The following is a 72,089-nucleotide window of genomic DNA, read 5'->3' on the forward strand; positions in this document are numbered from 1 at the left end:
AGAATGGGGAGCAGAATTGGCAGACTGATGAAGTATACGGCTGAGGGAAGCAGCAAGTGAGAAGAAGTGCTTTGCCATGTGGGCCACCTCTGTGCCGGGGATCAAACTTGTGCTGAAGCAGCTGCATCTAGCTTATAGTGCTGCACTCTAACCTGTTGCCACACCAGGGAGGGACCTTACTTGGCTTAGTGTTTAGCCCTAGCTATTATTAAAATAAAATATTTTCTTTATTCCCTTGTTGCTTTGTTTCTTTCTTTCTATTCTCATTTAAGGTTAGCTCCATGAAGGTAATGACTTTCTTTGTTTAATACTTTGCTTTGGGGGCTGAGAGCTCAATTAACACTCTTTTAAGAACAAGGAATGAGGGAAGGATGGAAGGAAGAAAAGATGGAAGGGAGGAATGAAGGAAGAAAGGGAGGGAAGGATGGAGAAAGGTTAGTTATTTAGGAATTTTGTAATATCAGTAATATATCAACCAATAATTCTAAATTTAGTAGATAGAGAAATAGTATTATGTGACATTTTCTGTACTGTCAATTTTCATTCTTATCTAACTTGTTATTTTGGTCTTTGTTCAGCTCTTGTATCTTCAGCACTAGGAAAAACACTCTCTGTATTCAGATTTTTTTTCCTTTTTGATACTTCTAAGTGCCATACACATCTTCTTCTGGACACAAAAACTATTTGTTGAATAAAAATATGATTAATGATTGGACATAGCAACACATTTTGAGAATAAGGTGTAAATAATCTCGAGTTGAGGGACAGAAATGTTTAATAGACACTAAAAGATGTTTGCTAGATTTGAATTATGTGAGAAATAGAAAAATTTCTCTTTTGTAAGGAAGAGACTTAGGTAAGAGTCTCCTACCCTTAGCACATTTGACATGTGGGCCCAGATAAGTTTTTGTTGTGGGCTGGGACAACAACCTTTTCTCTCATTTTGTAGCTATCAAATGCTTCTTTGATATTGTTAAATGAAATACTGGGAGGAAAAATCATTCCTACTTGAAAAGTACTTAATTGGGTTCTAAGTGTTAGGAAAGGAAGCATCATGTATAGTCTTTAGAGCCCTGCAAGTCTACATAAGAACAGGCACTGAGCCATGACCCTTCTTTTCCAAGAGATGAAGTTTGCACACCTATGCTGGCTTTTTCACTTATTATGGGAATAAATGTCTTTTCCTGTTTCAGATTCTATGAGTATTCCTTTGTTCTTTCAATTACATGTGCCAGTGACTCAGGAACTCCCCCTATGGAGTATTTTCAGACTCAGTGACTCACTGCTACAATACCATGGTAACCTTTGCCAACTATTGGGGAAAACCACTGGATATCAAGAACCAACACACACCACACACCACACATTGATCTTGTTCTGTCTTTTTATGTGAGTCAAATCCATGTCTACCCATATTATGCTGTGTTGTGTTTTCATAGGTAGCCAGCATAACAAGATGCAGTGGGCAGAAGAATTTAGACTTATTTTCTCAGTAGCCAATATCATTATCCTCCATGTAGTTTGTCTTCCTCTGGTGTTACTCATGGGTGTACAGTACGCTGTTCAGCAATAAGTAGAAATATTGTGTAGGAATCAAACACATGGCTTAGGAAGAGGCTTTAAGAATTAACTTCAGGGCCCCCACCATCCACCCAGATGGAGCAGGGGTTAAAGTCTCAGAACTATCAAACTATTGGCAGCCACCACAACATAAGTTCAGTCCCCAGTCAGGGAGCTGGCCCACATGGCACAACAGACTTCTCCTGTCTTGCTAGCCTACCTCTCCCCCAGCAGTGTGTCTCAGTAAATCTGCCTGTTCTGCTCCCTTCTCTGTCTCTGGTGAATGTCACTCCCTCCCCCCTACCTCTGACCTACATCCTAATTTTTGAAAGCATAAAAAAAAAATTAGAAAAATGAATTACTATCTTTACCATACTAGAAAGTCAAAACAACACCAAGGGAATATGACTTATTTTGGCCAACAGACATGCCAAATCCAAAGCCACCACTCAAGAAGCTTCATTCTTTCTCCCTTACAAAGGCAGGAGAAGGTTGTGTCAGGGGTAGTCCACTGGGCTCAGCAGTGAATGAGACACTTGTAGAGCAGTGCTGCCTGTATCCATGAGCCTGTTTCAGCTGATTTTCCAGTGGTGTGTGCTGCCTTTTCATACTCGTCACAAAGTGAATCACTAGAAGATCCATCAAAACAGACATGCTGTCCATAGCCACCCTTTCACCTCAGGTCTACCAGCAACTCTGCCAACTTGCCTTAGACTTAGTGGCAACAAAAGGCATTTCACACTTGATTTTTATGATATTGAATTTAAGATAATGGTAGCATCATCAATTTCAGTTCAGGACATGTTTTTTCTCTTTCTTTCTTTTAGAATATCATCTCTAGTATAATAACTTGATGTGGGACCTGAGATAGCAATGAATAGCGCTTGAATGTGGGACCTTGAATAGCGATGATGTAGAGTCTAAGTCACCATCCAGGATCATTCTGGGTCGCAGCTTACAATGCAATTCCTGCTGTTTGCATTTCTAGTAACAATTGCTACCTACATCTACTACTCTGTTTTCTCTGTTCCTTTAAAAGTCCTGCTGGTCTCCTTCCAATTAAATGACCTACTATTAGGAGATAGGAACTAATTTTTAAATTTTATTATTCCCCTACATCATTAGCATTATACCTCTTAATTAGTACAGAATAGGTGCCTAGTAGATATTCTTTATTAATTTTATGTAAATGACTGTAACATTTATGCAAGATAACATGGATGGCCATTGGGCTGAGTCAAAAAATAAGGTGACTTTATTCCAAGGTCACAATGGTGTCAAGGAAAGCACATAAACTTAAGACCAAAGGGTTTGGCTAAATATTCTTTAAATTGAGATGTTTGGGGAACCGTCAAAGACTTACTATGTCATTATGGACATCTGCTAAGAATGCTAAAGGTAAACAATCACCTGAAAGATATATTTGCTTGCATGTAGTGGGAAACAGCAGCTCATTAGCTCTCTGCTTAGCTCGTTAACTCACCAGCTCGTTAGCCCTCTGCTCGTTAACTACTTAGCTCTGATTAGCTCTGCTCACTTCCTCCTCCTATCACTCACAGTGTGAATGAACTGTAAATCTGCCAGAGCAACAGATGGCCATTCAAGGTCCAGGGAGGGAGTTCAGAAGGTGGGGGACAGAGCCTTCCTACATTTTTCTGACCTTGAAAATATTCCATTTTTATTGAAGTTTGTAGGTTGTGGTTTAGCTTCATCATGCAACAAACTGGCACGGTTTTATTTTAAGATTCAGAGGGTTCATTTAGCTAGATGCCCTGGGATGACACAAATGTACATTTCCAGGGCCATGTTTGGCTAGTTGTCAGTGGCCTACCTAACACAAAGGGACTTGAACAAGCAAGGAAAGTCCATGAGTATTATAATGAGTCCTTATTAATGGTTCATCACATGCTCAGTCCTGCACTGGCCACTTCGAGGGAATTCAGGGAATTCAGATGCTAGCTAAGCGATCACAAGGAAGAGACAACATTTGCAGGCACAAGCTATCAGGGAACAAGAATCTCGGTTGTTAATCAAGAATTGAGCTCTGTGATATCAGTTATATGTGTGAATACAGAAAAGCAAATATTTCAATTATCAATAACAAAAAGTTGCCATGTTATAAGTCATTCATGCAAAATCACAAATATGGCTTCCATTGTTCTAGAAACCAGAATTCCATGCTGTAAACATGACTGTAGCCAGATCAAATATTTATTTTGAAAACATTTTGTTACCTGTACACATAATACCCCACATCCACTTGCTACTAGCTCAAAATAAACCACTGGTGATTTATATATATGACCACCAGAGTATTGTGTATCTACAGAGCCAAAACTGGAAGGACATACAATTTTGGAACGGATGACAAATTAGACAGAGTTTGGAATTTCATTTTTCATCTATCCATACATTCATTTACCTATTTTTAAAATAATCCACAACTACATAGCTATGTGTGGTATACTGGGAGACCAGGCTTGGTAGTGAAGCCCATAAAATACGTAAACACTGAGGGGCAATTGGGTCTCCAGAAACATTTCCAGGGTAGGGCACAGAAAGTAGAAGTGTGGAGGGCTCTGATAACCAGTTATGGTTGCCTAACACTGCATGGCTTCTATCTGAGCTGAGAAGCTTCTATCAGCCAAGAAGCATTCACCTGCTAGACAACGCCCCACTAATGTTAAGCCAAGCAGATAGTCTATTTGTTGCTACCTCATTGTCTAGAAAAAATTAAAAAGAGAAAATAGCAAAAATGGGAGACCTTTTTTTAGATGCCTGCGGCTCTCTTCCTTCTGCTGCAAGAACTTTAGAAAAAGAAAACATAAACAAAATATATTTCCTGTCTGCTCATAACAAACAGAGACTAAAAATACTGTTACAACTGTACAATAGTTTAAGGTCAATGTATTCCCTCTTCATGGCTATGAAAACCTGACCTGCATAAGACATTAAAATTCATAACACATGAAAATTAGGGAGTCCTGGAAGCACTTTCTTCTATATAAGTACAAATTTTCTCTGCCTACATCTAGCATTTAAAGGAAACCATCCAGATAATTAAAATGCCTATAAATGAAATGTCAAAGTTAAATGTTTTTTTTAAGTCTTAATGCTTAGGCAAAGTGAAACCTTTATTCTAAAATAATATGCTTTAAATACTAGTGGTATATTGTGAGGGAGTAGAATAATTAAGGTTTGCCACATAAAATGGGTCTACAGGTCTGCGTGCTGCTCCACTCAGTAAGTAACCTTTATGAAGGGGAATGCGATAATCAGTGTGGATTTTCTGTCCTTAAATACTGCCATTATTTTAAGCGTGAATCTGGCCACTGTGGGTAAAGCTACCCGCACAATGCCCATGGAGTACATTCATCACAGAAAACAGAATTGTGGCGTTAGGTACATTTTGATCTGTTTTCGTGTATTTGGCTTCAGGTTTTTGTTTCTGCTTTCTCCCCTTTGTAACTGTGTGATTATTACTATTTGTTTTCTTTCTTATGCTCTCATGTTTGCACCCTCACCTGAGAGTAAACCGCATGGGGGGAAAATGCCACTAGGAGTTCTGCTTGGTATGAGGCATGCTTGAAATATTGAGTCAATTTGGTTTCAGTTCAGTCTCTCTGTCACAGTGTGGCTCAAGCGAGCCAGATCATGGAATGGGCTGTTCATTTTCTCTAAAGATCCTACTGTTGTTCTTGTCTCTTCTAGACAATACAGTAAAAGATAAAGTCAAGTTGCCTAGTTTTGGAGGGGAGGGAAAAGGTCAAATACAAATGCCAAAATGCCAGCCTTTCACAATCTGATTGGTTTAAGTAGCAGTGTGATGCTAAAGGAGACCCTCTTCTCAAGTTTCCAGATATAAACCTTTCACTCAGCTCAACGTGAAGGGATAGTGAAACTGCAAATTACTGAATTATAACTGTTATGTTTAAGCAGAAAGAACATGAGATAGACACGTCTTGGTTTGTGGCCTTTTCTTCTACCTCTGTTCAAACTTTAGTTTGGCATATAGAACTGGTCAAAGGTGTGGTAGGTGAGAGGCTTCACCAGAGACTTAGTGGGGAGAAGAACAGGCAGATAACCATGTACACTGCTGAGGGGAGCAGTGGGCCGGTCAGGAGAGGTCTGCCACACCATGAGGGTCAGCTCCGGGGCCAGGGATTGAACTTGTCTACAGTGGCTTCTGAGGGCTTCATAGTACAGTCCTTTAACCCATTGTGGCACCAGACAGAGCCCTGAAACAGATTCTGAAGGGAAAAAATGTGGCCTGTAATCTGTTTGGAGCCTCTGCCTCCGAGTGTCCTCTCGCTTCTTGGGCCCTCCCCTTCTTGTCCAGCAGCACAAACCTTAAGCCTACAACAACTGCATAGTCATGTGTCGGGCTACTGGCTGCATCCAAGACTCCTAGTGAAACCTCAGATATGAGAGGAAAAGAGACTGTCAGATAAAGCTTGGTGGAGGGATAATATCCTCATTAGGATTTTGAGGGGGTCCTAGGGCCATGGGTCTCACCCGTCCTCCTCCCTCCCCCCACCAATACTCAGAAATAACATCTTTGAAATCCTTTTTCTTTTTGTAAGCTTTATTTATTTATGTATGCAGAACTGGGGTATAGGCCAAAGGTGCAAGGGGCGGGGACAGGGGCAGTGAGAGGATTCACCAGAGAGAAAATAGAGAGCAGAGCAGACAGATGTACTGAAATACAGTGCTGAGGGGAACAGTGGGAGGGAGGGGTTCAGGAGAGGTCTGCCACAGCATGTGGGTCATCTCCCTGGTAGGGGATCGAACTCATGCAGCAGTGGCTGCAATGGCCCCTCAGTGCTGTGCTTTAACCCACTACGCCACCAAGGGAGGGCCCCGATACCCCTTTTGAACTGATAAAGCAATGTTGTAATCAGTTAATTTGGTGAATGATAAAAATAAATGAATGTTTATGAATTTTGCTCAGTGTTGTATGGCATGACTAGCATGCCAGAAAGTCAAGTCCAAATTCAAAACAGCCCTTATAATTTTAAAAATAAACAGGAAAAAAATCATATATAGGAAAGTAAAACAAATGTTTTGGCATTGTCTGCCCAGACTGCTGATACAAATGGAAAAATAGGATTTCTACCTTTTGCTATTTGGATTTTTCTTTGTTTTGATGAAAGAGAAAGCAGAAAATACATAACTTTAAAATTATTATTACACTCATTATTTCAGAAAATTAGTAATTTACATTTTCATAAAAATATTCTTATTACTATGTGGTGGCACGTGATTTAGGAAACATCAACTCTTTTGGGAAGTGTTAGAAGCAGTGTACTTGCCTTTGGATTGTTATTTCTGCCCACATTTCATGAATATAAGCTTAGGTGAGTTGTCATGGCTATTATAGACTGATCATCTAATTGAAACTGTCATCCCGCCTGACACTCTCATGCCCTGTCTCCTAGACCCTAAACCCATTACTTTTGTTTTCTTAATCATTGAATTTCTAATTTGAACCAGAAATCATACACTTTTACCTCATCTCCCTGCAACTCACATGTAATCAGCTACTAAGCCCTGTCAATTTTAACTGAAAAGCATCTCCATCTTCTCACTTGGTGCCATCTCAATGCCCACAGTCCAGTGAACCAGTTAAATCACTGCCATCACCTGTGCCTGGAGCATCCTCTCTGCTTTACCTTCTAAAGTCATTTGCTGTCTGTTTTCCTCACTTTAATCAGTGAAATCTTTCCAAAATATTTCCATGACCTGGTGTCAGTGGTTTCCCAAAGACTAAGGATAAAAACAAAGTTTCAAGAACGTGGCCCGACCTGGTGTGACCTGGCATTTCATACATCCCTGACCTCATAATTTGCCACACTTACTCTCACTACCTACCTGGTGATCTATTTCTGTTTCTCCAGTAAACTATGTTCATTTGACCACTAGACACTTAGACCTATGATCCGCTCCACCTGTAACTCTTTTCCCCTTTCCTGTATCTGCTATGCTTATTTTCTGGTTTTAAATTAAAGAACATTTTCCCAGAAAACCCTCCCTGATTCTCTACATCCCTAGTAAAGTAACTACCTCTTTTATATTTATAGAGTCCGGTGTGTCTTTTTTAATATTCACATTATTAATGTAATAAACTTTTGAATAGAATGCATGCAAAACCCTTGCTATGATATTCACTTCTATTTCTAATGCTAACTTGAGCATAGACATTCACCAATGATATGTTGATAAAGAAATATCCCAGGTAACCTCAAAATCCCCCAAGCATTCTTTTTGATTTTATTTTAGGTCCTAAGGAAACAGAGTTTTTTCAGGCCCAACAATCCCTACACATTTCCTTACCTAGAACATCAATAACATTAAAGTAAATATTTATATTTGCTCATTTAATGAAAAAAGAAAACTAGGAATACTTTTCTGTCAAGGGTGGTGCTGTCTGCTTTTTTGTCTTACCTACAACCTGCTAGCATGAATGTACTCCCTCCCTAGGTCAGCTTTATGCATTCCTCCAATTCCAACTTTGAGCTAAAATCCCAAATGAAGTTTGACTGATACGGAAGCTTAGAGAATCAGCCTATTGTCTCTTCATTTGCTGTTTTTGAAAGGAAGCATTGAAGAGCTTCAGAAGTATAGGACTTAAGACAGAAGAGCTGGTTTTTAGTTTTGCTTATGAACTTGGGCAAACGATTCTATCTCTTGGAATGTGAGAACTGAACCCTTATGATTTTAAAATGCACCATTGCACCCCTCCTCTGTTTTGCAGTCCAAATGAGGTCATCAAGCTGTTCATCTGCCAAAGCTCAACAGGTTTCTTTACTACAAGTTTCCAGGTTGGAGACAAATGATAGGTTCCCATCATGGTTGCATTTTTCTATGGCATGCTTCCCCAGTTTCTGAACACTAATCATTTGTTTCAGTTTTTAAAACTGTGTTTTTATACCTTGTTAATTCACACAGTTCTAGAAGACAATGTACTTGTGTTTATGTACTTCTCTAAGATCCTGCTAACAACTTTGTACGTGTTTATAAATATTTATGGAAATGCTGCTTATTGTTAAAGATGCTTCTAGCGTTAATAAGGACTAAGGAAAATATGACCACCAAAATGCTCTTTGAGCTCTCATTCTAGTAGACAACCAGCAGTAAAAAAAGAAAGACAAAAGTAAAAAGTAACTTTTTTTTTTAATTTAATATATTAAAGGGCCCTCAGCAACAATCAGATTTCTTGGTTTCCTGAAAGTTCCTAGACCCTGTCCTTTGGCATTGGGAAGCATTCTGCCAGGCAAGGCTTGCCTATGATAAGCCATAAAAAATAAATTATCTTTCTATCAAAATAAAACTCTTAGTATTAACATCCTTTAAAAAAAATATTCCATTTGGGGTCTCCTGGTGGCCCAGGGGTAAGTCTCAGCATTATCACTACTGTGGCCTGAGTTCTAGCCCCTGCCAAGTAGCTAACCCACATGGCAGACCTCTCCTGTCTCACCTGCTGCTCCCCTCAGCAGTCCATTTCAGTACACCTGCCTGTTCTGCTCCCCACTCTGTCTCTGGTGAATCCTCTCACCCCCTGGCACCTCTGGCCTATATTCCAGAGGTGTAAGTATTTTTATAAAAAAGAAAAACCTTCCATTTGATTGTAGAGGGATTATTTCAGTATTAAATGGATTTTTTCCCGAGTAAAAATCTTGAAAAGATTTTTCTTTCTAAAAGCTACTTCCTGTAAAATATTAATTTTGGTCAACCATAAGATAAGTCCACTCTCTGTCTGGAATGCTGGTATCACAAGTGGAGGCATTTAACTTTGCTTTATATTGTACCTAAAGCTTGTGTGACCTTTTATCAATTGGGACACCTTCTCAAATTCCCAGCACGCACTGACATTGGATAAGGGAAAAAAGAAGCTGGCAATATTTTTTTCATAGAATCATCTTTTTTTTCCAAAACGGCCTCTGATATAAAGGAAGCATTGGTTAGTTATAGATTATAAATAGGTGCATACTTTTTAAAGTCATAGAAGGGATTTGAAACAGCATTTCAGAAATTCAGAAAAGAAAAGGTAAAATATGATAGCAGAGAGGCAGAGAGTGAGAAAGGGCAAAATACTTGCAGAAGTCTTCTGCTATGTTAATCCATGCTTTTATGAGGTATGGAATAGACTTTCACTGAGCTTATGTCACTAGGAATAAATATTGTAGCTTAGTGGGGAAACCATCACTTTGGAAATGTCTAAAATGTATATAATCTGATCTATAAAAGCCTGACTTATTTAAATAACCAATGTCCACATTGGTTCCCTTCTTTCCTCCCACCCCCACCACCCTTTGGCTCAAACTGATACTAAATCCCAGCAACTCATCACCAACAGAATGTTTTTCTTTTTTTTCACTTTTAATAAAACATTAGGAGAAATAAAGCATTGTTTTTTCACCATAAAGCATACTGATACCAAGGAATCGTAGAATAAGGAAAAATGCTTGTATTGTGGAATCAGCTGCTGTTTTTGAATCCTGATTTTATTGGTTGTCATTTGGGGCATATCATTCCATTAATCTGATCTTAGTTTCTTGCTTGTAAAGTAAATAATTAATAAATCCCAACAAAGTGCAGATACCATACACACAGGGCATCTACATATCCTGTTAGTAAAAGCAGCTACTATATGAGACACTATTGCATTGATGGAAAGTCTCTTTGACTTAATGGAAGTATAGACACAATGCGAATGTACGTGACTCAACTGCAAAGAACTTTAAGTTGTGAAGTCAGTATGAGGAACTGCTTTGAGGTATGTGGGTAACAGCACAGGTAGAGAAACAAAGGACAGGGTTCAGTTCTAGAAAATTCTTCCTAATTCTACCCTTTGGGGTCTAACCTCCATCTAATGTATGCTTTCTGCCCAGGGGTGCTCCAAGCCTTTCCTAAATGAAGCGCTTTGATTGGTCACAATCAAATGAGCACATCAAACCTTGGTGCCATGACACTGTCCCATGCCATCATTTTCTGCTTTGATGTAAAAGTTCCTCTTGAACCAAATTAGGAATGCTCTATTTCTCTCCATTGACACTGTAATGAAATTTAACAATAATTATGTGCACATCTTCCTGGACTTCAGCCTTGTCTCCTTCAGTGCCCAAAGTCTCTTGATTATTGCAAATTCTGAAGAATATGTGGCACTAGATCTGGGTGCTAAGACAAGAGAAACTTTCAGATAGAAGACCCTATGAGGAATTAAACAGATCAAAAACTAGTTAATGGAGAGAAGGTAAACTCTCTACTTTTAATGAATATGAGTTTTAAAATAGGGGACATCTAAGTGGGCTTAGTTGCATTTTTTGTAAGTCAGTGCAATGCAAGATACAGGCAGCACACTTATGGATGTGACTTGTTGGGAATCATTAGATACGAGATATCCTGCAGTCCATATGAAATCATTTTTTCTTTTTAGATTTATTTATTTATGCATACAGACCTGGGGTACAGGCCAGAGGGGCTGCGGTGGGTGAGAGGATTCATCAGAGTGTGTGGGGAGCAGAACAGGCAGATCTACTGAAATATGCTGCTCAGAGCAGCAGCAGGCAGACACGAGATGTCTGCTCAGAAGTCTGCCACACTATATGGGTTGCCTCCTTGACAAGGAATTGAACTTGTGCTGCAGCAGCTGCAGAGAGCTTCATAGTGCTTTGTTTTAACCCTTTGTGCCACCCTTATGTGGTATTTCACATATTTTCAGTTCACTGTACATGTGACAAAAACACATACAGCAAAAGACAATTTGCTTATCCAAATGATTTTCCACCACGTCCCACTAGAGGGAGAGGAGGAAAAACATAGGCAAAACTAAAAAAATAACTGTAAATTTTGACTTGCTTTCTTTTGATTTGAGGTATTGCTATTTAAGAAGAACTTCAGTTTTAAAAAATAAAACAATGTGATGATTATTTATTCAGCATATATTGTTCTTTTCAAGTTGTCTTGCTTATTTGATGGCAAGCTAGTAGTGCCAACTTTTACATGGAGATTACAACATGAGCCAATTCAGAGAAGGTGGTGAGGCTTAAGAGCACTGAACACAGGCTCGAACACAAACATATTATGCTAAAAACCATTTCAGCCTTATTATGTGATTTGATTACTGGATTGACCAACCTCTTTTTTTCTTTAATTTTTTTTCTTCCTTTCCCCACATTATTCTACTTTATTACTTTTATCAATAAACATTTAATAAATTGTACTTAATGGTGAACATTGTTACAAAATGACTCAGACATTTTCTAATTTTATACTCAGAATCTCATAGGTTAGACTACTAATATTACAATTTTCAAAATGAGGAAACTGAGATACACAGTAAGTATCTCAGTGAGTGCAAGCCACTGATTTGCATTTAAGAAAAACAGCATGTTTTTCTGCACTATGACATATTGCTTTGCACCTTAATATTTTTAATATCAGAGCAAGGTTTTGTCTTAAGTTATAAGGCAACATGTAAGTCTCGGTAGAAATGAGATTTGGAGATTTAATTTTTTTTTAAAGATTTATTTATTTGTTCATAGAGAACTGGGGTACAGACCAGAGGCTCAGAGGCAGTGAGAGGATTCACCAGAGACAGAATGGGGAGCAGAACAGGCAGATCTACGAAGTACACTGCTGAGGGGAGCAGCGGACCAGTCAGCAGAGGTCTGCCTCGCCATGTGGTCACCTCCGGGGCATGCGGGAATCAAACTCATGCGGAAGTGGCTTTCGCCTCTCAGTGCTGTGCTTTAACCCGCTGCGCCACCAGGGAGGGCCAGAGATTTAATTTTTTAATAGGTTGTGACTAGTAGGAGAGATTATGCATATTTCCACTTTACAGAGGAAGCAGATGATAATTAAAAGAATCCATGACAGAGGTCCTAACCAATGTCCCTAAGCCGGTTGGAGGTAAGCCACATCTCTGTAGGTATGAACAATGTACATTTCCTTTCCAAACAAAGTCACCTCACTTAAGTTTAGGAAGATTAAGTGGACTCCACACCTAGGAGATGACTTTAAATATTCTTCCTCCTCCATTTTGTCAAAATTGACCAACTTTACCAGTGAGAGCCCCATTTAAGCACTTGATTCAGTCTGTAGAAACTCTCTATATATCAGCCTCTCGGTAATGGTTCTGCTCTTTTGGAAATTCATGTAAGTACCAAAAGATTGCACAATACTCTTTCTGTAGGATATAGTTATACTTCTGTCAAGTGCATGCTACCTATGTCTGCTCATCCTGAAAGAAGTTGCCTAAAACAAAGCTTCCAATGTTGGAGAGAACTGAGATACTCATGTCAACAGATGACAAATTAGATGCTTAACAATGCAAGAATCCTTACCATATAGATTTTAACATAATTATCAATACATTCCTTTCAGCTATTTTCCCATTTTAATTGCACACAGTTTATGTCTTTGTTTTATGTAGCTATTTCTATGAGAGGAGTGAGAGGAGAATAGAAGCTGCAAGATGAAAATGAAAGAATTATGCAAAGGAATCGAAGTCTTGCCAAACACAGAATTTGTGGTTTCTACTTTGTGCATGATTTATGCACAATTACATTTTTCAGTGTATTATCCTGCAAGCTACTTCTTTGTATAGTTCTAGTTCGTCTTTGTGTTGTCTGTGTTTGGATTGAGACAAATATACTTCTTTGTATTTTCAATCTTGAAGTCAATACCTTTTGGGGGAGATATGGCATTTCCTTAGTTTAGATGGAACAATACCTAAGATTCTTTGTGTTACTCTTCTTTGACTTGGTGTGGAACTTTTTCACCACCCTTCTTATTCTCATTCCAACCTATGCAAAGTGCCAATACATAAACACTTCAAAAGCTGATTCCTCTTCTCAATATTAAATCCAAAATTTATCTGGTTCCTGTCTTAGTTGGACCAAAAAAGAGGAAGAGGGAAAGCTTGAAAATCAGACTTTCCTTCTGGGTACTATAAGAGGAATGAATGAAAATAATGTACTATAAGAGGGATGAATGAAAATAATATTAATGATATTTTAAGAAACAAGCAGAAAAGATCATGAAAGTACATTTCCTCCTAAATTTAATAATTTCTGGGCTGAGAAAGATACAACAAAAATTGTATATTGAAACTTGGGGTGTTACTCCAAAGTGAGAGACACATAAATGAGGAAACAAACAAGTATAAGCAATTGGCCGCCATTCAGAATTGCAGGAAATTTGTCTGCAAAAATCAGGCCCTATATCAGGATGGGCTTTCATGATTCAGAGAGGGTGTGACTACATCCTGCCTCATGTCAGTGTCAGTAGGGTATTGGGAAGAGGGTAGATTTAAACATTAGAATTTAGTGTGACCCAGCAGGAATTTTCTAAAACTCATCTTCTATATTCTAGAAGATAAAAGTATGACAAAAAATATAAGCAGTTGTCTGATCTTCAATTATTAGTTGGAAGACCAAATCCTGAACAAATGTTCTGTAATATTACTATATATCATCATTTTGAGATTGTTATTATAAAATATGCAATGTGAATTTATTTTTCTTCTGTCTGCATGAACAGCTTGTGGTACACTCCCACAGAAACTATGGAAACAATTATTTTGCCATTTGTCTCCAAAATGGACAAAAAGAGGAAAATAGTGAAAATGAAATCATAAAGTGAAACCACCACTGAAATTTTAGTGCATATATGTATACATTAGGGTCAAACCAGAGCAACTGTGTGATACTATTGCAAGGGTTGACTAGGCCAGGCTAAGTGGAAGTGCCATGGAAGGGCAGGCCCATTGCATGACCTGAAGCCACAGTTCACATCTGGAAATTTTCCTTCCTCAGGGATATACATTTTGACTCACATGACCCATCTAGTTTAGGTAGGATCAACTCCTGTAAGTGATGATATAAATATTAATAATGCTATCTAGATTCCATCCCGCTACTATTTTTATAATACATCTATTTCTTTTACTTTTAAGTTATTTGGATTCTTGTATTTAAGGCATCATTCTTTTAGGTAGAATGAATTTAAACATTTATTTTGTAATCAATATAATATTCTCAGTCACTTTATAGAGATGTCCGGCTCACTTATTTTATTTTATAACTGGCATGCTTTCACTTAAGTCACATCCTAGATGGTTTATTTTTTCTTTGCCTCATTTTTACTCTTTTTCTGCCTTCTTTTGAATTAATTAAGAAAATTTTATTATTCCAATTTGTAGCCTCTGCTAGCTCAGTAGCTATGAATTTTTTGAGATATCTTTGTAGTTACTTTGGGTTTAGAACATGCATATTGAACAAATTATCTTCTTCAAGTATTAGAATATGTTTTCACATGTTGTTTAGGCAACTTTGAACAGCATATATGTGTCCATTTCTCCTTTTTCAAACCTTGCATTATTATTATTATTAAACATTTTACCTTGATGTTACAAATTACACAATGTATTTTATTAATTTTATTTTGGTATTTTTACTGTTTACTCATACAGTTACTCATTATTTTTGGTATATACAGATTTTCATTTAATAATATTTTCTTCCATCAGAGGGAATCAAATGCATTTTTTTTCCATTTGGGTCTACTAGTTATGAATTCTCTTAAATTTTACATGTGTGCAATTATCTGTACTTTACTGTCACTTTTAATAAAAGTTTTTTACTGCTTAATATATTTTCAGCTGACAGTGTTTTCCCTCAGTACTCTGAAACATCACTCTGCTGTTTTTTGGCCTAAGATTCTTCCAATGAGACGTTTGCCATCATTTTCTTTATGCATTGCATAGTGTCAAAATCTCTTTTGGAGATTTTTTTATCATTGGTTTCAGGCAATTTCATTAAACTTAAGTTTTTAAGTTTTGATGGTAAAACAAGACTATTCTACATATCTTTCCCATTATTGGTCAAGTTCCATTTCATTTAGTCACTACTGTCTTATGAGAATTTGTTTTGCCCCAGATTGAGAATGATAGAAATCATGTCCAGCTTTATACATGTTTAGAGATTGTTTTGTCAAATTATTTTCATAGGCTCTTTTCTCAGTCTTTCCTTTTTTCCCTCCATGTGTCTGAGATGTTCAGTAACAACTCAGAACATAAGACTTGCTTCAGAACTTCAAAGTTTCCTCTTTCTAGATTCCTTTCTTGTAAAATGTACCTTTCGTGGCCTCCCCACACTCTCATCTTTGTCTCATTCACTTAGGAAGACTTCAGGAATTCAATTTTATTCTCTTTCCCTTTGCTGAAGTCTGTAAACTCATTCTGACAGTGCACCAGGGCTGTTGTGGGGAATCACTCATTCGTTTCCTATTTCTCATGGAACGCTGTCTTTTGACAATATCCAATAACTCTGGAATCATATTTTCATATCACTTATCTTAAGTTTGTGTTTCTCAGGATAAATATGTCCTGTTACTCCATCTTGGACACAGTATTTTTTTTTATAATTAGATTTTTACTTTAAATATGTATTTGGGGTACATTTTTATTGAAAAAGGTCACTAAAGAATATTTTAGTGGCTTCAGTTCATTTTATTATGTGGAGGTGGCTTAGAGAATCTAGTTGACTTGCATTTTTTTTTTTACCAATAATTAGGTGAATTTTTTTCTAGATACATTATATTGAATATGTCCAGTTTTCTTTCAGTTGCTAGAATAAATTTTAGGCTTGCAAAGCATATGACATTAAGTGCCAAATTTGTTCAAACTTCAGGTGATTTTGAAGATTGAATAAAGTGCCTTTATTTGTTTGAGAAAGAAAAAAAAATCACAGTGCTATAAAGAGTTACTGGTGACTGAGAGAAGGAGAAGCTATAGGCAAGAATTTCAGTTAGAAAACCGAAGAGCATGAGAGATGATGAGAATCTGAATTAAAATATTGCTTTGAGAATCAAAGGGAAGAGATAGATTTTGGAAATATTTCTGATAAAGAATCCATGAGTTTTGCAATTAGTCAGATCTTGAAAGTCTTGAAGCAATTTGGTCATGGACTAAAACAGGTTATTCTTAGGACAAGAAAGTGTTGTGCATAGGGAGGATCAATCTGTTACTCAATTATTTCATATTGTAATTAAGTTGTGGAGGATCTGCCTATAATTTTCTCAAGTAATGACAGTTTATATAAAGTCATGTTAGTGAAGATATATAAACTTGGGTCATTGATTTAAATATCTACAAACAAATGCATGACATTAAGAATCAATCATCTATGTGCAACATATACATATCATTTCCCATGTAAAATATCTGGCATGAGAAGAGAAAATGTCCAAGAAGGAATTAAAGTTCTGTCAACACCTTGGGTATGCATAGAGTAAAAGCATGGTGAGGGAATATAAAATGGGCTAGTCAGAAAGGTAAAAAGAGAGTTTTTAGACAAAATCCAAAGGAGGAAAATAAAAACTGGCAAGAAGCAAATTGTTCATAATATCATTTGTGGTTCCAAGATAATAAGTACCAAGTAATATTCTAGAATAATGCAGTTATTTTAGTGAAGTATCGTTTATCATCTAATTGTTCTTTAAGTTATAGAAGTGGATGGCAGAGATTATAAGATCAAAATATTTTTAGGTGAGTAGGGCAAAAGTCAAAGAGATGGAATCATTTCTGCCTATCACATCCTAGTGTCTAGCATGCAGCTCTTTGTCATGCTGAGGCAGGATAAACTGGTTAGATAGGCTGGGAGTATTAAGGTTGATACTGAGGGTTAGGTGGAATGTTCAATAAAAGATTTAATTTGATTGGAACAACAGGACTCAGATGCTTTCACTGATTTTAATTGGGTAGAAACTGTAGTGTACATAGAAGATCTGAAAGTTTTAAAGTCTGGAATACCTAACACCAGATTCAATTCAGATAGTATTTTCTGAACACTGAACTAGAAAATAAAAAGGAGGAGTGCAACAGATATGGGAAGGCAGGAAATTAAGAGAGGGAAAATAATTTCAGTAATTATGAACACTTCCTATAATCCAGATAATAAAGGAGAGTTATTTATGAATAATGGATTCATATGATCATATTTTCTCTCTGGAATAGCAGAAACTGTGTATTTAAAAAAGAAAAAAAAAAGATGGAATGAGTGGTAGGAGGTAAACAAATATCTGAGTGTTTTTTATTAATTAGACAGTCTTTTTGGAGAAAAAGTCAATCATTTTATATTATCAATTCTACAGATAATGTGCTAAAACTAGAAAGTTTGGTTCATCATTTTCAGTGTCACTTTGAAATATGGATCTTAGTAGTCACATGGCACATGTCAGTTAGTAGTTCCCTAACTATTAATGATTCCAGGATTGCAAAAGAATTAATAATAATGAGCTACCTATAGCTAGAAATACAGGGGGAAAAATCTGCTTTCCCCTTTCCAGTTCACTTCCTTCTTTTGTTTAATCAGGCAATGGAACAATTATTTTACATCTGTGACATCACGATCACTCCCATAGCAACAGGCATCTCCTATCATTTCAGTATGGAAATAATCAGAGAGCAGATATGGATTTTTGAAGGAGAAAGAACATATTTATATATAAATACACTAACAGCCAGAATTTCTAGGAGACAGAAATAGAGAGGAATAGGAATATCTCATAGATAAGGATTTCTTTTTAAATGTTAATTTTTGTCTGACTGTAAACTTCATCTTTTCAACCCTTCCTCCCATTATTATCATCATACCTTGACTGCTTACAGCTGAACACCAGTTCACTGTGACCTTTCTGAAATCACAAGCCAGTCTTTCTCTTTGTCACTGTGATAATGGAACAGATCAGATTCTTCCTGCAGACATTATAATGGAGTTCAACTGTCTATGGCATACACTAATGAAAAACGTTAAACCTTTCTTGTCTCTACCATGTGCCGCCACTGCACAGCAGATGCCCTGCCTAGAGATGCCCATATGGCAGGCTGGTATCAGTGATATTTTCTCTAATGTCAGGAGACCTGCTGTATGGAAAGGACACTGTGGGTGCCATTTGGAGGCTTAGGCATAAGTGCATCAAGTGAGAACCATTTTATCTGGCTCTGCCTGCCCCCTCCACCATGCCAGCTAATCCTTCAGTGGCAGGCAAGGGAGCCTTTCTGCTGTGTGATTTCTGGGACACTGGAAACCCTTTCATTTACTCCATCGCTCACTCCCCCCACAAACACACAAATACACAATACCTATCTATCTCCTTTATAGATGTTTGTTGTTCCCTTAACAGCCTACACTTTTTTTTTTTAACTGAATCTGAGAATAATGTACAAAATGCAAACATTGCAAGCAAGGACCCATGCTGACTTAACTCCTCATTATACAGATATCATGGATGCTACTTCTTTTCCTAAAAAAAAAAAAAAAAAAAAAAAGGGACAGGTAAAGAGGGTGAGGTGGGGAGAAAAATAAAACTCTTTTACAATTCACAACTTCAGCCACTAAGTAACAATTTAGTTGATTCACCAGTCCATTACTTTACTCATTGTCCACATTATTTATCTAGAATTCTAGGAATATGAGGAGATGAACCCTGTTGAAAATGGGAACAAGAAGAAATAAACATACTGCTGTCAGCATACAGTTTACAGTTAATGAACAGTCAGGTCCCATAGGTATTATATATAGTATGAATTACTTTATAGAATTAATAACATATATTTAGAAAAGGATAATAAATAAAGTAAGAGGATGGCGATAAGGATTTAGCACGCAAACTTTTTCTAGTCTTTTCTAGCTTCCCACTGAAAATCCTATATAGGAGTTAATGACATTCATCCGATAGAGATTCTGGTACCATTCTTTATTACCTGGAAATTAAAACAAAGCTTGGGGTGTCCAAGCTTCTATGGATAAGACATATCTCTAGTATTGGCCTGGTCTATATTAATTATTTTATTACTATTTCTCTAGCTGCATGTTATTGAATGATCACAGGATACATAATAATAACCTACATCTAGTCCAATACCCTCATAAATTTGGTAGGTAACTAAGATGTGCATATATCCTGCTTTTTTCTTCCAAACAACAAAATCTCAAGAGGGTTTAATCTAAAATTCCTGGTATGATTGGTCTATTATATTGTAATTTAGTCTCTTTGAAATATAATATTGAATGTGTATATGCTTGCAATTCAACAGGCAAAGTGAGAACTATGCAACAAATTTACATAAGGTTCCACCACTGGCAAAATAATATAGATAACTAAGGTCATCTTTTACTTATGTGTCTGGAACTTGTCATAAACAAATCATAAAACAATCAAATATTTAATCTCCTTCTGGTCATGCCATTGCATTAATTTATTGAGATAATATTGCTTTAATAGTTAGCTATTTTAAGTGGTCAACCAAATATGTAAGACAGCTTGTAGTTGTAATTGGCAAAGAGACTAAAACCCTGTAGTTAACAATGCATAGGCTTTGTAGTGTCAGCTTGTGCTCAGATACCATCTAAGATGTGACTGGTAACTTGCCTATGTCTGTTTCCAGTTCTTCTCAAAGGAGATAGTAATTGAAATCCATAGTATGGATTTGTTATGAAGGTTAAAGTAAATAATGTACCTGAAAAGTCCACAAATATGCATGAGCACAGTAAGTCATTTGCTAGTTTATTAGTAAACTTCATGCTGTGCAGGGAAGTTGGGGTTGTTCAATGCAAACAAATGCATTTTCCGAAAACGAAGACTTTATTATTCACCACAAACACACAGACACACACACACACACATACAGTTCAGTAGTTCAGTATTAAAACTGGAATCTGTAAAATTCAGTGGTGTCTCAATTCTGGAGTCCCTGATCTGTGTATTATCTCAGGACTGATGGGTGACTCATTTGGGCTCATGTTATACAACATTTCTAGGACAATAAGCAGATGAAGTGACATGCTTCTAAAGTTGATAACAACTAAGACATTTCATAACTATATACAAATTGGCTCTGGTTCCTTGCCAGTGGTTTTTCTGGTATATTGGATAAAGATTTGATTGCTGGCAAGTGCACTGACTTGATGTGTGATCCCTGAGGTTTTAATTGTTTTGATCACATTCTTGTCTCACTGAAAAGTGCAGTTGTTGGCAATCACTCCTTCCCTCATTACTGCCAAATGGCTCTGGCCTGCTGTATTCGTTTCTTTTATAGTTTCCTCATTCTAAGTTCTCACATTCCAGAAACATTCCAAGCACCACACCTTGACTATATACCAACCTTTGTCATCAGTAAGATCCTCTCTGGAAAAATGCATTCAGTTGTTATTCACTGAAAAAGAAATCCAATAATTAACAACTTTTTGTTCATGTTGACTAAACTGGCTTGATATATCTCCTGAGAACAAAAAGATACATTTTAGTCATCTGTATTTCATGTACCTTTTAATTCATTAACTGATACATTTAGTAGTTTAATAAGAAAGCATACTATATGCCCAATATATTTCAATAATGGGAATGATGATGAACAAAAGCAAATACAATCTTTGGTCTCATAGAGCAACACTATTCTAAAAAGAAAGAGATAAACATTATCAACTACACAAACCAAAGTGCAGTTGTAAGAGTGATGATGCTATAAATTTAAGCTGGATAGTTTTGATGGTAGGTCTATTTGACCAAGTAGAGAGATTAAGGACCTCTTCCTGAGGAAAGGCCGCTAAGAAATGGAAATAATGACTAATTGTAAGGAAAATAATTTCACGTTGCAGGCAGAATAAGAGCCATATGAATAAGACGCAAGAGAGATTTGTCCTGGAGTCTGAGAAGACAGGAGGGACTGAGACTGAAAGGGCAAGGTAGATCAACTATAAGATAAATCTGAAGAGGTAGGTATGTATTATATCATAGGAGATTCTGGGCTGGTCTAACACTGAATTAGGGGAAGACACTGTGCATCTGGATTTAAAAACAAAACAAAGCATAGGATTTTGAAAGATTCTAGTAGAGTTTCTAGTAGCTTTAGTCTTTATTGTTACCATAGATTTGTCTATATATATATTGACACTTTCACAATTACCTCTTCACTATACCTGAATATCAAGTTAGTAAGAAATTATATATGCAATTTTCCACTCTAAATAGAGCTAGTAAATATCATTCAGAATATTGCCTAATGTCCTTATATAAATACTTGAGTGACAGATTTTCCTCTTAGCTTTTGTTTGCATTTAATTCAGAATAATTTTGACAAAGTAATTCTCCCTGCTCTCCAATAATCAGGTCATTTTTCCCCTCAAGCTAAACCCCTGGTATCCTTTTTTAAATGTAAACTTCTTTTCTCTGGCTTCAAGGCTCTCTGTAGATTTGCTCATGTGTGTATTTGTTTCCCTCAGATGTCTGGGCTCCACACCACAACACTATCTTTTCTGCCTTCAAATCAATTTAATTATGTAGGCCATTCTTTTCTCTTTTTCTAGCTTCTATCACTTCCTTGCATCCTCTCACATCTTGTCTATTGGGCATTCCTACAACTCAGATCTCTCCATTTTCATTACTCTTTTTCAAAGGTGAACTCTTCCTCCAGGGTTTGAGAGATACACCCAAGCTCTGAAGATAAACTTGTGAGCCATATGTGAACTTAACTGATTAGCTCCTCCAATGCATTGAGGGATTATAAAAAAACAGATAAACATAAATGTTCCTGCCCTCCAGCTTTCTTATAATTTACCTTGAGTATAGGGTATCTCTCAGCCCTTTTTATCAGCTTTCCAGCTAAAGATAAATATTTTTTTATAGAAAGTTGTATGATTAAGACAATTATGGAGAAAGAGGAAGTGAAATTGCTGTCTAACTGCCATCTGCCTTCTGAAAGCACTAATCAATCACTTTTAATCTATCCTTACCTTTTCTGAAAATCAAGACTACAATTGTGCCGATATAATTTTATAGATTTGTATGTCAATCGTCATATTGTCAATGGTGTCAATAGATGTTTATTACACTAATTGGTTGCTTGGCTGTTCTCACATGTTTGAACACATCATAGCACTTATGTGCATCTCCCTCCCCTTTAAGGACTTAATGTCTTATTTCAAATCCCCCTTGACTTTCAGCAGTAGAAAAGTTGTTATGTCAGTCTTCCAAATCATTCTTAATTAATTACATTTGAGTAAAAATGATTTTCACTCTTTCATTATGGAAAAAGCACATACCTATCTATAGTTAGAATAAGATATGATCTGTTGTCTGTCAATGAAAACAGAATTTTAACCCATCACTCAAAGCATCTCACATTTTTTTTTAAAGATTTATTTATTTATTCATACAGAACTGGGGTATACAGGCCAGAGATGCAGAAGGTGAGAGGATTCACCAGAGACAGAGCGGGTAGCAGAATAGGCAGATTGACGAAGTACACTGCTGAGGGGAGCAGCGGGCGGGTCAGGAGAGGTCTGCTGCGCCATGTGAGTCACCTCCAGGGCAGGGATCGAACTCATGCTTAAGTGGCTTCAGTTTCTTAGTGCTGTGCTTTAATCTGCTGCGCCACCAGGGAGGGCCCAACATCTCACAATTTTAAAGGAAGAAGAAGGCATGAGATTAAATAACTGTGATAGAAGCCAGAAGAGTTTGCCTTGGGATGTTAAAAATGGTGTAAGGGATGATACCCGGAGGATTTGAAACCTTTCCTTATGGGAATGGTAGAGGTGGACATGTACACAGAGAGAATGCAGTATGTTATGTCCCATCAGGAGAGAAATGTAGGGTAGGGATATTTTGTTTAGTACTGTAAGTACAGAGGACTGAAGTTGTAAAGATGGTTAAGGATCCAAATGGAAAATCTGTAACACCATGTAAGTATAGTGACCCTAATCTTGGGATGTCTAGAACAGTTAACACCTCTTGTTATTAATAATAATTTTGTCTTTAAAAGCACCTGGTTTGGAAGGGAGCAAATAATAAGAACAATGAACAACTGTATACCAGAGACATTTTACGGGGATGGGGTGGTGAATGGGATCAAAAATGGGTGTGGGGAGTGCACTGGACTATAGTGATGGCACACGGGTGAATTGGCGGTGGGAAGCCCACGGGGATTACAACGGAGATGGAAAAAGGCACACAATAAGCTATTATATTATTAAAAAAATAAAAAGGACCTGGTTTGGGTAACCAGTTGTATGGTTATCTTGTTCATTAGTTGCTGTGATAGTATCATGTAGATTGAGGTTATCCACAGTCATACAACAGAATGTAAGACTGAAAAAAATGATGTAAGGGATGCTGAAAAAGAAGTCTGTGTAGATTGTGAAAATTATTAAAGTGACATATGCCCTTTTGAAAGTTTTGGAATACATACTTACAAGTCCTGCTGTGTAGAAACAAATTTAAATGTTTTAACAATTTTTGACCACATTTTTATCACAAGACACAAAGTAACATATCACAAATGTGCGAATGGTTGCTTATTGATTGGAAGAGTGTTACAGGATAAATGTTGTGTTATAGGGAAATTAATCTTTAGTAGGCTGCATTAGTAGGTGACAAACAGTGGTAGTAAAGTAAATTATGGTTTTAATATTTTACTATGTTATTTCTTAATCCAGAATGACAGATTGTATTTTCTAACAATGGACACAATACATTTTATATTACACATAGTCTTCTAGACCCTGAACTTCCTCCTCAAGAGGGAGAATCTGCGTTATTTCCTCTCAAAACTGAGTAGCTGAGTAGCTTTGGGGATGGCCTCAAGTAGTAGGATGGTACAAATGTCATGCTATGTGACTTCCTACTTTGGGTCACTAAAAACAATGCTGATTCCACCCAACTCTCTATTGGGGTATGCAATATTGGATCCCTGAGCCAGTCTTTGAGAGGTCCAGTTTCTCTGAATCTGCCATGCTGGAAAGAGCACATAGTGATAAACAGAGATGCCTGAGGTGGTCCAGATGTTCCTCTGTCAGCCATCTGAGTCTCTTGGTTCGGATGCTAACTACACGAGCGAAGAAGACTTGCGATAATTCCAGTCCAGTAACTCTGTTTTCAGTTTCATGAGATACCCTGAATGTGAAATACCTAACTGATCCCCATCAGTCACCCCCAAAATTGTGAGGGTAATATAAATTAATTGTTTTAATATCTTAATTCTCAGCATGATCTGTTATTACATGTTGAGGGCCTCTGGATTTATAACTATTTCAAAAACTCACAAAGCATGTTCCAGTAAGCTGAAAACTTAAGAAGTGATGGATAAAAAGTAAACCACACACACACAAAAAAAGATAAAAGGAAGCTACGTGTGAAGTCCTTCCATGATGCATTTTGTAATTTCCTTAAATTGGCTAGAGTTGTTGCAGAATTTGTTTCTAAACTTTCAGGCATAGTCAGTTTGGTCTCTTGCATCATCTACACTGAGCAAGGAAATTGGTAGAATCTCATTTAGAGAATTATCCCTAACAAGGGTAATGAGTGGAAAAGCAAAGAGTAAAATACAGGGAAGATCAGTCAAAGTCACAGCAGACAACTGGTCCTGAGGGTTTAATGAAGGAATACAGCTAGGGGATAAAGAAAACACTGGGAAACACTCTAAAGGAAGATCATTTTTAAATGGTACCGATTTAACCCAATGAAAGGGCAGAAAGAATCAATTATAATATTGATATTATAACCTTAAGTGATTAAGAGGTGAAAAACAGGGGAAAAAGTAGTCTGCAAAAATATTTTTTTATATATTTTTTTAATCTGTATATGCAGGTATCCAGATAATACTATTTAACTCAATAGGCAGATTTAAATGGAAAATGGGATTTGTTAACTGGTCAAATTATACTAAGTTCTGAAATATGTCCACTATCTCTTTGGAGATGACAGACGAAGCTTTGACAGTCAGTGAGGGTTTTGGGGGGAAAGTGCTGGGGATGTGGGGAAGAACACATACACTCAAGGAAACATAGATGAGTGAACAAAGTACTTAGAAAAGATGGACAAAGGACAAAATAGATGGAATTCAAGGTACAGTTAGTTAACTGTCATTGCAGGATGCCAGAATATTTTGATGGAGGAACAGAAGAGGAAGTGTAGTACAAAAAGAAGGAAAAGGAAAGAGGAAGAAAAGAAACAGTAGAAGAGCACTGCCTTAATCAGACTGCAAAATATTGACCTTTCTAAATCCTCCAGCTGACTCAGAAGGTGGAAAATTTTTGATTAGGGATTTGGAGAGTGAGGTGAGGGGTGCCCCCTCCAATGCTCACTGGAGCCACTGTGTAGCCCTGGGCTGAGTGAATCAAGCTGGCTCTGTAACCAAGATGCAGGCTGTGCCTCTCTGCTCCCTTAATGTGAAGCACAAACCCATTTACTTGTTTGATTTTGCTCCTTTTTGGTAAATAATTTACATAGTTTTGCATTAGCTCAATTTGCAAAAATTGAGCAAACAGTGCAATTTTCTGTAATTATGCCAGTGCAAGACAGAAGTAAAGTCTGGCTGAGAGAGGCTTTATCTGAACTGAAAAGACATTTGGTGGAAATGGAGCATGAGAAGAAAATGAAGATCTGCTTAAATTGGCTCTGGCCAAAGTGAGAAAGAATAGAACACAATTCAGCTAACACTGTGAACTAAAAGTCTTTGTTTACTCTCATCACTAAAAGTTGTCAGGTGGGTGTATGTCTACCCTGCATATCCTGCTACACCTGTCCTCCCAGAGAGGCAACAGTAACTGTTACATCCACAATTTCCTGAACATAAATACATATACTATTTCTTTGACTGAACTTCATTACTCTTGACTACTCTAACCTTCTATTGTGCATATTTTTTTTTCTACTCCACCATATCCTACAGGAACAAAATCAGAAAGTTGAAGGTTGAAGAAAATTGTGTCAAGAGCCAACCAAATGCATGTTTTTTACTAAATATTTATAATGGAATTTGGAGAGCTTAAGATACATGTTACATCTGTATTACTCTGGGATAGGGCAGTAGGGTAAACATTTTAATATTTTTGCCAATGTCTGAATTGTAGAAAAATTTCATCTGATTTCAAAATGTTTTATTTCTAAAAGGGAATAAAGAGGAGGTTTTCCATGCTACTGTTAATTTGACATATTGATATTAAGGCAATGGGTCTAGTTAAACCTAATCTCAAATTAGTCTGTTTGTTTGTTTATTTTAACCTTTATAGCCTGGCATGGCTGAGTTCTGTCAATATCCAGTTATGATTTTGACATCTTGAAACTTTCCTTCCTCTATCCTTAAATGTGTTTGCTATTTTATGTGATTCCCTATGCCCTGGAAACTCAGAATCTCATTGTAAATATTTTAGCTAAAATGTAGACATGCTTGGGCCCTCCCTGATGGCACAGCGAGTTAAAGCACAGCACTAAAAAGCTAAAACCACTTCTGCATGAGTTCGATCCTTGCCCTGGAAGGTGATCCACATGGAACAGCAGACTTCTCCTGACCCGCCCACTGCTCCTCTCAGCAGTGTGCTTCATAGATACTCCTGTTCTGCTCCCCACTCTGTTTCTGATGAATCATCTCACCCCCACCCCCACACCTCTGGGCTATATCCCAGCTCTGTGTGCATAAATAAATAAATACATATTTTTAATTGTAGACACTTTTTTAATAGATAAAAGTAAAGAAAAATAATCACTTTGTATGGGAGTCTTAAGTGAAAAGATACCTTTGGATCTGAGGAAATGCTCTCCCTTATTACAAAATTAAGTGAAGAGTCAATTTGAAATTCAAACAAACAAAATGCAGATACATTCTATTAACTCCATTAAATGCCTGTTCATTTGCTATTTGTAATAACTGATGAATCAATATTAAAAACACAGTACCATACTGTGATTTTTTTTTTTCAACTTGCAAAACATTAATCTGTTCTTTTGCTTAGGTCAACCACCTGTGGAGGAAAATAGTTCCTTCTGCTCTGATGTCAAGTTCATTCCAATGATTTGCTTTACCAATGGTATCTTATCAAATGCAATACATATATTAGGACAATTGAATTTGTCCTCTGCTCTTTCATCACTATGGAAAGAGCTAGGCTTTACAACTTATAATCATGAAACAGATTTAAATCAACTAATAGTAAGCAGCCAACACCAGAAATATATGTAGTTCAAAACTAAGCCATCCAACTAAGTAAGGACCCACACATTCTTGGGAAAAAAAAAAAAATGATCGTCACTGAGTTTTTTTGAGAATGGTTTGTTATAGTAACCTGTACAAAAATATATAGCCTACCTTGGTGGCCAACTGCTCTCAATACCAACATTTCAGCTATTTCAGAATTATTAGTGCTTTGAAATAAACTTGTGAAAAAATAGTTAATTTGAGCTTTTATAAATGGGAAAATTTCTGGATAGGCTTCATTTTGAAATTTTAGATGCACTAGACAGGTAGAAGGTCAAAGTTGTTAAAGAGTTAACTCTGAGACCAAGAAAAGTGTTGAGAAAATAAGGGGGAAAAAAGAGTAATAACAAATGGTGGAAATTAGTAGCAATGAATAATTCTAGTTACTAACTCTAAATTTTTAAAATTCAAACCATGAACTTGGATTTTGTGAAGAATGATTTACATTTCTATACACTATACCTATGAAAAGAACAAAAATGAAACACTAAATAAAGCTATTAAAAACAAAACAAAGCAAGAACTATTCAGAAGAGAAACTTGAATGATACCAAGATGTTCTCTATAAGGTCCTTTTGGTCAAAATCGAGTGTTTTCCCATTTTATTTTGTTTTCTGCATCTTCCCAATGGCCATGATGCCTAGTTGCCACATATCCGAGTAGATTGTCATGGAATTCAATTGTTAATTAAGATCGGTGAAGTAATCAGATTGACAGCAGAATTGTTTTAACATGAGAAAGTGACAGCCTCATTGACTTTTTTATTGGCCGACCTCTGAATAGTCTATATGATACCCATACACAGTGACTTTTCTTTTAATTTGTAGGTGAATGGATTAAGAGTAACCATAGTGAACCTAATATAGAAACTACTGCGAATCTCCAGAAATCCTGAATGTTTATCTGTATGAGGAAAGACTTTAAAATGATCTGTCATATGGCAAAAAGGCATGCTGTTAAAAATAAATATATTTAATTAGCAAGAGAAGGAATTATTAGAAATCATTCATGCTTTTTAACCAATATGTCTGACCCTTCTTCCTCTAAGAACCTGGAAACTCTGCACTGCCCTGCAGCCGAGAGCCCAGATCAGGCCAGCTCAGATGTCTCCAGCCACACTCTGCAATCTACATATAACCTGCTAACTATCTGTATCATCAGAGGTGACTAGCAATACTCAAAATTTTGATGTTGCTGTCAGTGCCTGATTGAGGATGACATGGAGCAGAACATCGTGCTGACTCTAGTGGGAACCTAACATGAACAAGAAATAAAGGTTTGCATTTTGGAATCACTGACATTCTGCAATTGTGTGTTTCTGTAAAACAATCGAGCTCTGACTGACAGAACAGGATCTTAATATCTCAGTAGAAAAACGATACTAAGAGCTAGGACTTCGTGGGCATATTCTGTACTGAATATGTCCTTTCAAGCTGCTGTTTCTCTCCTCAGATAGGATATATGGAGAAGATAACTGATCTTAACCCTTTTGCATATACTCAAACATTCTCTTTGTTTTTCTCTTTTAAAATAAATTTAACCTTGGAATACATTGTGTGTGTGTGTGTGGTGTGTGTGTGTGTGTGTGTGAGAGAGAGAGAGAGAGAGAGAGAAAACAGGTGACAGAAGATGAAGCTTTATTCATTTTAGTTATTCCTGCTGTTTCTCCCTTATTACTGGTATTTCTCCTTCGTCTCCTCCTTGGGCAGCAGAGAAAGAACACTACAAAAAGCAATCTTTCACACTTAAAAGAAAGCCGATGCCCTGTCCTGAGTGTGTTGTCAAGAAAAAAATAAGCTGTGTCTCTCCAATAACTGTGAAATTCCTTTGCCCCTAGAGAGGACTGCTTCCTATATCTTGGCCAAGTCATGACTTTCTTTCTTTATAAATGCAGCCCTTGTGATCTGCAAAGAGATAAATGATGAATAAGGTGGAAGCTATTTATAGTCTGGCTAGGAAAAACAATTTCACTTAACAAGGATGTCGGTTAAAATAATTAATGTAGATCAAGTGGACATGTGAACAGAGGAGCCTGTTGGAAAGTAATTAAATAGACAGTATGATCCAGGGAGAAATATACCACTGAGATACTGGAGAATCATTTCTTTCAGTGACCAGGGCAGTGAGTGGTTAGATGTTTACCCAAAGTCTTGAAAGACCGGGCAATATCTTTCTAGATCACATCAAATGTATGCATATGATCTCACTGGACAAAGCCAGTGGGTTTATGCCTAGGGCTTCTGCTCTATAAAAATATGTTCTCTTCTTTCAGATCTTTCTTTGGTTTTCTTTCAGAAATGACAGACATGTAAGTAAAGTGAGAAGCTTTTATTTGGCATCAATTTATTTACAAGTTTGCTATGGTAATAAGCCCTCACACTCATATCACATGTAAATTGCCTTTAAAAATCATATGGTAAAAGGAAAATAAGGGAATCGAGAACTAAAACTAGAAAATCAAATCTTTACGAAAGTCTAAACAGGATTTCAAAAGTAAGATATAGCAGCTTGTGTAGGTGTGGTCAAAAGTAATTTATGGAAGGGAGTAGGCCTTGAAAAATCAGCCAGAGGAAACACACAGGCTGGAATTCAAAAATTCTGCCCACACGTAAGTGTCCCATGGGCAGTTATTTAAAATTTCTGCCTCAGCTTTACCACCTACAAATAATCTATTGTAGCAAATTATGATGTGATAAAGTTAAATAGTGTACAAAGAACCTAACAATAACAGAAGCTTCCTAAGTATAAACTAGCTTCCCACTTACCCTGGAAACCTATCAAGGAATTGGTTGAGAATCTCGAAAGTCAAGGACATTGAAACCATAACATTTTTGACTGCTTATAAACATTCTCACCTAGGTGAGAATTTGTCTTGGGTGTGGCCCCAATATTCCTACATGAAGTGAATATATTGGTTATTCCAAATTTTAGAAATCTCTAATAGGGTATTTAATTTTTTAAAAGGTTTATTTATTCATGCATATAAAACTGGGGTATAGGCCAGAGGTGCAGGGGCGGTGAGAGGATTCACGAGACAGAGTGGGAAGCAGAACAGGCATTTCGACAAAGCGCATTGCTGAGGGGAGCAGCTGGCAAGACAGGAAACGTCTGCTGCCCCATGTGGAGCACATCCTGGCCAGGATCGAACTCACATGAAGCGGCTGCGGCCAGCTTGCAGCGTTGTGTCCTAACCCATTGTGCCACCGGGGAGAGCCTACTTTTTTTCATTTAGAGAAATTGACTCACATCCAAACACAGAAAATTAGACTTAAAGTCGTAAACTAGATTTTTTGTTAATGAGAAAATTGAAGGTTTGAAACGGGGAAAATGAAAGGACCCTGAATTTGTTCAGGGCATGAGATGCTACGGATGGCAAGAAGTTGTAGATCAGAGTAAGGGGCTCAGTGGAAAACTCTCAGTGATCAAAAGATGGTATGATTATTGTGAAAATTGGATATCAAGGGGATGGAAAGTGAATTAAAGAATAGCTCCGTCTGAAATGGTCACTTCAAATGTTCAGACCCTCCTACTTGTGTCCAAGCTAAAAAAAAAATATTATGATCTACCTTGCTTGGCAGGTAATAAAAGAGAAATAACATATAAAGAATACTCCGCACACTTCCATCGCTAAGTCTGCTCAATGACTGATTTAAATTAGAGTCCTCCTGCTAAACCAAAAAATAAAAGTCATGGAGAGAAGGGTTTCCAATTTCACAACTCTCAACCCACGCTTTGCCTCTCCACCCTGGTTTCATTTTGAGAATGTGTCTCGGACAGATGGTAGTAAGTTAACAAGTCTAGACTGTGGGAGTATATATCTGCATTTGCATCTATATGATTCTATAGAATAATTTTTCACTGAAATGGCATGCATCACTGGGATGAGCTCCAGGACTTTACGAATTCTCTCTACTCAATTGAGTATGGCATATGTACATTTCACTGTGGCCACTACAAAAATTCCACCACAGCTGGAATGGAGAGCAACAGCTGTTTGCCAGCACACAGCAACATGGCACAACCGTTTAGAATCATAAATGAAGAAGACAGCCTTCATAGACACTGCAGGGGAATTTAAAGTGAGAAGAAGCAATTAGCTGAACTGGAACCGGGCCAAGAAAGCAAGGCAAGATTCCCCCAACTTTAGGAAGGAGAATGCAATGTGTAATCGATAAGCATGGGCCCAATTTAAGTTCACAGACAGAGGTACTAGAAGCAGGGATGAATTTGGCCTACAAAAGTGGAAGGGGATACTGAGCTAATCCCCTAATACCTGCATTTTTCCTAAGAGACCTCTTACCCAAGTATGCTCCCAGCCCCAACCTTGTTCAGCTTATGAGATCTGACAAGATCACAGTTTGAGGGAGGAGGTCTGTAACACTCTCTGACAGTGGTTGACTTGGCTTTTAATAGAAATGGGCAGAAATGTAGAGACCTCGTGCATTTGAAAACACAAGATCGGCCAGCTTTCATCGCGGAAGCTGCACAGCATCTCTGCAGCAGCTGGAGTGGAGACCTATGAGCTGATCTGGAAAATGCGTCCTTTCTTTCTAATGGGCTCCACCACATTGCGTCCCTTTAATTACATCATGTCATGTCGTGTTCTGTGTGAAATGACACAGAGGAACACGTGGTGACCTGGGATAACTGTGATGAATTGCATCCCTAAGAGAGGCCTGTTTTGAAAGGCAGCCTCTGTGGGAAGCAGGTAGTTCATACGCCTGTGGAGTCATGGATGATTTTCCCCCTGCATATCACAAATATTTAATGATAAGATTACGTGCAGGCCAATAGAGATCTTTTGCCAAAATTTTATTTTTATTAGTGAAGTGTAATAATAATTTAAACAGAAAATAAAAGTTCTAATTATTAAATAAATAAAAACAACCACTTTCAAAGAGATTAATTTCCCACAATCAGATTACATGATGAAACTAACATTAGAGAAGGGTTCTTTCTAATAGTTTTTTGTTGTTGTTGTTTCTTGAATTCAAAATTAAAAGAGAACATGAGAGGAAGTCACAATTGTCTAATCAGACATCAGGTAGCATTATTCCAATAACTGTTTTTGGAAGTTCTAATAAAGGATAAAACAAACACCTAGCTTTACTCTAAACAATATGGTAGTCATTAGTAATATGAAGCTATTCGTAAATCATCTAATATAAGTAGAGGCTCAGTGGTTACTCTGTTGGTGAAATCATAGAACATTCCCATCAAGACAGGATGTTTTAAAGTCAGCTTTGGATGAAAAGAAGGAAAAAGTTAGCTAAATTTTGGATTTCCTCACAGATTCATAATATCAACTAAATATGTATGTGAGTCTTTACTAAATATGTATGTGAGTCAACTAAATATGTATATGAGTCAATCTTGAACAGCAAGATTCACCTTGCTGTTTTAGAATTTGTCACTTATTTTCTCTGAGTCTGTAGTTTTCAAATGGTGCACTTTTCCTTATAAACGTAAAGGCTACAGGTACTTTTGGAATGCATGGGTATTAGCATTAGATAAAACTATGAATTTATTTTGATGAAAGAGAACATAGTCTCAGATGAAAGCAAAAGAGGTCAGGGAATGTGTTTATCTAATCTTCAGGTAAGACTCGCTGTGCAAAAACTGCCAGGGAAGGGACTATGTTAGGCATGAGTGTGTGACTGCAGTTGTGCAAATCTAGGAAATTCATCTGAACAAAAAGTTACTAATTGTGCCCCAACTTTTCCTAAGAAGCAAAAAGAAAGATTGGCCAATTTTTGAAATCATCAACTCAAAGAACTATAGGGATTTGGTTCCTTATATTCGCAACAGAATGGAAACCCATTGTAGAAAGTGCCCTTTTCTAGGAGTCATCAGAGTATAGATGCTTTTTTAGTTGGGAAAGACCACTCTTGTTATTTCTGTGTGATATCTTCTCTTCTCAACTTTAAACCATTGAATTAAGCCTTTCCAAAAGTGGAAAAGCATCAGTCATATTAATCTTTCTTTAAAAAAATTATTCATTTATGCATACAAGAACTGGGCACACACCAGATGTGTGGGAGGAGAGTAAGAGGCCAGAGATAGAGTGGGGAGCAGAACAGACAGATGCACTGAAGTACACTGCTGAGGGGAGCAGTGGAGAGACAGGATAGGTCTGTGCCCCATTACTTTTATATGGACACAAAAGTAAGGATAATAAATTTCAAGTTTATTTGTAAAATATTTCTCCATGCAATAAAAATTAATTTTTGGAAATCTTATCCAATAAAAAAGAAAAATATCAGACCCCACATTCTTTCAAAGTATCCATATTTTCTCCCCATCATATTTGCAAGGTGGCTGGAGGAAGCATTTTACTCCTTTTTATATGTAGCAAAAAGAACCCCCATCACCACCACCATGTACACGCACTTTCCCTGATGTTAAGTCAATAATAATGCAACTGTTTGGTATAGACTCAGGACTAGAAACAGGAATAGATTTAGGCTTCTTCCTATATAAACTGCATTTCCCACTTTGAATTCCAGACTGTAAAATCTCAGAAGCAAGGAAATGTATGCACAACAGGAAAAAAAAATCAGGTTCTTTGAAGAAAGTGATGAGGACCTTCCATCTTCTCTGTGGACAGAGATAAAATGCTTTAGCAAGCAAGGTGCTGCTACACTCTTGAAACTCATTATTGTCAATAATACTTTAAAACTAAGCAGCATCCAGTTCTTTAATATACTAAACAAGTCTGGGAGACTATATCACTTCCTGTATCTTTAACATGTTGTAATCACAAGCTAGAAACTGTTAGAATGTGGTAGCTTAGGGTGAAGATTGTACTGCAGCCAGGGGAAGAAAAAAATCAATACCTGCGCTTGAGCTAGGGTACTTGACCAGAAAGGATATTGCAAGATACAAAAGAGTAGATATGAAATAGCATTTCTCTGAGTTTTTTTTTTTTTTTAATCTCATTGCATCAATGGTGCAAGACACAGATCTGTGGACCTACACTGCAGATACAGTTGATTTGTTGAGATGATATGAATTTGTATGTTTTGTATGAATTATAACTTTTACATGACTTGGTGAGATACCTCCTCCCTCTGAGAATGAGTGTTCTTTTTAAAATTGGAATATGTTATAAAGTGAATTGATATGTCCTTACATGGGAGCAATTTTAATCTCCTATTCTTAGTCTAGGAAATTTGGGCAAGTTATTTGTCTTCTTGGGCTTCAGTTAACTCAGTGAGATAAAAAGAACCTACACATCATTCTTTAAGTCCCAGACCTACAGTTCTTTGAGTTGATGATTTCAAAAATTGGCCATTCTTTCTTTTTGCTTCTTAGAAAAAGTTAGGGCACAATTGGTAACTTCCTGTTCAGATGATTTTTCCTAGATTTACACAACTACAGTCACACACTCATGCCTAGCATCATCCCTTCCCTGACAGATTTTGCACAGCAAGTCTTACCTGAAGATTAGACAAACACATTCCCTGACCTCTTTTGCTTTCATCTGAGACTGTGTTCTCTTTCATCAAAATAAATTCTGCCCTATTAACCTAATTTTCATACAACAGTAGATTGTTAAATGTGTAAGGTAACAGACTCTTTTGGCCAAATTTTAATCAGGCTTAAAAAAAAAAAAGATTTCTTTTAAATTATTTATGCATACAGGAGTTGTTGTATAGGCCAGAGGTACATGGAGTGGGGTGACAATTCACCAGAGACAGAGTGGGGAGCAGAACAGGCAGAGCTACTGAAGTACACTGCTGAGGGGAGAAGGGGGTGAGGCAGGAGAGGTCTGCTGTGCCATGTATGTCAGCTAAGGATAGACTGATAGTGTTGAGACTTTCAATCCCTGCACCACCAAGGAGGCCCTTTAGTCAGGCTTATTGACCCCTATTTCTTTAAATATTTTATTTATGCATACATAAGTGGGATATAGGCCAGAGGTGCAGGGATATGACAGGATTCACCAGAGACAGAGTGGGGAACAGAACAGGCAGATCGAGGAAGTGCACTGCTGAGGGGAGCAGCGGGCGAGTCAGGAGAGGTCTGCCGTGCCATGTGGGTCACCTCTGGTGCAGGGATCTGACTCATGCTGAAGTGGCTTTAGCTTCTTAGTGCTGTGCTTTAACCTGCTGCACCACCAGGGAGGGCCCTGAACCCTATTTTTTAATTGACCTCCTGCACCACCTACCTGCCACCGGTTTTGCAGTAACTCTGCTAGGATAGTTTAGAGACTCTCCTCCCTTCTTTTCTCTTGATAGCTGATCACCTGAAGTCTTAGCAAGAATTCCTAATTGAGGGTTCTTCTGAATAACTTTCCATTCACTGATCCCACATTCTGTTTTTTGGCTATACATCCCCACTTCTCTTTATGGAGCTTAGAACTGAACTCCATTTTTATTTTGAAGTTTATTTTCATCTATTGAAATAGTTTCCAAAAGGAATTTGATTTTTTTTTTATTGTTGCTTTACCTACTCTTTGACTTAGGTAATGTTCACCAAAAGACTGTAATTATCTAACTCAATCAAATAGTTCTACAAATGAAGAAACAGAAACCCAGAAAATCTTAATGATTTTCCAAAGACTTCCACCCAAGTAAAGATAGAGCCAAGATTAAGTGGTAAATCTTCAGTACCAGCCAGTGATCCCTGCCCTGGAGGATGCATAGTATATATTCCTTAATTCTCCCCTGGGTGTCTTTTCAGTATTCATGTGTCTGGTAGGTAAAAATTATCAAAATACATCCTCACTGAATGCATTTATGTTTTGGTTGATATGTAAAACTATTTCAGAGAAAACTGATATAAAGTGGTGTGTTCTCACCTTCTTTTTTTAACAAATACTGATTGTGTCCCCTAGAATATGGAGCTAGATAAGCCATGCATTAATCACTGCTGAGAGGTGAGCACTATTGTTCTAACATTCATTCAGTCAGTCACTCATTCATTCATTTAACTTATATATTTATGATACTGAAGCAGTTGGGTTATTTACCTAATTCTATCACACATTTCTCAGTGGATATAGAGAAATGATGTATTAACCATGTGTGGCTTGGAAAGAGCTCTATAGTCCATAGATCACAATTGATCATTTTACAGCTAAGAACAACTTTGAATGTTGATTTTCATATCTATTAGAGGTAGAATGGACTTTCAGGACTTGTGATTACCTCATCTTATCCAGGTAAACATTGATCTCTATTAACTCCCTAACTTCTCTATTAGGGACCCAGGCACAGCTGTTTCCCATGCAAAACTGCCTGTGTTACCTGGGAAGATTAATTAGAAGAGTGACATATGCATAAGTCATAAGACTTGAGTTTTTTATCCTGTACTAGAAATATTAACTCGTGCTCTCTGCATCAGATTCTTTTAATGAAAATTCAATGTATTAAGAAGTGCCTTACTGTCACTCATCCATATAGAGTAAACAGAGGTGATTTTTAAACTTCCCTGATTGAATTGATTTTTAAACACTAGTGTGTGAATATGAAGATGAGAATAGAACCAGAATAGTAATATGACAAGGATAATTAACAACATAAATGCCATGAAGAAGAATACAGGTGAGAAATAATAATAATAATAATAATAATAATAATAATAATAATAATAATAATAATAACAATAATAAAATATTAAAGTAGGTAAAAATTTAAGCATAAGAAAGAATACATATGACTTAGATTTGGACTATGTTTAAGGAAAAGCAGTTTTCTTTCAGTCAAGGATTTCAGACCAACATTGTTTCATTGCTTAAAATGGATGACTACCTTGAAACAAACCACTTCCTCAATTTCTCTTATTTCATGCCTTCAAATTAAGGGCAACTCTGTAAGATGCCTGCTAAATGTGCTCCGAGGCCTGATGTTCTATTACTATTATTATTGTTGTTGTTAGCTAAACTTTCATTTAAAAACTGTATTTTTAATTGAAGTAATGCTAGTTTGCAACATTTATAAATTATATACATGGATATAACTCACACCTCTTCAGATGTATTGCCACATCATAAACACCACTAAGTCACTATATTTGCATTATTCTACACTTGAAAATGGAGGAAATTCTCCTGCAATTCCAAGATAGGGCCTATCACTAGTCTTCTGTTCACCACGCTATTCTGTGTAAATCTACATATCTACACTGTATTGCATAATTTTATAGACATATATTCCTTAAGGATTTATTTAAATGATTTCATGTGTGTTATATGTGTATGCATATTATGTGTGTATGTATATGACATTCTTATTGGAAAATATCTAGGGATTGTAAAAATCTCTTGAATATATTCACAATATTAAGACAATCAAGGAAATAACTTAGTTTAAGATAAAATGTCTTTTTATTATATTGAAACACAAGGATAAGTGATCTGAGAGGCAGGTGGGGACCAGGAGAGGTCTGCTATGCCATGTGGGTCAGCTCCTTGTCTGGGATCAAACTCATGCCACAGTGGCTGGTAAGAGCTTGATACTGCTTTAACCCCAGTGCCAACAAAAGCCCTGGGAATTTAACACTAATATCACATTATATAGTGAATCACTATAATTATGTTCCTTAATTCAGGATATTGATACTGTTACCACAATGGCTATTCAACTTTATAATATTGTATTGGTGGAGCCAATCACAATGAGATAGAGTATAATATAAAATAATTATTAGCAGATAGTAAAAACTAAAGTAAATTATAAAACTTTATTCAAAGTAATAAAGTTTATTAGGTACTTTCTAATAAGAAGGAAATGACTGAATATGTAGAGATCACCCATTTTACAAATCACCCATTTTTAAAGAACCCACAAGTTATTAAGAAACATAGGCTTTACAATAGTAACAGAATTTCAAGATCTGTATTTATAAATTAAGCAAAGTTATACATCATGTTTATTCAGAAATTTATAAAACATTAATAGAAATCAAAGCTCAAAACAAAATTTATAAAACATTAATAGAAATCAAAGCTCAAAACATATATATATATATATATATATATATATATATATATATATATATATGGTATCATATATGGGGGCTCTGAAGATTTTTGTAGTGATATTTTTGATAGATACAATGATTGAGGACACTATTAGATTTGAGAATCAGGATTCAGAGATGATTTAGCAGTTTTTCATCTTTGTATAAAAGTATTTCACCCACATTCATAGAAGTAGAATATTAAAAAATAATGTCTATATGCTGTCAACTACATGAGTCCTGTACATGCCATTTATAAAAATATAATTCTGTATTTGAATATATATAAAATTAGATCATTAAATATAGTCATAAAAGTACAAAATATATAATGATGTCATTTTAGAAGAAATCTACCTTTCTTTGAACAACAGAAAACTGAATAGGGAGTTTAAACTAGAATAGGTTTTCCCACATTTATGTAAAAAAACATGGAACATTAAGCATTCCATGAGTGGTGAAGTACTTGAGCAACTCAGCAAGGAAATGTGCTTCTTTCATTTCTCTGTTCTACTATCCTGAGGATCTATACCATCCTTACCATCTATAATCATAAATCTATTTTCCTGTTTAATTATTTTTGCTACATTGAAAGAATGTTTTAAAAATGGGAAAAGAGTTCCTCTTTCCCTGGACTTCAGTTTTATTCAAATTTATTAAAAATATTTCTTTGTACAATAGTCTATCCAAACTCCTATTTATGAAACAGTGTAAGACTTAGAGCATTTTGTTTTCTAATATCTGGAGGTGTAAAAATTAAAGAATGATTTTAGACTTGTTTAGTGATCAAGAAAAATCATTCTTAAATATAAAATTTACACATAGCAAAATAAATTAAAACTATATTAGAATGTCATAATAAAAACTATATAAATATGGGAGATGTATTTAATTGAACTCATTTTCATTATAAATATTATGTAGGTAACCTAGATGAAATGTACCAATCTCTTGAAAAACACAAATTGCCGTATTTCACACAAGAAGAAATATACAGTCTGCATTGGTCTATCCTATTAAAGAAATTGAATCAACAATAGAAATACTTCTAATTCAGGCAGTACCAATCTTAGGTGGATTCATTGCTGAATTGTACAAAACATTTAAGAAAGAATTTATTCCAGTCCTCTATGATAGCTTTCAGGGAAAGAGACACAGGGAATGCAGTTCATTTCATTCTATGAGGCCAGCATTGCACTAATGCCAAAACAAAGCCATTACCAGGAAAGAAACCTATATGACACCAATATGTCTCAATAATATAAAATTCTTTATTCAACAATAAGAAAATAACCTGGTTTAAAAATAATACAAAGGTCTCAACAGACACTGAATCAACAAATATGTACAGAAGGTCACCCAATCTCCCAAAAAGATAAGGCATTCATATCCTAAGTCATCTGGAAAACATATTTTAAACAGTGATATTGTACAAACATACTAGATCGAGCAAATTGCAATATACCTACAATGCAAATGCTGGTGAGTATGTGGAGGAACAGGAACTCTCACAGATTGCTTTTGGGAGAGACAGGTGGTATAGTCATTTTAAAAGCCAGTTTGGAAGTTTCTTTACAAAAAATAATAAGCATATTCTTTCTTTATAATTCAGGAATTGAACTCCAAGGAAACTGCAAATTTATGATCACACAGAAAATGACATGAAACTTTTAGAGAAGCTTTTTTAATAATTGTCAAGCTGTGTGAACTATGGCAGAGGAATATGAGTGCTTTGGTGGTGGGTGTGGTATGATAATATGATGGGATAGAGGCCTCCCTGGAGGCACAGTGGGTTAAAGCACAGCACTGAGAAACTGGAGCCACTTCAGCATGAGTTCATGAGTTTGATCCCCTCCCACCCCGGAGGTGATCCACATGGCAGGCAGACCTTTCCTGACCCACTCGCTGCTCCCCTCAGCAGTTTACCTCACCGATCTGCCTGTTCTGCTCCCTGCTCTGTCTCTGGTGAATCCTCTCACAGTCCCTGCACCTCTGGCCTGTACCCCAATTCTGTATGGATAAATAAATAAATCTTAAAAAAAATATGCTGGGATGAAGTATTTCTGAATCATATATAATGTTGTAAACTAATAAAAACCTAATTAAATATAAACAAAAAATAATTATCCAACATTGCCAGTAAACAACATGTCTTTTGGTAGAAAGGATAAATAAACTGTGGTATAGCCAGGCAATGAAATATTACTGAGGGCTAAAATTAATAAGCCATTAAGTCATAAAAAGATTTAGAAGAAATTTAAATGTATATCATTAGGTGAAAGGAACCAATCTAAAAAGGAACCATGACTTTTAGTATGACTACATCTATATGATTCTGGAAAAGGTAAAACTATCAAAAAAAATCACTTTTTTTTGAGTAGCAGAGTGAGGGTGAGAAGAATAAAGTACAGAGAATTCTTGGGGATGTTAAAAAAATATATATCTGTAATCCTATAATGGTAGATGCACATTACTATATATTTGCCCAAAGCCATAGAATGTATAATACCAAAATAGGCCCAGAAGTAAACTATCAGTTTTGGATGATTATTATTTATCAATGGAAATTCACTAACTGTAACAAATGCATCAGTCTGGTGAGGGATGTTGATAATAGAGAGACAGGAAAATAAGAGGAACCTAGACCTCCATTAAGATTTGATATGAACAAAACTGTTTTTAAAAAGTCTTGGCCGCAGGGATTACAATTGGGATGAAAAAAAAAAGTACAAAATGATGTAAAAAACTGTTATAAAATAAAAAATAAATAAATAAAATAAAAAGTCTTGGGCCCTCCCTGGTGGTGCAGCGGGTTAAAGCACAGCTCTAAGATGCTAAAGCCACTTCAGCATGCGTTTGAAACTCTCCACAGAGGTGACCCACATGGTGTTACAGACCTCTCCAAACCCACCCACTGCTCCCCTCAGCAGTGTGCTTCACCGGTCAGCCTGTTCTGTTCCCCAGTCTGTCTATGGTGAATCCTCTCGCTGTCTATCACCTCTGGCCTGTACCCTAGTGCTGTATGCATAAATAAATAAATCTTTAAAAAAAAAAGTCTTAAAATTTCTTTGAAAAATTAAAATAGATATACAACACAAACTTGCCAAAAAAAAAAAAAGGATAAATGCATTAAGATAATATAAATTTGCAACCCTTGTAAAAAAACAACTTCAAAATATTTGAAGCAAAAATTAATAAAACTGCAAGGAAATATAGCCAAAACTATAATGTTTGTGAGATTCTTATATTCAATTCTTAATAAATGACAGAACAAATATGCAGAAAACCAAGTACATTTAAATACCAGTCTACTCTAATTCATATTTATAGAATATTTTACCCAACATTTAAGTACATATTCTTTTCAAGTGTACATGGATCATTTACCAAAGTAGAACATATACTGGACCATAAAAGGAGTCAATAAATGTAAAACAAGTCATACAAATTAAATTATCAGATCAAATTAGAAATTAATAAAAAGCATATGTGGCAAATCCCCAAATATCTGTACATTCAATAGCATTTGTCCAACTGACCACAGGTCAATGAATTCAAATAAAAGTATATACACACCATTTTTACATAAATTCAAAATGTAGCATATTCCAGTTTGTAGCATATATTAATGCTATTAAGCCAGTACCTATGGAGAAATTTAGAGTCTTAATAAACTAATAAATTGAGAGAGTCAAATGTATGGTGGTAGGTGGAGATAAACACAGTATGTATAGATGTCAAACTATAACATTGTACACTAAATCTATTCACTGCTTTAAACCTTATGTAAATTCAATAAAAATAAGAAGAGAATTGCAAGAAACTAGAGCTCTCTTTTTCGACCATGTGTGTCTACAGGAGAAGTTATCCCTGCAACCCCACAGAGAATTTCAACAGGGCCAAACAATACTGACCTTAAAAGTTGATTTTCGACCTTAAAAGTTATGAAAAATAAATGTTTATTATTATTACAAAAGTCCAATGACAAAAGAGGTCATCTTGAAAACATAGAAAAATATAATTTTATGAGCTAGTAAGTCAAGGAAAGAGCAGTAAAGATGAAAATATAAATAAATAAAACAGAAAAAATGGTTCTAAATAAAATAGAAAAAAATGGTTCTTTGAGAATCAATATAACAATAAAACTAGACAGAGTTATTAGGGGAAAAAAGAGATGGGGAGAAGAGACATAGATTACCAATATCAAGAATGACAAAGAATAAAGTTTGTATATTCTACAGATACTTAAAGAATAATAAGAATATATTATTAGCGACTTCATGCTTATACACTGAAAATGTATCAAGAGGAAACATTCTTCAGATTTATAGATTATACAAAAAAGATAATGTAGCATGATCAGTTCCTAGAATATTATTTTATCCTAGTGATTAGTGGTTTAATATTTGAAAAGGAATCATTTAATTCACTAAATTAAGATATAAAATGAAATTCATATGAACATCTAAGTAGACACTTTCATAAAAGTCCAACATTTATTTCTGATAAATACTGAGAGATATAGAGAGAAATTTATTGAACTTGATAAGAATCATCAGAAAAATCTAAAAGACAGAAGATTAAATGCTTTATTGTTAAGTATAAAGAACTAGATTGGAAAGTTAGCTCTGAAAACTTCTGCTTCACAGTATATAAGAGGTTCTAGTAGGAGCAATCAGGCAAGAGAAATGAATAAATGTATACAGCTTAAAAGCAAAAAAAAGCTATTTGCAGACAAAAAATATGTAGAAAGTGATGAAATCTACAAGATGTTATTATAAAAATATGTAGTTTTAATAAGATAGGCATGCAGAAAAATCATTCCAAAAAAATAATTTCTCGCTTATATACTGGCAACAAGTTTTGAGAAATTTAAGTTTAAAATTACCAGTTACCATATTGTAAAAAAAAAAAAAAGTAAAATAGTTAGGGTTACATCTGGGAAACAATTTTTGAAAATGATGTGAAAAGATGCTTATATGCTGAAACTGTAAAATATTGCTGAACAAAATTAAAGAACACTGAAACAAAGGAGATAGGCTTTGTATGTAAGTCAGAAAACTCAAGTTTGCTGAAAAATCAATTTTGTGCAAATTAATGCACAAACTCAATGCAATCTCAATAAAACTCCAGCAGGATTTTTGTAGTACTGACAAGACACTATAAAATTCCATGGAAATGCAAAGGGCCCAGAGTAGACAGAACCATGTTCAAAAAGATAAATAAATGTAGAGGGCTAAAACTACCTGAGTCTAAGACTTGTTATAAATCTATAATTATTAAGGTAATGTGAAGATATTAACTCAGGCATCAATATTGAAGGATACAAAAATAATTGTGACAGGAAGAAAAGCCAAATTGAAAAAAAAAATACTGTACATCTACACTTACATAAGATTTTAGATTTAAACTAACCATTAGTGATAGAAAGCAGATCAATTCTTATATATAGAACAGTCAGGCATTGTAGATCAGGAGAGAGAAACTGGGAAGGGCACAAGGATATTTGGGAGAGTAATGTACCTTGATAATGGTGATGATTTTACTTGTGTACACATATTTCAAAACTTACTAATTGAGCATTTGAAATATGTGTCATTTGTTGCATTCTAGTTATACTTCTAAACAATTATTTTTAAAAGTGAATATTTCTCAAATAAAATTTAATTTAAAATTTTTGCATTATTCCTTTCTCAGTTCTGCAAAGGATAAAATATAAATGATAAAAAGTTAACCATAGGAATATCTAACTAAAATTAAAAAAAGAGAATGCATATTGTAAGTATCATATAATTATTTCTACTTTTAAAAATAATTATATGATACTTACAATATGCATTTTCTCTTCTAAAGTAAAAAATAATATATTATGCAGATAGTATATTGCTATTATTAAGATGGACTACCATTTTCATAAAAATTACTTTTACATAAAGTAACTGAAGTATGTATGATAGGTTTAAGTAATTGATTCAAGGTCAATTAAACAGTAACTAAAAAACCCATAATTAAATTCCATTATTATTAGGAGTTTAGAGTTAGTCCATTTAGTCATTGCACTATACAATCTCTCTCACAGCAGAATATGGAAACTTGTAGCATTTTCAAACATGTATGTATGTAAATTTAAATATCCTGACAATATAAGGATATATGTATTAAAAAGATTTGGAATATACATGCACAGAGGAATACTATTCAGCTACAAACAAAAGCGAACTCATGCCATTTATAACAACATAAATGTATTGGTGGGGATTATACCAAGAAAATAAGTCAGAAGGAGAGAGAAATATTGATGTTCTCTTTCATGTGGACTATAAAAGGCCAAGATTCAGGTAAAGTCAAACCAAACACAAATCCTAGAAATCTGATTGCAAAATTGAGGCCACCAGAGTGGGTGGGGCAAGGAGCATAATGGACTATGGTGGAGAACTATAAATGCATTGGTGTAGTACGGTAACATACTTCTAAAGAGGTGCCATTCTATAACTCTAAATCATATACAGTATTATACCAATGCTACCTCAGTAAAATTATGTAAATACAAATGTTTGTCATCAAAAAAGAAATGCAATTCAAAAATCTATGAATAAACTCATTACTTAGATAAAAGTAAACATATGATCATTTAAAATGTATTCAACATTCTTGGGATTTTAAATGAATTATTGTTAATAAAACATTTCCTAATGAGTACTGCCAATTATATAAAACCAGCATTATATTAATGGTGAGTGTTTTAAAAACTTACCTTTAATTTCAAAAACAAAATGACTGTCTACTAACACCATTTCAATTTAGTGTTGTGTTGAAGACCTTGTTTACTACAGTTATATAAGAAAAATAAAGAAAGCATAGAAGAATCAGAAAGGTAAAAGAAAATTATCAGTATGATTGTTTGTACAGAAAATCCACGACAATCAATAAATACACTATTAGAATTAATAAGAGAGTTCATTAAGGCTGCTTGTTTCTGACTCAATATGTAAAAATCAATGCCATTCAAATATACCAGCAATTAGAAAATATAATTCTAAGATGATGCCACTTAAAATAAAAGATAATATCTAGGACAACTATGCTTAATCTTATCTGAAAACATGCCAGAACTTTGAGGAGAAAATTATAAAGCTTTAATATATAAAACAAATATTGTGAGAGTGAAGTATTCCCATAATTACAAATTGATGACTATCCAAAAGAAATCCAATAAAGTTGTGAATTTATTATAAATTTCATCTGGCAAAATTATGTTTTTGAATATCTAAGACAAATCTGAAGAACAAAATTGATACCAGATATCAATACTTAAAATAACATATGTGATTTCATCAAATGCAAGGCATATCATTTTATGTCTGTCAATTTGACTATACCCCAATGTTTTATAACATCACACTTGCCACATATTTTTATAATTATTGAAATAACTCTTTTAGAATGACATATGTATGTATGAATGTGTCATCTATGTATGTGTGTGTATATACATATACACACATATGCTAAAAACAAATGCTGAAGACACTATTTTTGTTTTTCAACTTTTGAAGATATAGAAAATGAAAGTCACATTGAGAAAGTAAGGATATAGAGGCTGGAGGGACAAGGGAAATAGAAAGGTGAATTTGCAAAGAAAAGAGAAGCCTGAGGTGATCCTTTACAGGAGATGGATTTAATTTATATAAGATATAAGAGTAAAATTTGTCATGTCTATCAAACAGATATTTAAACTTTCAACACCAGTATCTTGCATGATCTCCTTTTCAAAGTGTTCACTGATTGTGAGGAATAAAAGGCCAATGTTTAGGTGGCAAAAATCACTGTGTGAACACATTTGTTATGGCATTGTGCTTTTTCATAAAATAATCATTTTATTTCAAGCCCCACATGGAAGAGATAATTGTGCTGGGTGTTGGTGATTTAATCCTGATGTAACAGAATCTTGTTCACCCATTTATCTCAATAATACTCCAAATTCTTCCTTGTCTTAAGTTGAGTAGTCCCTTTCATCCTCATTATTGTGTTTATATCCCCATCTAACAAAGAAGTAATCCTAAAGATTTTGGTCATTCATCCTTGAAGGTTGAATTAATATTAGTTCCTTTAAAGAACAGAGAGTAGGGAGAGTTTCAGCAGTCACAGGCTGTTCAGTCCTATAAAGACTTCCCTCGTTGAAGTGGGACGTCCGAAGACTAAGTTAAATTCCTGCCACATACAATATCATGGCCTTCCCTCGTTCCTTTTCACTTTGTGCATAAAATACATGTGAAGCCCATGTGCACCAATTAAATTATAACATGAAAACACAAGTATTTTTACCTTCACACCATAGTACATACCGATATATGAAAACAGTTTGATAGTTTGCGATTGTTTTCAGTTTAAACTCATGTATTTGACCCATATGACAGTCCATTGACTGCAAAGAAAATGGTTGTAGGCTTCTTTTGCTAAATATGAGAAAAATGATCTCTTGAAAATTACTTTTTTGAGATGACAGGAGAAAGAATTGCCACAAGCCACGTAAAACTTGAAGACCTTGTGAATACATGAGATGTTAGCCGGGTAAGTTTCTTTGTTTCTGGCTTTGCACAGTATATTTCTCACCATTCCAAGCAGAATCTGGGGTCTAAGTCCAAGGAAACAGCAAATAAACACGAGTGTTACCAAGGAGGTAAGCAATTTAAGACACTTCACTCTGTAAGTTTGACCTCCATTCATTCCCCCACTAGCCCTTTTATGATTCATACATGTCGGCAATCTTTCTTTAAAGAGGGTTGGGTTTCCCAGGATAGTTGTTAACATGACTGTGAGCGAATTAGCAAATCCAAATGTTGCCTGAGTAAGGAAGAGTTGAGGAGAAGGGTTTTTGTGTTTGTTTTTGACTGTTAGTGGTTTGCTACAGATTGATTACCTCTTTATCAGGAGTATCAGCGACCTTCACAAAGATGCTTGTCAGAAGGAACTAAGTGTGTGGCACCACTTTGGGTTTGGATGAATAGCACAACTGTTCAAGAGAAGAGACGCTGGATGCTCTGGGATTCACTGGAGTAAGGGCATGGCATTCTGACATCCTCTGCCTTTCACTCTAAAGTGATTCAAAAGCTCCCACATCTTTGTCCAAGTTCCCTTTTAGTAGGTATGGAAGATTTAGTGCAGCCCCTAAAGTAATATTTTCAATTTGTTCCTCTTTTACAGATGCGTTAGGAGTTTCTCTCATAGACTTGTTGGTGCCTGTTGTGACTACTATACCACAGGCGCAGTCCCAGATTTCCTTGGGTAAAAGAAATTCGGAGGTAGTCAAAAACTGACATCCAAGAACAATCTGGGTTTAGTGACGTAAAACCCAGTGGTGGGTGGCAGTGTTAGCTTTCCTCAAGTAGTCCAGAGCTGACCGCAGAACAGTTTGTGCTAGATTGGCCAGCCTAGAAAATTACACTTTTTTTTTTTTTAATTTATTTATTTATAGAACTGGGGTACAGGCCAGAGATGCGGAGGGTGAGAGTATTCACCAGGAACAGAGTGGGGAACAGAACAGGCAGATCGACAAAGTACACTGCTGAGGGGAGCAACGGGAGGGTCAGGAGAGGTCTGCCACGCGGTGTGGATCTCCTCAGGGACAGGCGGGGATCTAACTCATACGGAAGTGGCTTAAGCTTCTTAGTGCTGTGCTTTAACCCGCTGCACCACCAGGGAGGGCCAACAATATACTTTTTCATTGTATGCATATCAGACCAGCCTGAACAAGCACTGTCATTCTCTATGTGCTTTAAAATATTTTTGTACACTGACTTCTTTGTAGAGAAGGAGCTAATATTCAGCATTGGTGGTTATTATGGTTCTAGTGTGGTAAGGTCATTTACATGGTGAACATCTTTTTATTTTTAATACTCTAAATCTCAAATTGTATCTTATATCTAAAAAGTTCACAGTCTTCAGTAATCAGTAATTGTATTGATAAACAATATATCTTATTTCATGTATGTATATATGTATGTGTATATATGTGTATACCACATATAGTGTGCGAATTAATGTTTTTTTTTTTGTTTGTTTTTGTTTTTTAAAGATTTATTTGTGCGTACAGAACTGGGGTACAGGCCAGAGGCTCAGGGGCGGTGAGAGGCTTCACCAGAGACAGAGTGGGGAACAGAACAGGCAGATCTACGAAGTACACTGCTGAGGGGAGCAGCGGGCGGGTCAGGAGAGGTCTGCCACACCATGTGGTCACCTCCGGGTCAGGCGGGAATCGAACTCATTCGGAAGCGGCTTTAGATTCTCAGTGCTGTGCTTTAACCCGCTGCGCCACCAGGGAGGGCCCTCGAATTAATGTATTTTAAAGTAATATATTGAAGCATCTTATGTCATTCTAACAGATAAATCATTATGAATTTAAATTAAGTAAATGTTTTTGAGGGCCTCCCTGTTGGCACAAGGGTAAGTCTCAGCACTGTGAATCTCAGGAGCCACTGTAGCACAAGTTCGATCTCCTGCCCACTGCTTCCCTTCAGTAGTGAATTTCAGTCAGTCCATATGTTCTACTCCCCACTCTGTCTCTGGTTAATCCTCTTATTCCCCTGCACTTATACCCCAGCTATTGTATGCGTAAATAAATGAATCTTTTTAAAAAGTATGGTTCTGAAGGTAGGAAGAGTTACTCAGTCTACCTCTGTATTTTTTCTCTGTTTTCTTTATCTGTCTCATATAAAACATGAATATATGAACTTTGGGTATATGCTTAATTTATATATGATTAAATATAATTGATAACATAAGAGAGAAGGAAAGAAAAGTAAGAAAAATCTCTATCTCAACTCTAAAACAATCTATTTACTTTCAAATACAATTAAGCAATAAATATTTGTTAATTTGGTTAAGATCAGATAATTTTATAAGTTATATAAGGCATTTATTGATATACACTTTTTAAGATTTATTTATTTATGCATACAAGAACTGGGGTACAGGCCAGAGATGCAGGACATGACAGGAATCACCAGAGACAGAGTGGGCAGCAGAACAGACAGATTGACTGAAATACACTGCTGAGGGGAGCAGCGGGTGGGACAGGAGAGTTGCGCTGTGCCATGTGGATCACCTCTCTCGCTGAGGATTGAACTTGTGTTGCAGTGGCTGTGGATAGCTTTACAGTGCTGGACTTTAACCCTTTGCACCACCAGGGAGGGGCTGGACATACACTTTTTAAGAAAAATACTTATCACTTATCCCATTCAACATTTTCCAAGAAGCAAAGAATTTCCTCTGTACACCAAGTCTACCCTTCTATACATGTTCTTCAACAATGGGTGGAACGCTTTCAAGCATTCCTCCTTTACAGTAGCACAAAATTAAACTTTTGCATGTGAGGGTGCTGTAGGGATATTTCAGGAGAAAAGGTCTCTGGTGTTATTTTGGGGGAGGTAGTATGCTGGCTAGGTCTCTACCTGTAGTATTATACCACGGCGTATACCATGATGTGAGTCCTTCAGCAACCTCACTGTCCCAGTATAACCAGTGATCACTTTCTCACACCCCTACCTCATCTGTTCTCTCACGATCTTCCCGCATGGCAATGAAAATTGGCTAACAGAACAGCATGGTGAATAAGGATAGAGAAGAAAGACAAAAGATACAGGTTAGGAGCCATAATAAGCCACAATATCAGAAGCAAGGTCTGAGAAAAGAATTGGAAGGCTGAGTTAGGTTCAACAAGGTTTAGACAAGGAGTGAGAAGAGACAATTCAGGTAATTAGGTACTGCTCAAGGGGTAGGCAGAGAATTGGAACTTTGATAAACTCATCACAGGAATTGTACTTGATTGAATGAATCGCCCTATACTGGTATCTACTGAACAGTTATTTGGAGCTAGGAATTATACTAATTTTACTGAAGGTTCTAAATTAACATGAAAACAGGCCTGCCAGGAAATATCTTAAAATTACTTCCAGCCTTAAGATTTATAATTTTATTTTGCATTTATAATAATTAAAGTGAAATTAAAACATAAAACAACATCTTAAATAACATTCAAAGTAAAATTTTGTAGACACTCACATATGAATGTGATTTATCTGAATAACAGCACAAAATAAAAACACTGGTAAGTTGCCAATAAATCACAATGTGTTCCTTTTAATACACTGTTTCTGTGTCTTATGTTTTAAAAAGGCTTGTGTGAGACTTGGGTCTGATCAAGGGGAGTGTGGGATTATTTTGAGCAATATATGTGATAATTACCAGGTAACTTGTTTAAATAATAAATATTCAAAATATTCCACAAAAAAAAAATAAAAGAGAGAGAGAGAGCAATTACTTATTAGCATAGTTAACATAGTTAAGTCTTCACTGAAGGGGAAGAACTGGGTAGAATGTATATAAAATTATTGGAAATGGAGGTACAATATATTATTGGTTATATCGGAATTATCACTTCATTGGGAATTGTCAGGACAGTTGTCAGGTCTATAGAGTAAATTCTGGAAGAGCAGGTTGGAAAATGTAATGGGTACATACTGTAGAAAAGAGATGAACATTTGTTGTATCATTGTAGCTGATGTCAGTAGCTTGATACTACATGCCTATTAAGTGTTTTCTACAACCTCTTCCTTCTCTTCCTTGGCTTTCCCTTTCTTATCCCGAGACAGTAACTTTACAACTAAGGGTTACATAGCTTCAGTGAACCCTCCACATTTATGATTCTCTTGAGTTTGTTTGAGCATTTGACATTCTTTCCCCCATTTCACAAGCAAAAATTGTGGTGAAAACTGAACCACAAAGTCTTCGAGCTTGTGTCTCCAGATCACATGTAAATTCCCTTGCTCTTAAGCATCTCTTAACTTGGCTGAGTGCAAATTCCTTTGGCCTTTGATTTTACTTTTTTCCACTTGAAATCCATGGCTGTGGATTTGGCTGATTATTTAGCACTTCACACTTATCTGTTAAGTTGGCCCTGGAAAGCAAGGCTTGCTTTCTGACCTCAGATGCTTGCCCTCCAGAGTCAGCTGCCTCTTCCCTATGCAGGTGCTTTTTTCTTTTTTCTTTTTTTCTTCTTAGAGATTTATTTATCCCTGCATACCAGAAATGGGGCACAGGCCAGAGTTGCAGGCAGGGTGAAAGGATTCTCCAGGGACAGAGTGGGGAGCAGAACAGGCAGACTGAGTGGAATCCACTGCTGAGGGCCACAGGAGGCAGAACAGGAAAGGTCTGCCATGCCATGTGGGTCACCTCCCTGCCAGGGAAAAAACTCATGTAGCATTGGATAAGGATAGCTTCACAGTGCTGCACTCTACCCCACTGTACCACCAGGAAGGGCCCCGGGTGCCATATTTGCTGTGACATACCCATAACGAAGTCAATGTGATCTGAAGAATTATTGAAGCTGGAAGATGGAAAGTCTCTTAACTGAGCATCTATTCTCTAATCAGGTCTCCATTTGGTGATGAAGTGGAATTATTAATGGACTGCTGGTTACCAAGACTGAAGGAACCCTAAAGAAAAGAAGACCCCTCTCTTCCTATTGCCAAAGACAAGCCTCATGCCTAATATCTTCCAGCTATTACCCACTCCATTTCTCCAACAGATACTGCCCCTGCTGCCACCACCACCCCCACTTCAGTTCAGACACCTCCTGAAATAGCCATGCTACCAGTGAAAACTTTGTTTCTAAATTCTGAAAAATTATTTGGTTCTTTATGAAAGTTTAAAATAAACCTCACTGAAATTCCCCTTACTTAAGCTAGGATATAAAAACCAAACTTAGTTAGTCTTTACTATCCTGTTCTAGGCAAAAGAAAATCTCTCCTGACAGTGCAATTGCAAGGAGCCCATGTGATGTAAGCAGTGTCTTCTCCCCCCAGATTATCTCTTATACATTCATATAGACTATTCTCAGTCTAGCCTGTGATGAGCTAATTCTTGCACATTTGGTAATTAGTAAGTTGAAGTTCTAATCTTGTGGGCACATTCTTTCTTATGTCCCTGAGCTCCTAGTACAAGGATAACCTCTGATTTAGTTTCTAATCCAAATGTTGAATGATGTCCCAGTGCTCAAGGAATAGAGTCATACACAGATTGACCTAAGGAAAATTGTTCAGTCTTATTTTACCAAATGCCACAACTTGATCTATCATGTCTCGTATGGACTTTTAATATTCTTTGAAAAAGTTGATTACCTCTCAAACTCATGTTATTTTGATGGTGTTATTAATTCAATGTCTGTATTTTACTCTGTTCCTTCTTAACACTGCTATTAAGAAACAGGTTTTCCTCCTCTGTCTTCAACACTATGGAGCAATCCCTTCTGCTTCTCTCCCAAAGTCTTTCCTTTATTATACTCATTATGTATTGACTCAAGGTATAGCCATGTAGATATATAAACTACTAGACTTAAAATTTACAAAGAATGTATTTTTATTTTATGAACTTGAAGATTAACATGTGGCTTGCCCACATTTAGGGCTCAATTAAGTTTTCTCTGTAATTTGAGGTATTTAAATTTTATCTTAGATGAGTTAATACTTATTTGATAAATAAATTCCAAATAATAGAATTTCATGTACTTTAGGTGAGAGAAACACCATGAGACTTGCTATACTTCTCAATTTGTATTTGAAGTAGTTATACTTTGGGTAGCTTCGCTTTTCCAAAATTTAAAGTAAGTTCTACAATGCATGTGCCCAATGAGGTGGTCTTCAGATGGGTGCCTGCCATCATAAAAGACAATCTTTAGCTGAGAAAGCATATCTTCAACTCTTTGAGAAATAAAATGAAGGAATAAATATTTCTGTGTTTGTAAGTGGCTTATAACAATGATTGACAGTAAGCACTGTATAAATATTTGCAAGATAACTAAAATAAGCAATCCGCATTTTTTAATGTTGTTCATTTAATTAGTTTAAAAGAGATTATTATGTAACAATTTCTATAGTTAGCATTAGATGGTGGCGTGAACAGGGGAATGGAATGGCACCTGTGTTGCCTTGGGTATAGTGAAGTGCTATGGGAATTAACTTGAAAATAAGAAACCCATAATGACTGGACACAGAATTTATAATAAAATCTAGGCACCCTAAGTAGCGGTAAAAATAGAAACAGATTTTGAGGAAGTGTGAATTGATTTGAATACTAAACATCTTATTAAGTGGATTTAACATAAAAAAGGATGAGTATATAAACAAATATGGTATAACTTGTTACAAAATTATCTGTATGACTTCCAAGCCAGACAGCAGTCTCCTGAAATGACACTCATATTTTGTCCATGGATTAATGGAATATCTGAAAAAGAAGAAATCAGGATAAACTACTTAGAGTTAGTCTCTTAAAAACATTAAGAAAACTGAGACTTAACAAATTTCAATAATGTCATGAAAATCACACATCTATTAAGTGGCAGAATAGAGACCACAACTCACATTTCCTATTCTCAGGTTTAGCACAGTGCTCCCCAGCCTTGGTCCAAAAAGATGGAGATGGTTTAATGAATCCTTCTCTAGACAGACTTATGACTCCTAACTCTTTCTTTAACAGAATTAATATTACAATTTAAAATTGTTTAGCAAAATAAATCATGTAGTTATTTTTACATGCATGGACAAAGTTCCTGCAGTAGTCACCAGACTAGGACAAGAGAAAAAAGGATAAAAGTCATTCTTACATACTAGTTCTCACAATCAGTCTCAACTCAATGCTTACAACATAGATCATAACCCATATATTCACAATAAAGCTTATCTTTCGTCTCTGGATATTCATTATGTTTATTGGCTACCTCTGACCCAGGAAAAGAAATGTTACAACTGGGGAAATAATTTCATTCTCAAGCCTGAAGATACATAGCCTAAAAATGTCTGAGGTCTATTTTGTTTGCTTATCTTTATGAAATCTTACATACAGGTCTCCAGATCTTTGTATCCCTGCTTTTTTTTTTTTTAAAGATTTTATTTATTCATATGGAACTGGGGTGCAGGCCAGAGATGCAGAGGGTGAGAGGATTCACCAGAGACAGAGTGGGGAGCAGAACAGGCAGATCGTCAAAGTACACTGCTGAGGGGAGCAGCGGGCGGGTCAGGAGAGGTCTGCCTCGCCATGTGGACTTCTGGGCAGGCGGGAATCGAACTCATGCGGAAGTGGCTTAAGCTTAGTAGTGCAGTGCTTTAACCCGCTGCGCCACCAGGGAGGGCCAGTATCCCTGCTTTTAATGACAATTTCTGTCACAACCACCACTGATGATGGCTATTTCCTATTGGAGGTAGTGCCCCAAGTCTAGGTGGTGACTTTTTCATCCTTTTTTTGGACACAAAGATATATGGAGAGATCAATCAACAAACAAAGACAGGTGCCATGTTCAAAAAAAAAAAAAAAAACCTATAAAATGGGGCCTGTAGAATGAATTTTCCTGGTCTAATTTTTCCCAACTAAATTGATGTATGATTCAATAAACAAAAATGGTGGTTAGTTTAGGTATACAGTATGAAGAACTGATATATGTACAGATTGTGAAACAAATATTCCAATAAACTGATTAATATATATATAAGCTAACATAGTTACCTTTACTTATGTGTGTGATATAGCACTTAAGATCTACTTCTTAACAAATTTCAAGTATACAATGTATTATCATTAACTATAGTTATAGACCATACAATACTATACAATATATAATAATATACACAACTTTAAAACTGAAAGAATGAACTCTTTGTGAATTCTCAATCACATGAAAGTTCTATTTTTAATTTTTTGGAGCCTTCTCTATACTATTTTTCACTGTGGCACTACTGATTTACATTCCTACTAGTAGTATATGAGAGTTCATTTCATGAACTTGTTGACAGACATTCCTCTTTTTTGATTATACTAATTTTGAATGGTGTAATATAATACACATGCTTAGTTTGTGATGGGCATTTTTGTGATGATTAATGAGACTGAGCACTTTTTTATTTACCTGTTGACTACTTGAATATTTATGGAAAATGTCTGTCAGAGACCTTTGCCCATATTTAATAGAATATTTGTTTTATTTATTTATGTTTTTGTTATTGAATTGCATGAATTTGTTATAAATTGTGAGTATAAACCCATTACTGGATATTTAATTTGCAAATCATTTTTTCTTTTTATAACAGTTTATTTTTACATCATTTTGTACATTTTTTTAAAAGATTTATTTATTTGTGCATACAGAACTGGGGTACAGGCCAGAGGCTCAGGAGTGGTGAGACGCTTCACCAGAGACAGAGCGGGGAACAGAACAGGCAGGTCGATGAAGTACACTGCTGAGGGGAGCAGCGGGCGGGTCAGGGGAGGTCTGCCACACCATGTGGTCACCTCCCGGGGCAGGCGGGAATCGAACTCATGCAGAAGGGGCTTTAGATTCTCTTTGCTGTGCTTTAACCAGCTGCGCCACCAGGGAGGGCCCTGTACATTTTTTTTTTTTTTTTCATTTCAGTCGTAATCCCTGTGGGTTTCCCATCACCAAATCATTTTTTCCATTCCATTAGCTACTTTTTCATGGTTTTCTTTCCCATGTAGATTATTTTTAGTTTGACATAACATACTTCTTTATTTTACTTTTTGTTTCCTGTGGTTTTGGTGTCATAATCACAAAGGCACTGGTTTTCTATGTACACACACGTGCACATGTTTATACAAATTAACTTTCCCTTTATTAATTCTTCCAGGAATTTTCCCTTTTTTGATCTTACATTTATGTGTTCAATCCATTTCTAGTTTATTTTTGTGCATGGTACAAGTGTCTGCTTTCATCCTTTTGCTTGTGAATATCCAGTTATTTCACATAGTTATTGAAGAGATTATTCCCTCCCACCAGTGTTTTGGTGACTTTGTCATGATAACTCAGCTGGCAGAAATCTCTAATTAGCATACATACACAATATCCATAAAGCAATCATATTTTATCCTGACAAATTTGAAAATCCCTTTTTGCTTTAAGGGAAAAAAAAAAAAGACTTAATGGGGATTTTCTTTGATTTTCAACAACACCAAATTGATCGCTCATCTCAAATACTGCAAATGGTAGAATAACTAAGGGAGTTTTATAACTGTTTATATTATATAGCATAAAACAATGCTATAAGATAACTGATAATGTTTGCCAGCTCATGAAGAGTCTGATTAAATCTTAAAGTATAGCTAAGTAAAAGGAGATCCATGTTTTTGGTAGACTTTTATAAAGGCAGAGAGGTAGCATTTGGAAAAGGTAGAATTTTTTGATAAAGAATCAGCATGATTACAAAGGTGGAATGATGTTTGGGGAGTGTGACTAGACTAGTGATACTGAGAATATAGTTTAGAAAAGTTCAGATTCCCTGTGAAGCAATATGCAAATGTGACTAGGTCATATGTGGGGGCAATGATGGCATTCACAAAAGTCAAGCTGTCAAACCATTTCTCTGTCCTTGCTAAAGACCATGTCTGTCAGGGAGTTGTAAATGAGTTGAATTTGTGTTAAGTCTGGGAAGACAGGAGACTTGGAAACAATCCAATATATGCGAGTGAAGCTTCCATCCATGGCTTTCATGATGCTTTTTTTTTTTTGAGAATCCTTTCCAACCTGGCCTATGATCATCTATGTCTTCTTTATTCACATTTAAGGCCCATCTCATCTCTTGAGCCTTCCTTTCCCAATTGCTCTACCTGCAATGATCTCTCCATTCTTCAAATGTCACTAGTTCCAACGATTAAAAGAGGCTGAAGATTAATTTAGCAGTGAGGCGTGCTTACGCAGAAAGGACAGCACATAGTGACATGCAGGCCTTTTGAAGGTTATTTTCATATCCACATTTGTAGTAGTGAAAAGAAAAACATGAACAGAGAAATTGAAAATGGGAAAAACATGGAAGAATCACTAAGTATTAACTATTGAAAAGAGAAAAAGAAAGCTCAATGAGCGTTTAAGTCTGAAGTTTGAAGAATGAGTTTGGCACTAGTAAGAGATTCCTGAGTAAACAGAAAGCCAAAGGGGTGGGTGGGAAGGAATGATTGGAGGCAAAGTGCTATAGTACATGAAGAGGATTAATTTAGGTGACTAAGTTCAAGCTACTGGGGAGGATCAAGGTGAGGACTTTGTGATCCTACAGTATTTTACAGATCACAGCTGGGCTGGAGGTTGTGAACATCATCAGGTTAATCAAGCAGGCACTTAGGTAATCTGGAGTTTTCAATTGGTAACTGTTACTAAAGCTTCTTTCAGTGAAGTGGGATGACTTGAGCACTTGCAACCTTTGACCCAGTTGCAAAACTGCCTAATCAATGCGGGGGGGAAAAAAAAAATCACCTGCAAATTCCAAATTCCACACTGCAACATTTTTGTCACCGGCATTTCCTTTACCTTTCTATTGTGTCATTATCAAGATCTTTACTGGAAGCAACATTTGTCCCCAACTCAGAAAATCCAATATCTAACGTAAATATTTTCAACAATTAAATCTAGTCTCTGAAGCAAACATTTCCTTCTCTGCTATACCCATGTAACATGAAGGTTTAGGATTAGGTCAGACAGGGAAACAGGGGCTGGGATGACATCATTATCTTTTCTTAAATCCATTCCTTTTGATCTCTGTGTTTTGCTTTATACAGTTCTAAATACTAATATACTTTTTCACACACCCCAAATACCTACATGCACATAATAAATAAGAAGTTTCAAACTTGAAGCTTTTTGGGATTTCAATTTGATTATTTTAAAAATAAAACTGCTGTCAGCTTTGTTTGTGGAGAGGGTTTAGCAGCTCTGTTTACTCTAAAAGTAATCACTTCTTGATTCAAACTGCTTCACCAGTAAATAGAATATCTTAGGACATTAATTATATGGGAGAGAAGTCAGCAAGAAGTAGCTGTTACAATTCATTACTGTACAAGAAATAGCAAGAGATGGGAGAAAATGTAAAGACAGAGATAATTGTTATTGCTTGGCCGTGAATAGGATTGGAATAGATGGATTGGAATTGGTTTATCTTTCTCCTTCATAATAAACTTGAACATAGTCTGGAGGAGGAGGTTAAGTTCAACAGCTAGTCACCCACAGGTTTCATGCTCTGGAATATTGAAGATAAAAGCGAATGCTGGTAGCATCATTTGGTGAATAAATGCTGCATTAATATATTTATATGAACCAATGCATTTCAGATGATTAGGTTGGCAAGAACCCATGCACTATTTTATATTAAGATTCTAATTTTCTTTTGTAACAAACCTTCTCTAAAAAGATCTTAGCATGGGCCAGAGGACTTAAAGCCTGCTTTGGGTGATTTTGTACCAAAAATTTATTTTTAGCCATGGACCTGAATCTTTCACTCTTCACCCCCTCCACATCATATTCACCCTGATGTCCCACTGGGGACACTGACAGCTTACAAAAGTACAGTGTCAAGCTCTTCATATGCTGTGGCCCTCTAAATTTACAGATGTTAACCAAAACCAAGAGGAACACCTTTTTGCTCTAACTTGTTTCACTATGTAATGAAGAAACTGACAAAGCAAAAGTTTTCTTGGTTCAGGTGTACTTTTCCAGACTGTGTATAGATTGTACATCTTATTTGAGGACATTATGAAATGAATATCTCTATGTCATTAAGTCTGCATCTCCAGCTTTAGGTTTATACAATACTCTTTCTAATTTGATGTAAACATTAAAATAGGTTTATGCAATACTCTTTCTAATTTATGTGAATATTAAAATAGTTCAGTTATAGCAAGCAACACTTCAGAGAGAAGCACATGATTATTTAACCTGGGGTCATAAAAGGTTTTGTCAATGACTAAAGGACAATGAAATTCATGTCAGAAATGTTCTCTTAAGAAGACAAAATATGGGGCCCTCCCTGGTGGCGCAGTGGGTTAAAGTACAGCACTAAGAATCTAAAGCCACTTTTGCAAGAGTTCGATCCCCACCTGCCCCGGGGGTGACCCACATGGCATGGCAGACCTCTCCTTACCCATCTTTTGCTCCCCTCAGCAGTGTGCTTTGTAGATTTGCCTTTTCTGCTCCCTACTCTGTCTCTGGTGAATATTCTCACTGCTCCTGCACCTCTGGCCTGTACCCCAGTGCTGTATGCACAAATAAATAAAACTAAAAAAAAAAAAGTTAAGAAAAGAAGATAAAATATGACTTTAAAATGCATACAGCAGGTTTTTTAAATTAATATTCATTGTTCTGGATGCTCCAAACCATATAGAGCGAGTCATATTCCTTGGTAACTAATCCCTGTGTCAGTTCTCAGGAGCATGTACAACCACATTGGCATTTGAGTGTGAAACAAGATTATTATGATACATAGATAGATCATAGATAGAACATAGCTAGATCATAAAACATAGATCAATTAGCTTGAGAACTGCAAGAGCAAAGTTGGCAAGATAGGCTTAACTGACTGAGTAACTCAAAGAAAAGGATCTTTATGGATTTTGGTAATGAGACAAAAGAAACGATAGAAAGGATGAAAATAAAACAGAGAAGGAAGATTTCTGGGGAAGAAAACTGCTGGGGAAGCATGGTTGTAAGAGAAAAGTTTTGTGTAAATAAGAACATAAAGGAGATGATGTCCAACATCACTGTCATTGAAAAATAAGACATTCCTGTCACCAGTAATTAATAGGGAGCAACATGGAATCCTATTCAGTGTATTGTGGAGGATTCAAGAGGCTGAGTTGGGATCTGAAAGTAGGCACTTGTGTTTTGAAAGTGTCATGATTTAATCATTCCCTATGTTACTTGCCCAGAATAAAGGATGGATTTGCTTCTTAAACTCCCATCTTGAAATTTAAGACCTCATATCTAACTTTCATTGATTTGACAGATTACTTCACCTTAAACCCAAGAACCTGGAAAGTATTTTACATAGGGCTCCTTTGATTGCTCCAATGGCGGTTACACTCTCAACACCCCGCCTTTTGATTCCCCCCCCTTCCTAGATACACTGATCACAAAGAGGAGAATTAGACTGCTCAGGGGATACCAATTAATACCTCATTTTTCACTGTAATTGATGTGAGCTGCAGAGAGAAGCATGCTGTGTGTATGCTCCATACGTGCTGTGTGCCATGGTTGTCCTGTGATCATTCCTTTTCCTGATGGCTGCACACGCCAGTCACATGGTCATGTCTCAGGGAGAGAGACTCATGTACAGTGCTATCTTTCCTCTCAACAATGCTATCTCATCATGAGCACGCCAAAGCCTTTGTTGGAGTATAGAAACTCTCAGCAACTTATCTTAACATCAACTTGATGAGCTCTTGGCCAACCCCTGCCATTAATTAACTCGCTCAATGCATTTGATAAATCACTAATTATCTTGACTTTAGGTCAATCCTCTTTTGGATAAATATAATAATTTATAATCTGTTATTTCAATGGAATTATTTGTAAGATTGAATTAGATAAACAGATAAAAAATTTGTATAGAAACTTATACAAAAAGATCACTGGTATGTGATCTTGTTGATATTATGGAGTAGTATGTTTATATAACCACAATATTATACTTACATATTATAAAAATCATATTTTTCCTATAGCAAGCTTATGTAATATCATGACTTATTGAGTTATAGATTACTTGCAAGTAGGTTAGTTGGGGCAAATTTCCAAAACACATGGTGTCAGATGCAGTTTTTATAATAGTAAATAGCAGCACTAAATTTTCAACCACTTTGTTTATGAAGAAATACTTAATCATTATGCCAAGAAATATTTATCTATTTGGTAACTAGGTAATTTGTCTAGTATGTGTAATCTAGTATGTATCTAGCTAAATTTATCTAAATTCAATTTATCACTAATTTACATTTTAAATTTAAGATCTTCCTGAAATCAACATCTTGTAAGACTCGTATTATCAATTACTATCTAGTATATTAAGTAAGTGGCAAATTAGTACAACTAAATTTAAATCAATTTCAAATACCTAAAACAATAACAATAGAATAAAACAAGAAGTTTTTAGTCAAAGAGTGACAAATTGTTACTAGCATTTAAGAAATTATTTCAGATACAAAATGTTTGATGCCAAAAACCTGCTGAACACAAGCATGATATCCATCAAACAAATATATGCAGATGAGAAACTTAGAATTAAAAAATGAAAAAACTTAAAGAATCACTATCCAAATGGAAAGGCAGAAAAGACACATAGAAATACAACCATGAAGAAAGATGAAATGTTGTGGCATCTGGGTAAAAGATGGGTGGAACTTTAGATGGTAATATTGAATGAAAAGGTAAAAAAGTAAAAGACAGATATTGGATCTTTTCACTCATCTGTGGAATATAAATGCCAAAGTAATATTCATACAAACAGAATAGTAGGATAAATCTAGAACCCAGCAGAAATGATATAATGGTTACTGGATGGAATAAGGAGAGAGGAGAAGGAATTGAGGGAAAGAGGCCATGAGGTAATGTGGTAAGGAATAGTGGTTTGGTTGAGGGTGAAGTAAAACTTTAAAAGATCTAGATAGAAAGACAGAGAAAGAAATAACAGGTATGTAACATAACTAGGAAAAATATAGAATGACAGTAAAATTAAGCTCCCTACATCAATAGTCATGTTGAACACGAACAATCTGAATTCTTTAATCAAAAAAAAAAAAAAGAAAGAAAAGGCAAACAAACAAAAAATATAGATAAATAGCAGCATTAAATGTATATACATCTGTATTACAGGAGACCCACACTAGATCTAAAGAAACAGACTCATATTGAAAGACTGGAATAAGGTATGTCAAATCAATATCACAGAGAAAAATGCAAGAACTGCTATTTTCACATATGATAAATTAGACTTTCAGTGAATAACAAGCAAGGGATCAATCCACCAAGAACATATAACTGTCATTAATTACACACCCAATACAGGTCCATCTAGACATATTAAATAATTTTTAACAGATGTAAAGGAAGACATTGACAACAACACAATAATAGTAGGGGGTCTCAACAAACCACTTACATCAATGAATAGATCATCCAGACAGAAAATTAATAAAGCAATAATGGCCCTAAATGAAGTAGTTGATCAGATGGATTTAACAGACATAGAAATTTCCATTACAAATTAATGAATATGGGTTCTTCTCAAGAGTATGTAGGACATTTTCCAGGATAAATCATATGTTGGAAAAAAAAACAATAAAATATTTATTATCTCAATAAGTATGTGAAGATTGAAATCATGCTAAGCATTTTTTTCTAATCACAGTGGTCAAACAGACACACTCACACACAAGCTGGAACAATCTCCAATATATAGATCTTTAAAAAAAAATGATTCTGAATAAGCAATGGATCAGTGACAAAATCAAAGAAAAATTTACAAATGAAAATGAAGATACAAGATATACTATGAGATTCAGCAAAAGTGATGTTATCAGGGGAGGTCAAAGAAATATAAATACATGTCTATAACCAAGACAAATTCCAAAAACATAATCTAAACTGACTTATGAAGGAACTAGAAAAAGAAAAGCAAGACTAAAAGTCAGTAGAGGGAAGGGAATGATAAAAAACAAAGCAAAAATAGGACCCTCCCTGGTGGCGCAGCAGGTTAAAGCACAGCACTAAGAAGCTAAAGCCACTTCAGCATGAGTTTGATCCCTGCCTTGTTTGATCCACATGGTATGTCAGACCTCTCCTGACCTGTCTGCTGCTCCCTTCAACAGTGTACTTGGTCGATCTGCCTGTTCTGCTCCCCACTCTGTCTCTGGTGAATCCTCTCACTGCTCCTGCACCTCTGGCCTGTGCCCCAGTTCTGTATGCATAAATAAATAATCTAAGAAGAAGAAGAAGAAGAAAAAAGCAGAAATAAATGAAGTAGAAACCAACAAAGATAATACAAAAAAATCAATAAAACTAAGACATATTATTTGAAAGGATAAATAAAATTGATAAATTCTTAGGCTCAATCAGGAAAAAAAAAAGAGTACCTTATAGAAAAAATCAGAAATTAAAGAGATGAAATTACAAAAGATACCACTAAAATATTAAGACTCATAAGAGACTGTTATGAAAACCTATATGGAAAAAGGACGATCTAGAAATAATGAACAGATTTCACAATCATATAACATTCCAAGATTGAAGTAGAAAGAAATGGATAACTTGAACAGACCAATTAGAAATATTAGTTTTAGTAGTAATCAAATTCTGCCTACGAACAAATGACCAGGGCTAAATGGCATCAATATTGATTTTATCAAGCTTTCAAAAATCTAGTATGTATGCTTCTCCAACTCTTCAACAAATTTAAAGAATGATATTTAAAACAAATTTTATGATACAAACATTGACCTAGTCTCTAAATCAGACAAGGAGAGCACAAAAAAATGAAACAACAGATCTCTATCTCTGTTATACATAAATGAAAAAAAGCTAGAAAAAAAATGTTGGCAAGTTGAATCCAACAATGCCTTAAGATAATTATTCATCATGATTATGTGAAATTATTCCAGGGATGCAATAAGTCAATATATGCAAACTGATTAAATTTAATGTACCAACTCAATTATAGAAAATATAAAAATCACACGATTGTATCAATAAATGCTAAAGAAACATTGACATGATTCAGATGCATTTCTGGTAAACTCAATACATTGGGTATAGAAGGGACATGTCTCAACATAATAAAGGCCATATGCATATCATAAACTCACAGTTAACAACATCTTCAATGGTGAAAATAAGCGTCTTTATTTTTTCCAATAACAAAAGAAGGATGTCTTCTCTCACTACAACTATGAAACATAGTTCTAAATTCCTAGCCAGAGTAGTTATGCATAAATTTCAAATTGGAAAACTATCATTGTATGCATGTAACATGATAATATGCATAGAAAACCCTAAATATTCTACCAAAAGGTACTAAAATAATAAAGTAATAAGTAAATTTATGTTACAAAATCAATATACAAAAAATGTCCTTTCTATAAGTACAAATGAGAGAAAAATAATCCCACTTACAATCACATCATAGAATACAAATGCCTAGTAAACATAACAAAGGATGTAAAAGACTTACACCTTGAAACTTCTGAGATATTATTAAAGGAAAACATATCCCATGTTCATGTATTAAAAGAATAAACATTTTCTAAAATTGCATTACCTTGAACAGTTTACAGATTCAGTGTAATCCCTAGCCAAATCCCAATGGTACTTTTCAAGAGAAATAGGACAAACTGTTCTAAAATGTGCATGGGACTAGAAAGGCTTGACTAGTCAAAGAAATCTTGAGTAAAAAGAAAAGAAAAAACAATAGGAGTATCATGCTTTCTGACTTAAAACTATTCTAAAAGCAGTAGTATCTTAATGGTGTAGTACTGCAACAGAAACAGACACACGGAGCAATGGAATAGAATACAACTGAAAGTGAAGCTATTTACCCACACATATATGAACAGTTCATTTATGATAACAGATTCAAGTCCATTCTGTGTATAAAGGAAAGCCTAGTCAAAAAAAAAAAGTGCTGGAAAACCTGGAAAGTCACAATGAAAAAAAAAAATGGCAGAACTCTTGAAAACTTTGGACTATCCTATCTGATGATAACAATAAAGGTGTTTTTGTCATGGTAATGAGATGATTGTAAAAGCACTAAGAATGCCCAAAACTTTGGCCATGTGATTTGAGTCTCTCCCCACCTCTTCCCAACCACAAACCCTCAGCTTCCCAGGAAGGAAGAGGGGCTGAAGGTTGAATCAAACAGCGGTAGCCAATGATACAGTCTATTGTGTGTGTGCAATGAAGCCTCCATATAAAACCAAAAGGAGTCAGGTTCAAAGAGCTTCCAGGGTGGTGGATAGATACATAGAGATTCAAGGAAGCCAGGACCTGGCATGCCTGGATAGAATATAGGAACTCAATGCCTTAACCAGGTTCCCTATGTATCACTTCCATTTGCCTTTTTCTGAATTATATACTTTATAATAAATGGGTAGTCTAGCAAGTAAAATGTTCCTCTGAGTTCTGTGAGTCACTCTAGCAAATTAATAGAATGCAAGAAGAGGCTTGTTAGACTCTCTCTTCGGACCTATCAGTCAGAAGCATAAGTGATAATCTAGATTTGTGTGTGGCATCTGGAATGGGAGGTAGTGGAGGCAGATGACATTCTGATGAGACATTCTGATGAGACATTGTATCCAGCAAGTGCGGTCATTGGGTTACCTCTGAGAAAAAATTTAGGCAGTTTCCCTTTCAGGGACACATGGCCAAGTTTCCCAAGAGATGAAGACATTTGGTTATATCCAGAAAGGTTAGGTTTACAAGAAAAAGCAAGGCAGATGAAGATTCTTGCACGGAAAGAAGCTAGCAGAAAAAACTACTACTGTTGCTTTGCAAAGAAACACCTGCAATAGTCACAGGTGGCTGGAGAGCTGCCTTTTGCCAGGGTAGAAAATGTTCTGATATAGTGTCCTTTTCAGAAGGGCTTCATTCCCTGTGGAACTTTGATCTACTGTTAAATGAATCACATGGAGGATGTGACTCATTTTATTTGTAAAATGCATTTCTATAGCATTTTCTATAGCAGTCTACCTTTAAGGAATTTCATTTCTATGCTGGTTTAAAATCTCTGTTAAGCATTTCTTCCCACACTTCTAGTTTCTGGTCTTATGACACCTTCATACCAAATTTTCTACTTCTAGCCTTCATTAGTGGTAGAAGGCGTTTCTGTAGGATTGAACACTTACCCTATGCTATTTGCTGTTATTTCCAAGTAGATATCTCTAGGTAATGTCAGAGCTGAATTGTAGGACACCCACACGAGATCTGAAAATTGTGTGGGGGTTAAGGAGATTTCCACTAAACACACACACATCAGCTTTTTTACCACATCAGATTTGTTACCAGATGCAGGGCAGTCTCGGTTCCCTTGGCTAATAAAAGGAAATAGAGTTTGAAAAGAAGGTAAATAGATTAATTTGTTGACAAATTGAGGCAGGCGGCAGACTAGCATCAGAAAGACCACTGTCCAGAGTGCAGGGTTATTTATTTAGAGTTGCAAAGGAGTAAGAGGGCAAGTGGGCAAAGAAGATTTTGTTTGGTGCCAGCTTGCTTTTTCTGTCACCTGGTGGTCAGCAATTCTGATGTTATCTTCATAGAGATGCTCTTTTCCCTTGGAATGTAAGCAAACAAATTTTAGTCTAGAAGGCTAGAGGAAGGAAGTGGGAAAGTTTATCTGGTAGGACAAAGAGAGAGGTATTTTATTTCTGCAACAACTTGGTATCAGAGCTGTAAAATGTCAGTATGTCTTTTGACACTAGCTTCATGATGGTGTTTGGAAAATAGTCTTTGATCTAGGCATTTTCAAATTACACTACACATGTCCTATTGAAGACACTGGGAAAAATGGTAATTCATAATTATGACAAAGGTAAGATTGAAATTTCAGTCAAGTGTTAAAATTTAAGTATAAATATCATTAAGTATGGGAGAGAATTGAACCCATGCTGTGCAGTTAAAGCTTCTACCTGTTTGACAGGATATAAAAAACTTATCCTTCTGTCACACACAAGTTCATTTCAAATTAAAAAGTAAAAAAAAAAAAGCATATCTATCACTTTCTTTGTGACTCAGTGTCTAAATCCTCTTTTTTTCAATAATATATATCTTCTCATATTTACTTTAAACTTGCAAGTCATAGAAAACAAAAAAAAGTGGTATTTGACTGCCATGCATTGTAAGAATATAGAAGAAAAATATGACTTAAGATTAAAAAAAAAGATGTTAAAAGCTGGAAAAGAGTGATTTAAGCATGTATTTAAAGTAAACTATTCATGTAAGAAAAATGGAAAACATTCACAGAGGATATAATGCAAAGATCAGCTGAACTTGAAAATCTCGGCCAGAATGCACATAAAATAAATAATAGATATGGATACAAATATGAAAGATACTTATAATAAAAACATCTTTTTAAGGGGGATATTTTTAAAATATAAAAAGTAAAAAACAAGACAATTCCTTTCCAATGAAAGATATTTCCTAGAATAAGAGTATTAGGACTGAGTACCTAGATTCAGATTAATGAATTTGAGCTATTATCCCCAGAAATCAATAATAAGAGCTACTGGACTGGGTCTCACAATAATTTTCTCTGCAAACATTTCTATAAACACCCATTTGAAGAAAAAAATGCCAAAAACAAACAAAAAAGAACAAAGCTGACTTTTCTCCAGCTTCTCCTCTTCCACACTCAATTTTAGAAGACAAGGGAATAAAATTTGTGTTTCGTCAGTTCATTACAAATTTGTATATCATATAATAAGGTGATAGAGAAATGTAAGATAATTAAAGGTTAGAATGAGAAGGTCTTAAAGCTTTTTTTTTTTTTTTTCATTAAGAGATAAAGATCAGGGCTCTCTACATAAAAATGTGTGTCTACAAAACATTATAGATTATAAGGTGATTTCTGCAGCCTTAAGTTAAAGTTGGTCATTTGAGGCTCATCTTCCTTTTCAAACTTTCCTAACACCAGGTGTGTGGATCTTCTAGTTTGTTACTTTGCCAGAGAGAGTGTGAGTGCCGCTCCCCCCCAACAAAAGTTGTACAGTGGAGTTCGCCACTTTTGGGGAAACTTCAGGGGTCAAAATACCCAGTGTACTATGGGGAGCCTCACCTGGAGGAAACCCCCTTGGGAAGTGTGATGTGTCCTGGGCCACATAAGTATGCACTATTCTTCTAGTAGGAAAATTCTGAAGAAACAAACAAGTAAAATACCTCCCGTCAATGCTCAAAAACTGAAAAAATGTTTTATAGATTTAAAAAAATAATTATTGACAAAACAAAGACATTCTATTTGTAAAAACAAGAAGACAAATGACCACTGAAAATCATCTCTCTATAAATTGATAATTATTTAATAAAATAAGCAAACATATTATTGTGACAAGCTTCACAAATTTTGTAAACATTAGTTCTAGATTTTCTTCTTTTAGTACTTTTAAAATGTTCCAGGTTTCTGGCAAAAAAATGAATTGTTTGTAATAAAAATTATACACAGGGATATAATTTCTGTAAACTCCTTGCTTGTAAGTTTTTGTGTGGTCTAGTTATGCCAATATAGTAAACAATACAGAACTGTCTTAGAGAAATTATGTGAGAAGAAAAAAGTCTTTATTTCTGCTGCAAGTTTTACATGTTAATATACTGTGAGAGCTGTGCTACTGATTGTGAACCACATATTTACATTCCCTGTAAAAGAAGTCAAATCACTAATATGATAAAAATGTATGCTATAGTAATCATGTCACATTATGTTAATAGTAGTAATATTTGTAATTATGTGTATATGAGCTTCTCCTTAAATAACATACAAATATTTGAATATGCTTTATATCATTTTACAATTTACTAGTTATTATATACATGTTACATATAACATGTATGGGTGTATATACACATATGTATATATGTATACATTTATACGTATATGTATGTACATACATGTGTATGTATGTACATACATGTGTATGTATGTATATACATACACACACATCACTTACAAATTGAAAAAGCTCCTTTTTCCAGTGTCATTATATACCATTTCCAAAGCCATTTAACCCATTTTCTAAATACATGAAGATAAAAGAATTTGAACAACCAGATATCATGAACTGTAACTAGAAACCACAAAGCAGCATTTGACTCATGGTTATTAACTTGAAAGAAAGAAAGAAAAAAATCACCTACCATTCCCCTCTCGGATATTCATGAGCCTGAGGGAAGATGGTTTGTGGACAATGCCAATTACTTTTAAATAGCTTGATAAATCAATGAGAGTCTAAAATGAAATTTCTTCCTGGAACTTTTGAGAATTCAGCTTTAGTCTGGATCTTATTTTTAATTTGCAAGTGTGTTGTAGGAATAATACTATGCTAATGGTAACCATGAAGTTTGGAAATCATTGTTGAATTCAAAACATGATGTCCTTGAAGATCATCTTCAGTTACTTGTCACCTCTTGAAAACAATTTTAAAATACGCTTTGGACAATTTACAATAAAAATAAATGTAAATTCCAAAAATGTATATATTTTAGTAAAACAAAATACTGTTTTCAGCTTCCAACTCTCATTTTTTTAAAAATACTTATTTATCTATGTATAAAGGAACTGGGATACAGGCCAGCTGTGGGGGAAAGGGGCAGGGGTTTGAGAGAATTCACCAGAGATAGAGTGGGAAACAACAGGCCGATGTACTGAAATACACTGCAGAGGGGAGCAGCAGGTGGGACAGGAGAGGTCTGCTGCTCCATGTAAGTCACTTCCCTGGAAGGGATAGAACTCATGCTGCCGTGGCTTCAGATAGCTTCCTAGTGCTGTGCTTTAACTTGTTGTGTCACCAGGGAGGGCCTCATTCTCACTTCTAATGAAATTATAAATCCTATTTTCATGTAGTGTTAATGTTATGATAACACTTCTATCTCCTTTCCTAAGTGAGTAAGATTTGTATTTGATTACCACCCCTAGTTAACAAAAAAATTATAAGATTTTAATGGGACTCTATAACCAAATGTGAAGCCTAGCATTTGGAAAGCTTATGATCTGAAGTAGGTGAGAGAGAGTTAGTTAAAAGGAGTGAAAATCACCAATTAAATCTATAGTAACTTTTAGTTTCTTTAAGTAAAAGATTGGAGTCAAAGCTGAATGTGAGCTACCTACTTTTAGAATCCCAATTCCACATACAAAAGTGAATTGCAGTGGCTACAAATCACTAAGTGTCTTATCCAAGTTCATATAGCTAATCAGGGACAGAAGTTCCTATTTTGTTTTCCCCTGTGTTATGTGTCATGTGAAGGTGTTCAAGGAGTTCAAGTTTACATGGTAGGCAAGAACAGACAGTTTAACTGTTTATTACTTCGAGCCAGAAGGCTATTGTTCCTGATTAGTTCATACAATGATTACATTCCAAGGGGTTCCAGGTATTGTTCTCAATATTTTCACATAGTGCTTTAAAGGAAGATACATCTATAAAACCTTACATTCCAATCACAGTGTGGGGCTGTGATAGAAACATGTTCATACATTTTTGGAACACAAAAGAAGAAGACACAAAATCTACCATGGAGACAAAAGAAAAAAGAATGTGTTAGAAAAAGCTTCACAAGAGAAAGAACTGATTCATTATTATCAAGAGTATAAATAGGTTGGGGTATTAACAATATGGTTGAAGAAATATTCAGAGGCTAGATCATGAATGGTCTTGCATTCCAAGAGATCTTTGCAAACCACAGATGGTGGCCCAAATTCAGCTAACAGATGGACTTTTTTTTTTTTTTTTTAATATTGCCCACACGGTATTTTTTAACTAAAATTAGTTACAGAAAAAAAAAAAGCAAGATTTCATATAAGAACCAGATTTTGACCTCTCTTGACAAATCAGGAGAGACACCCACAATGGGCCTGGATTTCTGGGTAACAATTGATAGAAGTTGAAGAACAATTCCATCTTAAGAAAGACATATTTACACCTTAAACTGCCTTTCTTTGAGTTTATCTGACTAGCCTCTGTTGACTTTCTGTTTGGGAAACTTAATAAAGACCCTGGATTCATTTCAAGATCACTCATAATATATTTTTGCTTGACTCCCAAACATTTTTAGACCTATTTTATAACTCTATGATTGTTGTTGAGATTCATTATAGTTTTTGCCAGCCCAGGGATTTTGGAGTTGGTTTTCTAAAAATGAACCAAAACCTCAGGATAAAACTAGAAATAGAAGCAAGCAGAGTGGCATGGGATGCTGTGATGGTAAATAGAACAATAAATGTTTCACATATATTTAAAAGTCACAGTCTTCTTGTTTTACTTGCAGGGCTGATCACAAGGGTAGGTACAGAATATTGTATTAAATATATTGAAGTTGTTTCTATCAAATGATTTTCTAAAGTGCATTCCAAATACTGTTCTCATGATGTTCTCCCCAAGTTGAGAACTTACAGTAAAACAATAAATTAGAAAAATCAAGTGATATTGTCTTTCTTTTTTTTTTTTTTAATAAAGATTACTTAAGCATACAAGAACTGGGGCATAGGCCAGAGATGTGGGGGATGAACGGATTCTACAGAGATAGTGTGGGGAACAGAACAGGTTGACTGACTGAATACACTGCTGAGGGGAGCTGCAGGTGAGATAAGAAAGGTCTGCTATGCCATGTGGGTCAGCTCCCCAGCCTGCCGGGGATAAAACTCATGCTGTAGTGGCTGCAGATAGCTCCATAATGCTGAGATGTAACCCTTTGCACAACCAGGAAGGCCCTGGATGACATTTTCATGAAGATGTTGAATGTATTTAAATTATTGAGGTATTTTAAAAGTTATATCTTTCTCAACGATTATCAGTTATATCAATCAGATGCCCAACAATTCAACTCAATTTTGATTGAACACTAAATGTCTAGAGTTAGACTCCAGGGGACAAAGTGCTTTGTCAGGGACAAAGTGCTTCAGTTCTGATACTAAGAGTTGGCAAAGATACTGGACATGAAAAGAATAATTCCACTAGC

Source organism: Condylura cristata, unplaced genomic scaffold, assembly GCF_000260355.1.
Source record: "Condylura cristata isolate star-nosed mole 26May11 unplaced genomic scaffold, ConCri1.0 scaffold00016, whole genome shotgun sequence".
Taxonomy (NCBI): Eukaryota; Metazoa; Chordata; class Mammalia; order Eulipotyphla; family Talpidae; genus Condylura; species Condylura cristata.